This window comes from Eleutherodactylus coqui, chromosome 3 (assembly GCF_035609145.1).
Source record: "Eleutherodactylus coqui strain aEleCoq1 chromosome 3, aEleCoq1.hap1, whole genome shotgun sequence".
Taxonomy (NCBI): Eukaryota; Metazoa; Chordata; class Amphibia; order Anura; family Eleutherodactylidae; genus Eleutherodactylus; species Eleutherodactylus coqui.
Genome location: NC_089839.1, coordinates 157,850,992 through 157,923,080, shown reverse-complemented (window position 1 = coordinate 157,923,080; position 72,089 = coordinate 157,850,992). Strand labels below are relative to the sequence as shown.

The 72,089-nt window shown below is 45.2% G+C and overlaps 1 protein-coding gene across 1 annotated transcript; it reads right to left on the bottom strand.

The window, feature by feature from the left end:
• Positions 1–12,561: 12,561 nt before the first annotated feature.
• Positions 12,562–51,330, bottom strand: FAM83F (family with sequence similarity 83 member F). Its single transcript, XM_066596428.1, has 5 exons — positions 50,832–51,330; positions 26,786–26,953; positions 23,506–23,627; positions 19,633–20,249; positions 12,562–15,875 (listed from the first exon to the last, which is right to left on the bottom strand). The coding sequence occupies exons 1-5, from the start codon at positions 51,294–51,296 to the stop codon at positions 15,811–15,813; spliced, it is 1,437 nt and encodes a 478-aa protein (XP_066452525.1). The 5' UTR covers positions 51,297–51,330; the 3' UTR covers positions 12,562–15,810.
• Between the last annotated feature and the right edge of the window lie 20,759 nt (positions 51,331–72,089).

Genomic DNA, 72,089 nt, shown 5'->3' with positions numbered 1-72,089 from the left:
TTCTCAGGTTCATTGAATATACGCAGTGCTGCCTGTTGGTGGGAAAAAACTGAAAACAAATCTATTTGTCCAGCCTGTGTCCGTCCTTACGCCTGTGGAGACGTGTGAGCTGCGTGAAAAACATTGCTAAATCATACGCACCCAGCTACGCTTTACTGCTGGGTTCGCCATTTGCTTTCCTTAATTGGGAAAAAAAATACCTGCTCTCCAAGAGTTATAATAACTCTGCTACCCTCACGTTCTGTGACACATAAGCAGGGACACAGCACAGTTATTAAACTTCTCAGGTTCATTGAATATACGCAGTGCTGCCTGTTGGTGGGAAAAAACTGAAAACAAATCTATTTGTCCAGCCTCTGTCCGTCCTTACGCCTGTGGAGACGTGTGAGCTGCGTGAAAAACATTGCTAAATCATACGCAGCCAGCTACGCTTTACTGCTGGGTTCGCCATTTGCTTTCCTTAATTGGGAAAAAAAATACCTGCTCTCCAAGAGTTATAATAACTCTGCTACCCTCACGTTCTGTGACACATAAGCAGGGACACAGCACAGTTATTAAACTTCTCAGGTTCATTGAATATACGCAGTGCTGCCTGTTGGTGGGAAAAAACTGAAAACAAATCTATTTGTCCAGCCTCTGTCCGTCCTTACGCCTGTGGAGACGTGTGAGCTGCGTGAAAAACATTGCTAAATCATACGCAGCCAGCTACGCTTTACTGCTGGGTTCGCCATTTGCTTTCCTTAATTGGGAAAAAAAATACCTGCTCTCCAAGAGTTATAATAACTCTGCTACCCTCACGTTCTGTGACACATAAGCAGGGACACAGCACAGTTATTAAACTTCTCAGGTTCATTGAATATACGCAGTGCTGCCTGTTGGTGGGAAAAAACTGAAAACAAATCTATTTGTCCAGCCTCTGTCCGTCCTTACGCCTGTGGAGACGTGTGAGCTGCGTGAAAAACATTGCTAAATCATACGCAGCCAGCTACGCTTTACTGCTGGGTTCGCCATTTGCTTTCCTTAATTGGGAAAAAAAATACCTGCTCTCCAAGAGTTATAATAACTCTGCTACCCTCACGTTCTGTGACACATAAGCAGGGACACAGCACAGTTATTAAACTTCTCAGGTTCATTGAATATACGCAGTGCTGCCTGTTGGTGGGAAAAAACTGAAAACAAATCTATTTGTCCAGCCTCTGTCCGTCCTTACGCCTGTGGAGACGTGTGAGCTGCGTGAAAAACATTGCTAAATCATACGCAGCCAGCTACGCTTTACTGCTGGGTTCGCCATTTGCTTTCCTTAATTGGGAAAAAAAATACCTGCTCTGCCACAGTTAATAACTCTGCTACCCTCACGTTCTGTGACACATAAGCAGGGACACAGCACAGTTATTAAACTTCTCAGGTTCATTGAATATACGCAGTGCTGCCTGTTGGTGGGAAAAAACTGAAAACAAATCTATTTGTCCAGCCTGTGTCCGTCCTTACGCCTGTGGAGACGTGTGAGCTGCGTGAAAAACATTGCTAAATCATACGCACCCAGCTACGCTTTACTGCTGGGTTCGCCATTTGCTTTCCTTAATTGGGAAAAAAAATACCTGCTCTGCCACAGTTAATAACTCTGCTACCCTCACGTTCTGTGACACATAAGCAGGGACACAGCACAGTTATTAAACTTAGATAATTCATTCACTAGAGGCAGTGGGGCCTTTCGTTTTCCAAAAAGGGCAAAAATTATATTTGGCCTGCAGTCTTGCGCCAATTTATTTCCTGCCTGTGAAATCAAATCACTGGTAATACAGCATGCTGAGGGGTAGGGGTAGGCCTAGAGGACGTGGACGCGGCCGAGGACACGGAGGGCCAAGTCAGGGTGTGGGCACAGGCCAAGCTCCTGATCCAGGTGTGTCGCAGCCGACTGCTGCGCGATTAGGAGAGAGGCACGTTTCTGGCGTCCCCACATTCATCGCCCAATTAATGGGTCCACGCGGGAGACGGTTATTAGAAAATGAGCAGTGTGAGCAGGTCCTGTCCTGGATGGCAGAAAGTGCTTCGAGCAACCTATCGTCTACCCGCAGTTCTGCGCCGTCCACTGCTGCCAATCCGAATCCTCTGTCTGCTGCTCCTCCTTCCTCCCAGCCTCCTCACTCCACTACAATGACACCTGCTCAGGAGCGGGAACACTCCCAGGAACTGTTCTCGGGCCCCTGCTTAGATTGGGCAGCAGCGGTTCCTCTCCCACCAGAGGAGTTTATCGTCACTGATGCCCAACCATTCGAAAGTTCCCGGGGTCCGGGGGAAGAGGCTGGGGACTTCCGCCAACTGTCTCAACAACTTTCTGTGGGTGAGGAGGACGATGACGATCAGACACAGTTGTCTTGCAGTGAGGTAGTAGTAAGGGCAGTAAGTCCCAGGGAGCAGCGCACAGAGGATTCGGAGGAAGAGCAGCAGGACGATGAGGTGACTGACCCCACCTGGTGTGCAACGCTTACTCAGGAGGACAGGTCTTCAGAGTGGGAGTCAAGGGCATCAGCAGGGCAGGTTGCAAGAGGCAGTGCAGTGGCCAGGGGTAGAGGCAGGGCCAGACCGAATAATCCACCAAGTGTTTCCCAAAGCGCCCCCTCGCGCCATGCCACCCTGCGGAGGCCGAGGTGCTCTAAGGTCTGGCAGTTTTTCACAGAGACGCCTGACGACCGACGAACAGTGGTGTGCAACCTTTGTCGCGCAAAACTCAGCCGGGGAGCCAACACCAACAGCCTCACCACCACCACCATGCGCAGACATATGATGGCCAAGCACCCCGCAAGGTGGGACAAAGGCCGTTCACCGCCTCCGGTTTGCACCCCTGCCTCTCCCCCTGTGCCCCAACCTGCCACTGAGATGCAACCCCCCTCTCAGGACACAGGCACTACCGCCTCATGGCCTGCACCCACACCCTCATCTCCGCTGTCCTCGGCCCCATCCAGCAGTGTAGTTCAGCGCACCGTTCAGCCGTCGCTTGCGCAAGTGTTCGAGCGCAAGCGCAAGTACGCCGCCACGCACCCGCACGCTCAAACGTTAACCGTCCGCATCGCAAAATTCATCAGCCTTGAGATGCTGCCGTATAGGGTTGTGGAAACGGAGTCCTTCAAAAGTATCATGGAGGCGGCGGCCCCGCGCTACTCAGTTCCCAGTCGCCACTACTTTTCCCGATGTGCCGTCCCAGCCCTGCACGACCACGTCTCCCGCAACATTGTGCGCGCCCTCACCAACGCGGTTACTGCCACGGTCCACTTAACTACGGACACGTGGACAAGCACAGGCGGGCAGGGCCACTACATCTCCCTGACGGCACATTGGGTGAATTTAGTGGAGGCTGGGACAGAGTCAGAGCCTGGGACCGCTCACGTCCTACCCACCCCCAGAATTGCGGGCCCCAGCTCGGTGGTGGTATCTGCGGAGGTGTATGCTTCCTCCACTAAAGCACCCTCCTCCTCCTCCTCCTCCTCCTCCTCTGTCTCACAATCAAGATGTGTTAGCAGCAGCATGTCGCCAGCAGTCGGTGTCGCGCGGTGTGGCAGCACAGCGGTGGGCAAGCGTCAGCAGGCCGTGCTGAAACTACTCAGCTTAGGCGATAAGAGGCACACGGCCCAGGGAACTGCTGCAGGGTCTGACACAGCAGACCGACCGCTGGCTTGCGCCGCTGAGCCTCCAACCGGGCATGGTCGTGTGTGACAACGGCCGTAACCTGGTGGCGGCTCTGCAGCTCGGCAGCCTCACGCACGTGCCATGCCTGGCCCACGTCTTTAATTTGGTGGTTCAGCGGTTTCTGAAAAGCTACCCACGCTTGTCAGACCTGCTCGTAAAGGCGCGCCGGCTCTGCGCACATTTCCGCAAGTCCCACACGGACGCTGCCACCCTGCGCACCCTGCAACATCACTTTAAGCTGCCAGTGCACCGACTGCTGTGCGACGTGCCCACACGGTGGAACTCTACGCTCCACATGTTGGCCAGGCTCTATGAACAGCGTAGAGCTATAGTCGAATACCAACTCCAACATGGGCGGCGCAGTGGGAGTCAGCCTCCTCAATTCCTTTCAGAAGAGTGGGCCTGGTTGGCAGACATCTGCCATGTCCTTGGTAATTTTGAGGAGTCTACCCAGGTGGTGAGCGGCGATGCTACAATCATTAGCGTCACCATTCCTCTGCTATGCATCTTGAGAAATTCCCTGCAAACCATAAAGGCAGCTGCTTTGCGCTCGGAAACGGGGGCGGGGGAAGACAGTATGCCGCTGGATAGTCAGGGCACCCTCCTGTCTATTTCTCAGCGCGTACAGGAGGAGGAGGAGGAGCATGAGGAGGATGAGGAGGAGGGGGAAGAGACAGCTTGGCCCGCTGCTGACGGTACACCGGCTGATTGCCTGTCATCCTTTCAGCGTGTATGGCCTGAGGAGGAGGAGGAGGAGGAGGATCCTGAAAGTGATCTTCCTAGTGAAGACAGCCATGTGTTGCGTACAGGTACCCTGGCACACATGGCTGACTTCATGTTAGGATGCCTTTCTCGTGACCCTCGCGTTGCACGCATTCTGGCCACTACGGATTACTGGGTGTACACACTGCTCGATCCACGGTATAAGGAGAACCTGCCCACTCTGATTCCCGAAGAGGAAAGGGGTTCGAGAGTGTTGCTATACCACAGCACCCTTGCGGACAAGCTGATGGTAAAATTCCCAGCCGACAGCGCTAGTGGCAGAAGGCGCAGTTCCGAGGGCCATGTTGCAGGGGATGTGCGTAGATCGAGCAGCATGTACATCCCAGGCAGTGCAACAGTCTTTAAGGGCCTGGCCAGCTTTATGGCTCCCCACCAAGACTGTGTCACCGCTCCCCAGTCACGGCTGAGTCGGCGGGAGCACTGCAAAAGGATGGTGAGGGAGTACGTAGCGGATCGCACGACCATCCTTGGTGACGCCTCTGCCCCCTACAACTACTGGGTGTCGAAGCTGGACACGTGGCCTGAACTAGCCCTGTATGCCCTTGAGGTGCTTGCTTGTCCTGCGGCTAGCGTGTTGTCGGAGAGGGTGTTTAGTGCGGCTGGGGGAATCATCACAGATAAGCGTAGCCGCTTGTCAACCGACAGTGCCGACAGGCTAACACTCATCAAGATGAACAAAGGCTGGATTTCGCCAGACTTCTGTTCTCCACCAGCGGACAGCAGCGATACGTAAGCAATACGTAGGCTGCACCCGCGGATGGAAGCTACGTTCTCTCTCACCATCCAAAACGGGGACATTTCTGCTTCATCAATCTGTGTCTAATATTCCTCCTCCTCCTCCTCCTGCTCCTCCTCCTGAAACCTCACGTAATCACGCTGAACGGGCAATTTTTCTTAGGGCCACAAGGCTCACTCAAATAATTTTTCTGAACAATTTTTATAAGTTTCAATGCGCTTAAAAGCATTGGAACTTTAACTTGAACCAATTTTTCGTTACACTGGGCTGCCTCCAGGCCTAGTTACCACTTAAGCCACATTAACCAAAGCGATTAATGGGTTTCACCTGCCCTCTTGGCTGGCCATGGCCAATTTTTGGGATGTACATTAGTACTGTTGATACAGCAATTTTTGTGGGCCCTCGCCTACAGTGTAATCAAATTAATTTTTAGCCCACCTGCATTACAGCTGACGTTACCTCAGCTGTGTTGGGCAATGCAATGGGATATTTTTGTGTACCGCCGGTGGGTTCCAGGGAGCCACCCATGCTGTAGGTGCACACTGAGTTTTTAATACTTCTGTACACTTCTAAAGAACCCGTCTGACTGGGGCATGCAGTGTGGGCCGAAGCCCACCTGTATTACGCACGACATTACTACCTCAGCTGTGTTGGGCAATGCAATGGGATATTTCTATGTACCGCCGGTGGCTTCCTGGCACCCACCCAGGCAGTGGGTCCACAGGGAGTTAAACCTACATGTGTCCACTTGTAAAGAACCCCAGTCTGACTGGGGCATGCAGTGTGGGCCGAAGCCCACCTGCATTACGCACGACATTACTACCTCAGCTGTGTTGGGCAATGCAATGGGATATTTTTGTGTACCGCCGGTGGCTTCCTGGCACCCACCCAGGCAGTGGGTCCACAGGGAGTTAAACCTACATGTGTCCACTTGTAAAGAACCCCAGTCTGACTGGGGCATGCAGTGTGGGCCGAAGCCCACCTGCATTAACCCTTTCCAGTCCACTGTGTGACCTGTGAAGACATTAGGGTTTAAGGCTGTACAGCTCCGTTGTTGGTAGACGTCCGTCGGGGTTCTCTTACTGTATATTGCCAGCCTCTCTGCTGTCGGAGCCTATCCTACGTGTCAGCTCATGCAGTACTGGCTTTAGCCAGCATATAGCGCCGTTGTATAACAGCAGAAAAAGAGTAAGCCCCCTAGGAAAACCATATACAAATTGGATTGGAAAGGGTTAAGCACAACATTACTACCTCAGCTGTGTTGGGCAATGCAATGGGATATTTCTATGTACCGCCGGTGGCTTCCTGGCACCCACCCATGCTGTAGGTGCACACGGAGTTTTTACTACATCTGTACACTTATAAAGAACCCCAGTCAGACTGGGGCATGCAGTGTGGGCCGAAGCCCACCTGCATTAAGCACGACATTACTACCTCAGCTGTGTTGGGCAATGCAATGGGATATTTCTGTGTACCGCCAGTGGGTTCCAGGGAGCCACCCATGCTGTGGGTCGACAGGGACTTCACAATAGGGAGTTGTACCTGCCTGTGTCTATGAATTAAAAAGCCCGGTCTGACTGGGGCATGCAGACACCTTGACAGAATGAATAGTGTGTGGCACATAGGTTCCCCATTGCTATGCCCACGTGTGCAGCTCCTGATGGCGGTGGCACAGGATTCTATTTCTCATTGCTTCTGTACAGCATTGTGGGCTATCGCTCCGCCACTTTTAAAGAGTGTCGCTGCCTAGCCGTGCCAACCTCTGCAGTGTGTGCCTGCGGTCCCTCGTCATGGCAGACGCAATTCTAAATAGACATGAGCGTGGTGTGGCATGAGGGCAGCTGAAGGCTGCGCAGGGACACTTTGGTGTGCGCTGTGGGGGGGAGGGGGGGCGGTTGGGCAGCATGTAACCCAGGAGAAGTGTCAGTGGAGTGTCATGCAGGCAGTGATTGTGCTTTGTTGGAGGTAGTGTGGTGCTTAGCAAAGGTATGCCATGCTAATGAGGGCTTTTCAGAAGTAAAAGTTGTTGGGAGGGGGGGGGGCCCACTCTTGCCGGTATTGTGGCTTAATAGTGGGACCTGGGAACTTGAGATGCAGCCCAACATGTAGCCCCTCGCCTGCCCTATCCGTCACTGTGTCATTCCCATCACTTTCCTGAATTGCCCAGATTTTCACACATGAAAACCTTAGCGAGCATCGGCGAAATACAAAAATGTTCTGGTCGCCCATTGACTTCAATGGGGTTCGTTGTTCGAAACGAACCCTCGAGCATCACGGGAAGTTCGTTACGAATAACGAACACCCGAACATTTTGGTGTTCGCTCATCTCTAGATGAAACTGAAAAGGAGACACAGATTAGATATTAGATAGTGAGGGGGATCTATGAATGGAACAGGTTGCCACAGGAGGTGGTGAGTTCTCCTTCAATGAGGGTGTTCGGTGGCTGGACAAGCATCTGTCTGGCATGATTTAGTAAATCCTGTATTGAGCAGGGGGTTAGACCCGATGATCCCGGAGGTCCCTTCCAACTCTACCATTCTAGGATTGTTTAGGTTTCATTCATAGCATTCTTTTTTCCATTGTTCTGCTCTATATTAACATAGAAATCTGAGGGCAGAAAAAGACCACATGGTCTATCTTGTTCACATGGTCCATATTATATCCTATTTGCTTCTCTCTTACGATAGCTATATGCTTACCTTGGGCAGCGTGATTTCATTTTTTGCTAATTTTACAACCACATCTGCTGGAAGTTTGTTCCAATCATCTACTACTCTTTCAATAATTTAGTATTTTCTGAGGTTGCTTCGGGATCTTCCCCCCAACTAATCTCAGATTGTGCCCCCTTGTTACAGTGTTTAGCTTCCTAATAAAACCCCTTCCTTCCTGAACCTTAATTATACCTTCAAAATAGGTAAAGCATTTGATTATAGCTTCTTTTCTTTCCTCCAGGCTATACAATTTTAGTTTTTTTAATCTTTTCTGATGTTTTCTTCTTGAGACCCGCCGCCATTTTTGTAGCTGGTCTTTGGACTTGTTCGATTTTATCAATGTCTTTCTGTAGATGAGGTCATCAGAACTGAACATAGTATTGCAGATGTGGTCTCACTAGAGCTCTATACAGCGGGATCACAATCTCCCTCTTTCTACTGGTTATACCTCTAGCTATTATAGGAACAGGACAACGAGTGTGACAACAGACTCAGATTCTTCATATGCCGTACATGAAAGGTGTCCCATAAAACCCATTGACCATAATATGGAAGTCGGGTTTCTGTCACAGTATTTGGCATTTTATTGGACTAAGGCCCCGTTCACATTGACATTCTTCATTTCCATTGTTCAGTTTCATTGTAGGTAATGCCGAATCCCTCATGTACTGGGCAGCAAAAGTACCCTACGGTCCTATTAACTAGAATGGGGTTTGTCAGGGTTCAATTTTGTTTGTCTTTTTAATTGGATCTGTGACGGAGGCTTGTAGCGAAGCCCCTGATGTGGATGTGAACGAGGAATTATATGCAAGCAGTAAACTTTGGTTCTGCAGCAAAGAAATGGTGCTTCAATTCCCAATAAAGAAATGGTTAACCCTTAGAGTAGCTTCACATGGCTGTATGCCCAACTATGCTTGCCGCTAGGGAGTGTAGTTGTCCATGAATTAGTTTTTTTTTCTCCAGTCATTCAAACTCTGCGCCATAGTGCAGGAGTTTGAAAAAAATGGTGGTCCTGCCCTATCTTTTCTCGCTCGTACAGTGGTTTCGCTTTGTCCCGTTATGCAGCTATGATTATCATGGCAGCATAATGGGACGAAAACACGCCAATGTGTTTAAGCCCTTAAACAGATGAACATGTTTATGCATGTTTTTGCGCATGTAAAACTCACGCTAGTAAAACCTGACAAATCAAATCTATTGATTTCAATGGGTTTGTTCTCATGAATGTGTTTCTTGTACACAATTCCTGAAAAGTTAGGACCTGCCCTATCTTTCTGCATTTTACACTGCAAGCTGCCATAGAAATCTATGACAGGTTTAAAAAAAACAAAAACAAAAACAAGTAGAATGGTGTGACCTTATTAGACTTTAAATAGCCTTTCTATTTCACAGAAAGTGAGTGTCACCTGTGCGTGTGAACTGGCATTGCGAGCGAAAAATTACCTTACTATGTGCTGACATGTGTAACAGCCAGAGTATTGCCATCTCCAGACCTTGTTCATGCAGAAATACACTCCGTTGCGGTGAGCGCATTTGCGCATACGTTTGTCTGTCAAAGCCCTCACAGATCACTGCTTCCATCCTCTGCCCTGAACTAGAATAGTCACATTGAATGCACTATTTTGTAGACCAACCTCAACAGATGAAGCTTACACTTTTATTACACTAATGTAATATTTACAAAAAATTATACATTAGACAGTGGATGCAAATTGCTTTAATCTTTGAGTGATCTAAGCAGAAAGGTCTGAAAACATACGCAGAAAATAATCTGGTGTGAACAAGCCATGTGATTGCAGGTGGAGCAGCGCTAACAAGGATGGATGATAATTAGGAATGCCTTCTTGTCTTATCCATTATGTGCCTGCAGTGTAGGATTTTCATATATACATCATTTAGTACATTCATATTGTAATCACCCATCTACAGAGTCAATGATTAACCTTTCTAGTCAAAAGTAAGTGTTTTGCATAATTGTAAAAATAGAGCTGCCATTCCTTGACTTGGTTGAGGTATAAAGAGTGCCATTATCTGGTTCAGTTGCCACTAATGTCAGATGTGTCTAATTATTCCTTGAGGAGGAAGCGAGGGACATTTATTACATGGAAATGTAGGAGCGTTTTCTATGCTTTTCTTTTCTTCAATGCACTCATGATTTGGGTTACTATATGATAACAAACAATACGAGTAAAACTGGACATAAGTTTATGTACTTCGCCATACTATGGATCCATATTGAACTGATCCATAATACAAGGCATTGACTGCTACGGGTTTACTCTTGACCTCCATATGCCTGCAATTTTCCCCGATGGATTCATATGAAAACTGTAAAGAATAAATTATGGCATGTTCTAAGGAGATTGCTCTGGATGCCATCATGTACTGCACCCCCTTACCAAAAGAGTAAACTGAACTATGTAACCATTTATGTTGTAGACTGCCAAAGTGCTACTGACAAGTCTAGGACTGTCAGGTTTAGCCCTGCCATATTATTGTTGCACTTTTTTTCCATGGTATGTGCTAATCATGTTTATTAGATGGTACTGTGGAGTGTAAACAGTTAATTGCCTGTTATGTAATAACATGTAATTGGCCCTGGGTCCAGGTGCTGAGCATAGTGCCACACACGCTCTGTCAACCATGACATTTGCGCACCTTGCAGTCTGTTGTTGTGATGTAGTGGCAGTGAGTGCAGCACGGTCATTGAACCTAAGACTGACTTGAGTATGAGCGTTATATGCACTTTTCTCTTACATTCCAGTTGGGTGCAGTGAGCTTACAGCCAATCTGCCTGAGATCCTGTGGGTGGCGGTCTGCTTCCCTAGTTTCTTGTGCTGCGTAGCCATGACCTTGTGTTCACAGAATCCCCTTCCATACGAATTCCTGGATTGCAACCATTAAGGGATGTAACCATTAAGTTGTAAGCCCTCATAAAGAAAGACTATTACTGCCAAGTTGTGAGCCCTGCTAGGAGACTGTCATCCCATGTGCTAGCTTTAAACTGTAATGACCAAACTGTGCATCATATTGTAACCACCAAGCCTTACACCATTAGCATTAGCAGTAAGCTCTGTACTCTGTATAGACTTTGTAACCAACAAGCTAGTATCTATTGTGACTATAACCACTATGCTTTGTACATCCTGTGGAGTAAAGCACTCTTAAATGGGGTTATTTTGAACTTAAATATTGATTACCTATCCTAAAGATCATCAATATTATTTTGGTGGGTGTCTGAATCCTGGTATCCCTATTAATCAACCACTTGAAGGTGCTGCAGCTCTCAATCGGGCATTGCGGCCTTTTCTTTGGCCTGTGACATCATGTTCATTGGTCACATAACTTTTGTGTGCCTCTGTGCAGGGTTTTTACTACATACAGTATACAAACCCCTAAGGCCTCATGTCCACGGGGAAAATCAGGCCCGCTATGGATTCTCCATGGAGAATCTGTAGCGGGTCCCTCCTGCCCCGCGGACATGACGGCTGAAAAGAAGAATTAATAAGAATTAACTTACCCGCAGCGGACTGGGCACCTCTTCTCTTCTTCACGGCCGGATCTTCTTTCTTCGGCCGGCAGATGTACTCGGCACGTCGGCAGCGTGCCGCGCATGCGCCGGGGCACATCTGCCGGGCCGAAGCAAGAAGATCCAGCCGTGAGGAAGAGAAGAGGTGCCCGGTCCGCTGCGGGTAAGTTATTCTTATTTTAGGTCTCCCACGGGAGACCCGCACAAAAATGGAGCATGTCGCGTTATTTTACATGCTCCATTTTTTAAAATTCCCTTTTATTGACCATCCGCAGGTATTTATCTACCCGCGGGTGGTCAATGCATCCCTATGGGGTGCGGATCTACGGGCAGAAGAAGAGTTAAAATCTGCTGCAGATTTTAATTCTTCTTTTGCCCCCATATACATAAGTCAGAAGTAATCTAAATCCACTAAATTTGATGGGTCTGATTGTCTCTCACATGTGTATGGGGGCATTCTGACTTTTCTGTGACTGATGATCTAAGGAAAAGAAAGATTCAGCTTGTTGAATTTCAATGCTTAATCTTTTTAATTACCCTGGTTAGCACCAGAGATGTCCAGCTGCAGTCTTCTCCACTCTCCCTATTGAAAACACACAATCACTTGGCTAAACCAGGTGTTCATGTATATGGGGGAGCCATAAGAAATAGCTATCAGCCAAATGTTGAAGGTGTATGGGCACCTATAAACTTCAGAGGCCCATCCTAACTTACAGTAATAGAAGCAAGATGTTGGAGTTTCAATGAAAGCAATGTAATCAAATTCTAGTATTTAAAATCTTCAAATAATTTTCCTCCTCAGGCATAGAGGAGAGCGCGGCCGCAGCGGAAAGAAAAAATAAATAGACATGCTGCATTCGGCAAGGCCGCGGCTGCGGCAGCCGCGGTTTCGGCAGCCGCGGTTTCGGACGGATTAACCGCAGCGGATCGGCCGCCTCGTGTGGACGAGATTTCTGAGAAATCTCGTCCACATGGCTGGCTAATCCCAGGATTAGAGGCCGCAGGCGGATTTGCCGCACGGAAATTTGCGCAAGGAATTTCCATGGCAAATCCGCCCTGTGTGAACCCAGCCTAAGTATAGAAAGATCCTTATATTTCTAGAATTGAGCTGGAAACATTGTTGACATTATGTAAACATTTTTATTAGTTATTGTACATTTAGCCCTGTTACAGTAACAATCACAGGGTTTACAGCAGCAATTTAAAAACATTCAAAGTGCATAATAGAGAACAAATTCGGATTAGAAGAGAGGATGTTCCACAAAACTGTAAAACCCGAGTCCCAGTATTCATACAAGATCATTTCTGAAAGTAAGCATTAATGTTCAGAAGGGAATAATAAAGAAGGTTATTACTCCCTATCCATGATGGATTCCTTTTTTTTTTTTAAAAAAAAGGTGACCACAAATAATTCCACTGACCAGTAATGAAAATGTCCAATTGATTCTGTTCTAGATGCTCAGAAAATAATAATTATATTAAAAATGTATATGAAAAACTACAAATGTGCATATATTCTCTCTCAGATGCATGTGTCATCAATGTTACATAATCCATTTTTTTGTGTTGTACTTTATCCCTTCTGTGGCTCAAAAAGTTTTCTTATGTTTGCTCTTTGGAGAGGTCACTATCAGATAACACAGATGCCAACGGACACTCAATACCAGTAGGAAGCCATTTTTCCTTGCAGCAAGTGTCAACCAGTGCCTAGCTGTAGAATGCAGAGGTAGCCGCTGCATCCAGGCTCTGATGCATGAGACATATGAAGGTAAGAGTATTCTGAAGGGAGCATGTTAGGTGCTGTGTTCCCATTACATATTTTTTACTGGGACCCAAGAGTGACATCAACTACTATACATGTGAGTGCAATTTGTTCTTGTTTGTTATGTCCACTTAACTGATGCTCAGAGCAATAATTAATACTTGTTAAAACTGACCCCCAGGGCCTTTAGTTATGCTGCGTTTAGACAGAAAGATAATCATTCAGTTTAAATGTGCACCAACGACGAACAAGAATCGTGAGGTCGGCATACAAATCATCTCCAGATTATGCACTTCTTGTGCAGTTTAAACATCGTTCAGTGGGCATCCTCTATGTTTAGAGAAAAGAAGGTTTCATCACCAACATAGAAGGGGGTTCTTTACTGTAAGAGCAGTGAGACTGTGGAACTCTCTGCCCTAGGATGTGGTGATGGCAAAATTGATAGAGGCGTTTAGGAGGGGACTAGATGTCTTTTTGAGCGCTACAACATTACAGGAAATAGATATTAAATAGTCAGAAGGGTTGTTGATCCGGGGATCTGCTGACTGCCGGACTTGGAGTCAGGAAGAAATTTTTCCCCTAAAATGGGGCAAATCGGCTTCTGCCTTATTGTTTTTTTTTGCCTTTCTCTGGATCAACAATGGGGTGTAGAAACAGGGTGAACTGGATAGACATTTGTCTTTTTTCAGCCTAGGATACTATGTTACTATATGACATGGGAATGTGAAAAACTGAATGAGAAGTAATGGAGAATCGTGCAGTCTAAAGAGGCTGCATGAGCATGAACGAGCTGGTGATGATCATGAGGTTCTCATTGTGCCTAGAAGTTGCATTAGAGCCATGTGTTCCCCTAAAAACCTGTTTTACAAGTGTTTCTTGTTGATAATACAACACTACAGATAAATCCACACTGCTATGAGTGTATACAGTATACATGCTAGAAAGTCTGCTTATCCTTTTGGAATATGTTTGTTTGGGTCATGTCATGATTCTGCAACCCCAACTACTTGTATTCTGCAACTACAACTAAATTTTTTTTTTCTGTTGAGTACACTTATCAGTACAGTGGTATAACATAAAAAGTATACGGGGCAGTCTATGGCATACGCTTTTCCGTATGTTTGGCTGGACCATTTCAAATGATTCCTCTGAATGTAAACATCAAACAAATGTGCTACCCAATATATTCTTATTAGGTAGGTAAAACAGAAACCATCTGGAGTTCTGACCTGCAGGCTCCATGGCCTCGATTTAAATTTTCTAATGTAAACGAAGATGGGAATGTGGCAGCAATATCTCATCCTCATATGTGTGGTGACTACAATATTTACTAGTGGTAGTCAAATGTTTTTTAATTCTTGCATGATCCTTTAACCCCTTAAGGACCAAAATGTTTTGTACCTAAAGGACCAAACCATTTTTAAGGATTTGACCCATGTGGTGGTTTTACTGCTGTATTTTTTTTCTTCAGCCACAAAAATTATTTTTGAAACATTTTTTTTTCCGTTACATATAGAGCTCTATTTTTAATATCTTTATTCACTGACATTTTTAGGTTTTTCAGTTTTATTTGGGTAAGATGCTAAAAAAATGATTTAAAAAAATTATAGTTATTTTTAAAATTAGTATGCTTTTGCTAAAATAAAGTTTTGTTTCGAACATTTTCATATATAATTTGTATAGTTATGGATTGCAGGGCACATATCGCATCAATTGTGGTTGGCGTCAGCGGGATGGGATGGCATTTTCTTTTTTATGTATATGTTTTTATTTTATTAAATAGTGTTTTAAAATTATTTTGGTGACAATTTCTACCATCTGTGTCCCCTATTATGTTATATAAGACCTCTAGGGTCATTCACATTGTATTTCTTTTTTTAATTACATACTTTTCCACTGTAGCTGGGGCAATCCACAGGAGTAGAATCCATAGGAGCCCCAGTTACAGGGAAAAATATCCCCCTAGTGTGACAGTAGTCACCAACAGAGCTGATCAGCGTCTACTAGGATTCTGCAGCTCTGCTGTAACAGGGGCACTCGTCGATCACCGAGTTGCACAGTGGAAATAATAGTTCCAGTTTCACTCTTTAGTACATAGCATTCATTGTGCGCTATGTAGCCTGCAAAGGAGAAGGCCGAAGCAGTTAAAACTGCTGCTCCTTTCTCCTTTGGGTTCTCAGATGTGTCTGACAGCTGAGGACCTGACCTGCCCCTGCTTGATTGCAAGAGTAGAGGCTTTAATCCCGCTCCGTACTTCTGCTACCAGCTGGGATTGAAACCCAGGACCAAGTGCTGTATATTCACCAATCTTGGTCCTTAAGGGGTTAATATAAATGTATTAAAACATATCTACCAAAGTCTGAATATATAATGTACAGAATTTAGCATCAGCTCATTACTTGGGACTGTTTTCTCCTTCCCTTATGTGCTTATTCACACAGTCATATGCTCTGCAATATGCAGAACTCGAAAAGAAGGATTCTACTTCTTCACGCTCCCTGAGACTGAACTTCCTGGGAGAACTACTTTCCTCAATATTTCTTTCCCATCTGTGATACAATATATATACAAGTTTGATGCATTCATCTATGATATTCTCATGCATCAGCATAGCGTGCATTTGTCTTGCTTTATTTTTTCACTCTTGGTGGAGACTGGACTGATGTTACCTGTTGGGAGGAAGGCAAAAAGAACATTACCTACATGTATATCTATACATATGGGCATAAAATACGTATAATGTTATCTAATGTGATAAAGTAATACTTGTTATTAGGCTTCCCATTAGACCACACAGACTCTGTATGATTACACATGGAGTCTCTGTGGTTCCACATTACAAAGCTACTGGGCTCTGATAGCTTCACTAGAAACCAATTTCCTAGGAACAATACCTAATATGGCATGTGATGGAGCATGCCCCAAGATCTTTGCCCACAGATTTATGCACAATCCTTCAATAGACATCTGTGGGCCTCCATATAAAAATGAAGGTAATCTTCCGTAAAAGTATTAGCCCATGATGTGCTATGGCCTAATACTTTATCACACTGATCTATAATATTTGCATGATATTGAATACCGTATATACTCGAGTATAAGCCAACCCGAGTATAAGCTGAAGCACCATGTTTTACCCCCAAAAACTGGGAAATCTTGTTGACTCGAGTATAAGCCAAGGGTGGGTTTATACTTGAGTGAGGTCCGTGCACTATTGCTTTCAATGGGGCCACCACTGCTGCCGGCGGCCCCATTGAAAGCAATGGGCTGCATGCAGTGATTTTTCGAGGAAGGGCTTTGAATATAAGCCCTTCCCTGAAAACCATCTCTAACATGCGTAGAAAATAAAAAAAAGAAATACTCACTTGCCGCTGCTGTCGGGGCTCAGGCGTGTCCAGCCGCTTGGTCCTTTGGCAGTGCAGTGAAGTTCTTTCAGCAGGCGGAGATTTTAAATCCCCACCTGCTGAAAGGGCTGTATCTGATTGGCTGAGAGCTCAGCCAATCACAGGCAGTGCTCAGCCATTCATTGAATGGCAGCAGAGTACTGCCTGTGATTGGCTGAGCGCTGTGACCAATCACAGGTAGTGCTTAGCTATAATTCAATGAATGGCTGAGCACTGCCTGTGATTACACGTTAGGGATGATTTTTCAGGGAAGGGCTTATATTTAAAGCCCTTCCCCGATAATCACTGCACGCAGCCCATTCCTTTTAATGGGGTCGCCGGCAGCAGCAGCAGCCCCATTGAAAGAAATGGTGCTTGGACCTACACTCAAGTATAAGCCGTGGGGGGCTTTTTCAGCAGAAAAAATGTGCTAGAAAAGTCAGCTTATACTCGAGTATGTATGGTAATTTCATTTTGTTTCATCACAGCTTCCTAGAACCTCAAAGTAGTTGCCATTGGCTGCAAATGTTCCTTGCGGCACCTGCTGCATAGGAAATGCAGTGATATATGGATGGCCAAAATGTGAGCTGCTACTTGTCAATCTTAGGGAGGGTGGTCCTGAGTGGGGGGCGAATATGGATGTCCCACTGTGAAATTCATATGTACCCTGATGGAGCATTTGGGCTAGTTTTATACTGCTGGGGCTTCTTTCATATAATTTTTTTTAACATTTTTTCAAACCTACTTATTTTAATGAAATCTGTTTTTAGCACTCAGTAAGGTTTACATATGAAGAGCTTGCGCCTAAATAGCCTGAAGTTCCAATTATATATTTTATGATACGTTATCAGAGCACTGGATTCAAGCAGAGATATTTTGCTAGAATTGAAACAATTTTGATAGAAAAATATAATTCTCACTACAGCAAAATAAAATACAACTAATCCTCAGTGTGTCGCCTTCCTTGTGATCATTTATAGTCTATAATAGCAGCAATGGCGGTGAACTGATAGATGAAAAACTCCCCAAAATATTATGCTCCTTTAGGGTTTCTACCCACTGGTGTTTTTTTTAACGCTGCGATATTGCTGTGTTTTTTTTAAAGCGATTGTCAATAGGACTTTCTAATGTTAAAAAGGCATTGCAGAAAAATCACAAAGCACAAACTTGCGATGCGTTTTTAATATTATAAGGCCCATTGACAACCGTGTTAAAAAACGTAAGTGGGTAGGAGCCCTTACGCACAATCATCTAAAGCTGGCCATACATATAAAAATAACTGTTGGCTGAACCAGCTTTTCCTATGACCTCTGTTGATGGGGGACCCTTAAACCCATTAGTTTATAAGCCGTTCCTGCTGAAATCAGTGGGTTTTGCCAAGTTTTGTATGCGGAGGAGCATGTTAAGGTTAGACTGTAGCACAAACTCGTGTGCATAACAAGCAAATAAAATAAAGTAAATTGTTTTAATTTGCAAGAAAAAAAAGCAGTCTATACACACTTGGTAAATGTTGGCCAACCTTTGCTAGTCATCTAATGTCTACGAGGAGCCTGGCAGTCTACTGCTGTCAACTAGTGTGAGGAAACAAGGATCAGACCTGCTTTTATTTCAAAATATAGGTCAAAAATTGAAAAGATAAATAGCTCCAAGGGAGTGATCCTCCAGCCAATAATAATGATGTGTAGAAAAGCAACCAAATTCACTTACTTCACCAGGGCAGTATGTAAGACCAAAAGACGTCACCACTACCCCTTCTATCCAAGAGAACTTGTAGAGCCAAAACAGGTGCACAGGCAATTAGTGAAGATGTCTCATCCAAAGATTTATAACACAGGTACAACAGAAACACTCTGAGACACATTTTGGGGAAACCTCATCAAATCCCCCATGTTGTAAGTTTACTTCCAATGTTGATATCATACCAGGAGTAATGACAGATCACTGGTCGGGTTGCAGATTGTGGCGCTCTGTGTGACTCGGTGACAGCTCAGGTCACTCCCGATCTGTCACTACACTTCAGGATGATATCACCACTGGAAACCTTGAAACAGGGGGCCTTTGATACGGTTCCCCCCGAAACGCATTGCAAAGTGGATCTATTGTACCTCTATAATAAATCTTGGATGAGACATCTTCACTGACTGCTTGTGCACCTATTTTGGCTCTACAAGTTCTCTTGCATAGAGGGGGTTGTGCTGACTTCTTTTGGTCTCACATACTGCCCTGGTGAAGTCAGTGAATTTGTTGGCTAGAGGATCACTCTCTGAGGGCTATCTTTTCTGTTTTGGACCTATGCTTTTTCCCCAGACCTTGGTATGGGGCTCGTGATTGGTGCTCTCCAGAACTGGATGTCCCAAGTTGACAGGGAATCCTTTTAACCCTTTTAGGTTTTATAATACAAAACTATCGTGGCTGTGGGGTGTAGGGGCTTCAATTTTGATAGAAGTCATACAAGCAAGACTGAACTTATTAGCTCTACTGTTATGAACAAATAAGGAACATTATAGGAAACTCTAAATTCCTGAATTTTTTTAGATGCTTCATTTGGGTTCATAAAGCTATAATGCCCTGGTGCTAAAACCAAACTGACATGAGGGACATGGTTCAGACGTTTTTTTTTTTTAAATTAGACACAGGCTACAGCCTTAGTGTGCCTAGCAACAATTCACACAGAGGCTACACTTTTCACTGCAAATCGATACATTTTTTAAATGCTAGTTTAATGGCTGCAATTTTTTTTTGTTGGAAAGTTGCTGCTTACTTGAAACAAAAATCCAGCAGAAATTAACAAGCATTTGAAAAACCCATAAATTTGTCATAAAACCACACCAATGAGGTTTTTGGCTGCTTCTTTGAATGGTGGTTACGATGTGTTTGGTTACCTTCAGAATTGTTTGTTTTCTACTGATTTTTCTACTGATATGTGTCTCAAATATATGGCCAGCAATAGAATTGCAAAAGCGGAACTCAGTCTTCAGTACTACATCCACAACAGTCCTTCTCACAATGTAGTGGGTATAAATACAAAGTACCGGTATCTTACCTGAGACTCTGAGATCTTGCTGACTCTTGAAGTTGTTGCTTTGACTCAGGTCAAGTTTTGGTCTATTTACTATTACAAAGCCTCCATCAGCTTCTTTTTCCTGAGTGCTTGGTTGTGATTTTTTGAAAAGTTTAAAGCTTGTTTTTTTGGTAGTTTTATTTGTCCGATTGTCTTCTGCAGTTTTGGCAGTCTGTTTACTTGTCATGACAGCCACCTTTGGAAGACTGTCTAAATTCACAGTTTCTGGTACTTCCTGCTCTATAGATATTAGGTCTTCTAGGAATTTTGCCATTCTTTTATCCCCTTCACTCTCTTCATTGTCTCCAGATTCTGGTGGATTTGGTGTTCCAAATCTTAGCATTTCACCTGGCGCTGGGCTTCTTCCTACTACTAATGTGTATTTAGGATTGATGAGCTTGCGAGCAACAGTGGAAGAACGAGATCTTGCTCCCAACATGGGGCTAGGTCGGGTATCAGGGAAGCCCAGTTCTGTGTAAAGATTTACTTCCTCTGATATTGCATAGAGTTCACGAAACTCAATATCAAAAGGTTCAGCATACTGCCCAGACAGTAGTGTCATAATGCTGCGATCCACTCTTAGAGATGACCATGTTAACCTACAATACATAAAGAAAGATTAGAACATAAGGTAATGGGATAATATCACATGAGTTCTGTTCCACAAATGATGTGGCAATTTGACACTTCATAAAGTTTGATACATTAATTTCAATGGAGACGCCAGACCATGCTTAGAAACTTGGTGGGGCTCCCATCCCACCACAGGCGGTAAGTATTAACCCTTTCCAATCCACTGCCTGACGTCTGAAGACATTCTGATTGAAGGCTGTATAGCTTCAATGTTGGAAGACGTCTGGCAGGGTATTCTTACTGTATATTACTGGCTGCTCTGTTGTCGGGGGCCTCTCCAGCATGTCCCATACTGCAGCCAGCAGATGGCGCCATTGTATAATGGCAGAAAGAGAAAGCCCCTTAGGAAACCCTGAATCCAAAATTGGATTGCAAAGGGTTAAACTTTTTTATTAGGATGGAGACAAATCAATGCGTTTCGGCTTCGCATTGGCTCTATTAGCAGGAAATTCACCCATATCAAATACAGGGCACTTCTAAATAAATAGAGTCTCATAGTCCTGCAAGTCAGCAGATCAAAGTACAAGGAAGCAAAAGCCTTGCCTTCAACTGTCAAAAATACTGATAAAACAACTTTGCTACACTGTACCAACAGTAAGGGCTCCTACCCACTGGCGTTCTTTTAATGCTGCGACATCGCTGCATTTTTTTTTAACACGATTGTCAATGGGAGTTTCTAATGTTAAAAACGCGATGTGTTTTTAACATTAGAAAGTCCCAATGACAATCACGTTAAAAAAAATGCAGCGATATCGCAGCGTTAAAAAAATGCAAGTGGGCAGGAGCTCTAACTGTCTAGTTCATAAAAGTCCAGTAGGGACTCAAGGAAAAATTGTTTTATTAGTATTTTGACAGTTGAAGCTGTGGTTTTGGCATCCCCGGCCTTTAACCCACTAGCATGTGGAACTATGAGAGTGAATTAAATTAAATTGTGCCTTGTATTTAATATTGGTAACTTTCCTGATGAAGGGCACAGTGCAGGCCCGAAACATGTTGATTTGTGTCTCCATCACAATAAAAATGTTTGCTCTTTTTTGGCCTGTGGTATGCACCAATTTATCTCCTGTGTCTTCTATCCATACTGAATTAGCATTAGATAGCATCCTTGCAAATTCCATAACACACACATAATGAATGTACCAGAAATTTTTCTATAAATGTTGCTAATATTCTTTTTTAGGCTTTAATTTGGTAATTAGGTTGGATAAATGTCTACTGGAACCTTCAGTGGGAATGGCTGGCCACCTAATCTGTATGGAAGTATGCCTCCAGATACTCAGGACAAGTCAGGACAAATGGAAAATGGAAAACAGCCCAATTTAGGCAATGAATCAAAATAGACTCACCCGGTATACAGTGGAGCCCGTGCCTGAGCCCCACCTACACCTCCAAGTCCTAGATAGCCATATGTGTAATACCAAACGTCTCCCTGCGTATCCATGAAATCCCGATGGGCTATATCAAGAGAGCAGCCAGGTATCTGTGTCACACTCAAAGTATGACCCACTGAAACACTCTATCGTAAAATAAGAAAAAGTTCCTGCGCTCCTTTTTGGATCCAAAAAGGAGCGCAGGAACTTTTTTCCAGATACTCCATGTTGGGGGCAGAAGGAATGAAGGATTTGGTATGTAGGATTTTAACATGCCCAATTCTTTGTTCACCCAGGAGATAAGGCGCTGCCAGAAGTGTTTGTCAGCAACTTATTCCTGTCTCCCCATTCAGAACACATGCGTGCTGGGTAGAGATGAGCGAGCGTACTCGTCCAAGCTTAATGCTCGTTCGAGTATTAGGGTACTCGAGATGCTCGTTACTCGAGACGAACACCACGCGGTGTTCGAGTCACTTCCATTTTCTTCCCAGAAAAGTTTGCGCCGTTTTCTGGCCAATAGAAACACAGGGAAGGCATTATAACTTCCTCCTGTGAAGTTCCAGCCCTATCCCATCCCCCTGCAGTGAGTGGCTGGGGAGATCAGGTGACACCCGAGTATCTAAACTGGGGCCGGCCGCGGCTCGCCACAGATGCACGCTGAGAGACATTAGGGAAAGTGCCGTCCTGCTGTAGCTGCTATAGGGAGAGCGTTAGGTGTTATCTTTGTCTTCAAGAACCCCAATGGTCCTTCTTAGGGCCACATCTGACCATGTGCAGTACTGTTGAGGCTGGTTTTAGCAGTGTTGCACTTTTTTTTTTTTTTTTGTATATCGGGCGTGCAGACCATAGCGTCCTCAGTCTGCAGTCATTTTGCTGAGTATAGGGGCAGTACTGGTGAGGCAGGGACAGTGGTACAGGGAAAGAGATATACTGGCTATATAGGCCGTGGGCTTTTTCAAAAAAATTGGAAAAAAAAATCTTTGGGCTGCCTGTGACCGTGTTCAGTTTACTGCGTGTCTGCTGGGGGTAGTAGTCGCTCATTAATACCCTAGACTGCTACTACTACTGAAATGGAACTAATACTGTGCTCCCCCTATACTGCTGCTTTGGAATTGTTACTGTGGCCTGTCTTGACTGCTGCTATTACTGAAATGGAACTAATACTGTGCTCCCCCTATACTGCTGCTAGTGATATGTTACTGGGGCCTGTCTAGACTGCTACTACTACTGAAATGGAACTAATACTGTGCTCCCCCTATACTGCTGCTTTGGAATTGTTACTGGGGCCTGTCTTGACTGCTGCTATTACTGAAATGGGCGGTTGGGCAGCATGTTACCCAGGAGAAGTGGCAGCGGAGTGTCATGCAGGCAGTGATTGTGCTTTGTTGGAGGTAGTGTGGTGGTTAGCTAAGGTATGCCTTGCTAATGAGGGTTTTTCAGAAGTAAAAATTGTGGGGAGGGGGGGGGGGCACTCTTGCCGCTATTGTGGCTTAATAGTGGGACCTGGGAACTTGAGATGCAGCCCAACATGTAGCCCCTCGCCTGCCCTATCTGTTGCTGTGTCGTTCCCATCACTTTCTTGAATTGCCCAGATTTTCACAAATGAAAACCTTAGCGAGCATCGGCGATATACAAAAATGCTCGGGTCGCCCATTGACTTCAATGGGATTCGTTACTCGAAACGAACTCTCGAGTATCGCGGGAAGTTCGACTCGAGTAACGAGCACCCGAGCATTTTGGTGCTCGCTCATCTCTAGTGCTGGGCCAAAATCATATATGTGCAAGTATATGTGTGTAGAGGGAGATAACACAGAATTTTACAGTTCACATAATGAATTTTTAAAAAGATTACCTGTAAGAACCAAAGGCTACTTTGTCACCATCCACCATTATGTATTTATGTGAGATGGAGCCTCTGATCTTCCCAGGGGTCAAGTAGAATCCCACCCCTGTAACATACCGGACTCGCAAATTCTACACAGAGAAGAAAAAATAATTAGGATGATTGGTTATTATTTTCTCATTGCATGACACTGTTGGGGCTCATTCAGACGAGCGTGTTTATGTGTGTACAATCATGGATTATGAATGGCTGAGCACTTCCTGTGATTAGCTGAGTGCAGTGACCAATCACAGGCAGCACTCAGCTGTCAATCAATGAATGAATCCCCACCTGCTGAAAGAGCTTCAGAGCCCTGCAGGAGGACCAAGCAGCTAGACGCTCCGAGCCCCGACAGCGGCGGAGAGGTGAGTATATATATTTTTTTACACATGCTAGGGATGATTTTCAAGGAAGGACTTATATTTAAATCCCTTTCCCTGAAAATCACTACAGGGCTTGCCGGCAACCCATTGCTTTTAATGCATGCTCGTGTGAACAAGGCCTATTTATGTGATCAGTATGGCACTATTATGTACACACTATATAACTACTGAATTATTTTTTGAGGTAAGAACTATAGTTTCTATTGGTACCATTTTGAGGTACTTGTGACTTCTTGATCACTATCTATTAGATTTTTTCATGGAGAAGGCGTGATAAAAAAGCGCAAATCTGACATTGTTTATCTTCTTCTTCTGATGTTCATCATGCGAAATGAAAAATGCGTTACTTTAATAGATTGATCTACGGATGCAGTGATTTTTCCTTTTTTTAATTCTCACTAAGGCCTTAGTCAGACGGGCGATTTTTCGCGCGATTTGCGCATGCGCATGCGTCCGGCGATTTTATAAAACCATTGCTTTGCAATGGTATCGGACACATGAGCGCTTTTTATGCGCTCGTCCGATAAATTATAGAACAAAAAAATCGCAGATCGCACCTATTTGCGATCTGCGATTCCTGTTCTCTTCTCTATATGCGCTCAATGGGGCCGGTGGCAGCAGCGCCAGCCCGATTGAGAACATATAGAAGACAAATCATTCTTCTCTGCCACAGCTGTAACAGCTGTGGCAGAGAAGAACGATGTTTGCCCATTGAATTCAATGGAGCGGCAATACAGCAGCTCCATTGAAAGCAATGGGTTGCCGGCGTGCGCGGGGTGAATTGTCGGGAAGGGGTTAAATATATAAACCCTTCCCTGCAATTCATTCTAAAATGTGTTAAAATAAAAAAAAAATTGTATACTCACTCACCTTTCCGCTGCAGCCGGAGTCCAGCCGCGGCCGCTGTCAGTTCTCCTGAACTGCTTCTTGGCACTATTCAGCCGGCGGGGCTTTAAAATCCCCGGCTGCTGAATGATCTGCCTCTGATTGGTCACAGCCCTGACCAATCAGAGGCTGAAAACACTCACACACCCATTCATGAATGCATGAATGGGTGAGTGACTGCTGCCTCTCAGCGCTGAGCCAATCAGGGGCATGTCTGACTCACATCCATTCATGAATTCATGAATGGGTGTGAGTGAGGCATGCCTCTGATTGGCTCAGCGCTGAGCCAATCAGGGGGCAGGTCTGACTCACACCCCCTTCACACCCACTGCAGGACGGCCACGCGGAGCTCCGGCTGCCGGGAGAAGGTGAGTATACAATTTTTTTTTATTTTAACACATTTTAGGATGGATTGCAGGGAAGGGCTTATATATTTAAGCCCTTACCGACAATTCATCCCGGGCTCGCCCGCAGCGCATTGCTTTCAATGGAGACGGCTGTATTGCCGTCTCCATTGAATGCAATGCGCTGGACAGCTCCGGCCCGTTTCTAATGAAACGCGGCTAGGAGCAGATTTTCGGGTGATTTGCGGGCGACTTCCGCGCAGCGGTCACGCGATTTGCGGATGCGCATCCGTCATGCGATCCGCAAATCGCGTGAAAAATCGCCCGTCTGACTAAGGCCTAAGTGTCTTGAACTTGCGAGCATTCGAACACTTGTATAGTATACTGCAACATTTAATGTACATTCTCCAAAATTGTTTGCAACTTGCTCAGGGTGATAGAAATACATAAAAAGTCATAATAAGGCCGCTTTCCCACGGCCGAGAAAATCGCATGAGTTTGTCCCATTGTTACCTGCATGGCACCACGGTGCGGGTAAAAATCACGGCATGTCCTATCTTTGGGCATTGCAAGGTTGTGCAAGATTCATATGAGCGCGATGCAAAGTCTCCTATTGAAAACATTGGGAAACACCGGCTGATCCAATTGCTACCTCCCTGAAGTGATGCAAGGCATTTTTGACACAAAAACACCTTGCATCCGTGGGAAAATCACATGTTGGCGAGCGCGATATTGGACTGAGTTTCACAGCCCGATATCACACTCGCCCGCGTGAAATTAGCCTTATGGTATCCTAATAAACCCTGCAACTTAGGAAAAAAATCATTGCCAAATATGGGAGTCTTCACAAAGTCCCAGGCTGCGAAGGCAACCGAACGACATCCCATGATGTCATCACAGGGGTCTAGTCAGGATACAGAGGGAGCCCCCTTGTACTGCGGTCAGTGCTGCCCATGAAATCCAAAGGGTAAACAGCCAAGATCAGAGCTGGCTTGGCTCTCAAACCTTTCACATACAAACCCCATGACATCTACAACAGATGTCACTTAGGGGTTAAAGAGGTTATCCAGTCCCTAAAATTGTTTTGAAACTTGCTCAGGGTGGTAAAAATACATTACAAAGTCATATTTACTTCATCTACCCGCTGTGTCAATGATGTCACTGACACCAGGGACATATGACTGCTGCGGCCAATCACCATCCCACTTCTGTTGGTCATTTGTGGTCATCACTACTGCATCAGTACTTGGAGCAGCTGGGGACCAGTCATCAGCAGAATGGGTGCAGCTGAGGATCAAGTGAGGTGAATATGACCCCAGCGAATGAGCAAACAATGTATAAGGGAATGAGAACGACTGAATGATGGGTATTTAAACTGACCAATTAGTGAAGGAGCCAACGAGGATTTTTATATCTGTATAAAATAAACGAAAAGTGAACAGTTTATCATTTGTCACCCGATCCTTGGCTGCGTTTAAGCTGAACGATTATCCTTTATTTTTACTCATTTAAGCAAATTTTTTTTTTAACGATAATCGTTCTGATTAAAAGGACCTTTACACCAAGTAGGAAAGGCCCATTGACTGTGATTTTGTTCCACCTTTACCCATGCTTTAGGATTTTCTTTCCCAGTTTTACCCGGAGCATATATCCAGACAACTGCATGAATTCACACATCTCCAAGAAATGCTTGACTCCACTCTCTCCTAGAATCATGTAGACCGGGACCCTCCGCTTGTCTGCCGCGTCCAGCACATCCTTAAACACTTCCCGGTCGGTAAAATAGTCCATTACGATGGCAATTACCTGTGGCAGCGAGAAGACAGACATTGCTGTGATTAGGAACAAAATACTTCGCCATTTAGAGCCAATAAACCTCCACAGCCTCTTCTTCATTAGCAGTCGTGGACTTAATCATGATGGATATACTATTAGATTGGAATGCTTATTGCACTTTCAGGTGAAGTTTAATTGTCGCTATGACATTTAAAGGATTTTCGAGTTACATAAAAAGCATGAAATAGGATTTTTATCTGAAAAATAACATGTTGATATATTGGTGAATCGAAAGTTAAAAAAAAATGTCATATTACGTTCCGTTTAATTCCAGACTTCAATCAGTCAAAGCAGAAGGAGATATCAAGAGACGAATCCCGCTGGAAAATGCTGCTGCTGCTGCTAATGCTTTTAGGGTACGTTCATAAGTGGCGGAAATGCTGTGGATTTTCTGCGGCCGGAAATTCCATGGTAAAATCCGCAGCATTTCCATATCCAAAACTGCACCATCAGTGCAGACATTGACTAGCAATCAGCTGCGTATATGCAGCTGATTTCAGCATCTACAGCGCTCCCCCTCGCTTTGCGCTGTCAGTGCACCCCTTCATTTGGCAGCTTCTACTGAGCACCGCTGGTCAGCAGATATCACTTCCGCATCACCCATCATCATGGCGCTCACTAGAGGTGGCCTAGTGATGAGATGCACGCTGCAGCTGCTGAAATTAGCATTTCCACCATGTGTGCACATATCCTAAAGGAAGTCTGTCCCTTGATTTTAGCAATGTAAGCTAATTGTATTACAAGACCGGTTAACCACGCTAACTAGAGATGAGCGAACGTACTCGTAATGAGTACTTACGCACCCGAGTACCGCCATTTTCGAGTACTTCAGTACTCGCGCGTAAAGATTCGGGGGGGCGCCGGGGGGCGGGGAGAGGCGCGGCGGTGCGGGGGGTAGCAGCGGGGAACAGGGGGGAGCCCTCTCTCTCTCCCTCTCCCCCCCACTCCCCGCTGCAACCCCCCGCGCTGCCACGGCGCCCCCCGAATTTTTTCGCCCGAGTACGGAAGTACTCGAAAATCGCGGTATTCGGGCGAAAAAGGGGCGGGGCCGAGCACGTTCGCTCATCTCTAACGCTAACGCAATCCTATGCAGGCTTCAAGTGGCGGAAATCACGCGGGAAATCCCGCCGCGGAATTTCCGCCCATCTGCAGGCGGCCTAACAGAGGGAAACCAGGCACACAGGAAAATGCCTCCACATTGGAATCGTACGGAAACTGTCCCAACTACGGCGATGAAGAGTCCAGTGCACCAAATGATGGAGCAAAGTCCCTAACTTTAGCAGAACCATTAAAATGGAAATGACAGTTGTAGCATGAAGATAACAGTATGTTTATCAGATGCTCCAATGCTAAAATATCGGGGCTGCCGTGCTTCCTGTGCAGTATGCAAATGCAGCTAAATCAGTGTGTTGCAAAGAGTACAGCAGATGCAGCCGTGAGCAAGCCACTGCACATGCATCGCATCCCAGAGTGCAGTGAGGGCACAGATTTTTTTATATATGATTGGAAAACACTAATAAATACGTGTAGGGGTGTGTTTGGAGTTAAAAAGGGGGAGAGAGCCTGGACCACTGCATGAGATAAACCCGCCATCACACATAATATTCATCACTACACTTTGATCTGCTCCATTTTCTCTCCTTTTTTTCTCTACCTTTTCGTTGGGTCTTGCATGTGATTTTTTTATATCCAGGGGTATTGACATTTTTCTGTTTTGTGTCGATGGCTATTCTGGCAGAAGTGCAGTCAAATTGGTTGTCAACTTTGAATTAACTTTTCAGAAACCGATGGTCATTTTGTTAGTTTGTAGAAGTACAAATTACCAGAAGTGACAGATACAGAAATAATAGCTACAAAAGTACTGCAGTCTGTTATATCACGGATCAAACACCCTAGTGGTCAACTCATCTTGCAACAAACAAGCCACATAGGGTTTTGTTAATTGCAACATAAGCAAGTTATGGCTATCATAATATGGCAACACAAAAACAACCGTTATGTTAGATCACAGGTCGCAACAAGACCCCATTGACAATCAGAAGATGCAATGTCTTGGTGTGATACTGGAATCGTGATGCTGCGGGACCAAAGTCGTAACGTAACTCCAGGTTTAATCTTGCTTGCAGTGTTATTCTTATGTCAAAATGACAAAAACCACAAAGGATCTCAGTGAATCCTACTGTAAATCCATGGATGTCATGCATTATGGTTTATAGATGGACGCACAACGCAAGTGTGATAAAAGCCTTAGATAACAGTCAGATTACATTAGGCCAGCTTCACAAGGGAGAAAAAAAAATTGCACAGGAATGTGCGTTGAAAGAAGAATAAATATGAACCCCATTGTTTTTAATGGAGTCATACACATGAGCGATGTTTCCCTCCATGGCACTGCGATGCGGGAAACAAGTCGCGGCATGTTCTATCTTTCTGCGTCCTCTCGCATCTCAGAGCCCATTGTTTTCAATGGGGCTGGTGGCAGTAACTCACTCCCCCTCCCTTTTTTCCATTGCTATAGAAGTCTATGGCAGCTTTCTGCTTAACACGGCGTAAGAAACGGCAAGACTTACCCTTTCACACCCCGTGTAAAAGATATAACCGAAAAAGATAGGGCAGGTCCTATATTTTCTTGCGCAAATATTATGCGCGGAAAAACACGTTCGTCTGAACAAAGTCATTGAAATCCAACGCATCGCTTGATTATGTTATATGTGCGACTTTTTAACGTGCAGAAATACCTGCGTAAAACTTTTGTCTGAATAAGCCATTAGTGTGCAGGTACAATTCATTAATTGTTGACCTGGTAACCCATTTCATGTCTTTTACAGCTCATCATACACACCCCATTTGATATATTAGATTAGCATTCCGGTTCTCATGATTATATATGCAGTCATACTAATAATTCATCACATGGGTGAAATTCCCCTATCAGTTGGAAACTTTTGAAGTCCTTATGACTGAAATGAATATATTACGCCGGTCACATTTTTATTGTCTGTCAAAATAGTTCTGAAGTCCAGAATGTCACTGTGAGATTTGTGAAAGGGCCCCTGAATACCAAGTGCAGATTCTTCCCGTGTGGCCGAGGGGCCATCATCTGTTGACTTCTACAACTGCGGGTTTGGTTGTGCCCTGCGGTATAATTCCATTCTGTGTGAAAGGTCCCTAGGGGTAGTCTTACACAGGACATAATATTCTGCATGTCGTTGCAAAATATTCTGTTAGGTCTCCTGCAGAAGGGCGATTTTGTGCACGTTTTCATGGGCGCAAAATAACTTGCGCAAACCGCAGAGAGCAGAACCCATTGATTTCAATGGGTTCCCTAACATCCAGCATTTTTGCGCTATATTTTCATGCATGCAAAAATATACATGACATACTCTATTTTTGTGCGCATTTGTGCACCCAAGGCACCATGGGAGTCTTTGCATGGAATTATGCACTGAACTGCGCAAATTTACGGTTTAATCGTTTACAGCTGGGACTAATTAGGCTTTCCAGCTGGTTCAATAATGGAGCAGGTGTGTCCCGTGTTGATGTGAACAGGCCCATTAACATAGAGAAGTACAGTAGAATGTGTGGATATGCGTGCAAAAGCACGTTAGCGCTCCCTTCACAGCACAATCACGTTATGCTCTCGCAAGCGCATATATGCCTATGCTCGTCTGCAGGAGCCCTTATGCAAAAAAATCTTATCCAGAATCCAAATGGCTAATGTAAGAATTTTGATGCGGCACTGGAATGGCAAAATTCTGTTGGCAATGCCGCATGAAAAGCAGCATTTAGGCTTGCGGCATATTGTGTCCCTTGTGAAGACAACCTATAACGTCATGGAATTAAATATGTAATGCTTGTCTTCCCACTGTATTATCAGTTGGAACATCTTTAGTCATACCAAACTGGTTTAACAATGGTACTTACCAGTGTCAGGCCAAGGCTAAGGTTCGAAGTTTCATTTTTCATATGCAAAACAGTGGATTCCAAGGGAATTTCCTTTAAAGGAACATTATTTAATTGATGTCCTCTAATATGTGACACTAGGGAACAGGTGGGGCAGATCATCATCTTCTTCCTACTTTAGTTTAAGTATGTGCTCCCAATTAGCTTTTTTTATTCTTCATATGCAGTTTTTTGAGCCAAAGCCAGAAGTGGATTCAAAGGATAGGGAAAATGTCAAGGAAGGACCAAGGCCAACTTCACACGAGCACCCGCCAACATGCAATTTCCCTGCAGGTGCGAGTTGTTTTCATGTTAAAACCACCTCGCATCACTTTGGAGAAGTAGAAAAGTTGTAACTCAAACCTATACAAATCTGGTATTGCTGTAATCTTATTGACCCACAGAATAAAAGTAACTTGAGTAGACCAATCAGCAATGGCTGGAAGGAGTGCATCAACCTAAAGGGAGGAAGGAGGAAGAGTCTTTTCAGAAGATACAGAACAACCTGTGAGTGCTCTGGCCTTGTGGAGCTGTTGCTTCACCTCCCTGTCCCCAGCGCCATGTGATGTGTGGAGTGTTTTGACAAGGGACACTGACTCTGTGCAGTGTTTATAATGTTGGGCTAAGACACAGTTGTGTATGAGCCCTATTACTCTTGACAACATCACACAAAAGGAGAAATTGTGACAGACTTTTACACCAGCCTATAGATTGCATGGCTGGACATGGAGTTTAAATCTGACTCAGCAGTGGATGAGAGAACCCTCTGTTGTTCATTTCTAGAAGGGCTACAAGAACCCATCCGTAAGGCAGTGATTTGAGACAGACCGGAGGCTAAGACTATGAAAGCTAGTTATTTGCTGATGATCTGCCAGTCTGTAGAGCTTACATGGAGAAAGAAAAAGATATCTGGAAGCTTTGTAGTACAAGGTCGCCAATCACGCTGTGGACAGTTTACTAAATGCAATGGTCCTCCTCAGCATAGGAGAGATCCGACATAGTCCAAATGTTACACTTGCCAGCAGATGGGCCAGTATGCTTGCAATTGTCCACAAGACCACTCAGAGGAGCCACAGGGCAGTGCCCCAAGCCAACAGTAATCAGATGTTCCACACCCCCTTATTGCACCAGCCCTCCTGCAAGAGGAGAGTCAATCTGCTACAACCAGCCTCACTCTTTCCGCGATGTAAACCCATCAGTTGCTTAGTGGACACTGAAGCAGCCAGATCAGTTTTAAGGGCATCTGATGCACTAACAGAATTGGTGGCATATGGGATGGAACTAGGAGGAAAAGAGATGGAGATACAAAACAATTGACTACTACATGAAGTACTTTATTATGATGCTCAAGAAGTTGTAGGTAGGTTTTTGGTGTCAGACACCTTTCCAGTTACTCTATTAGGAGCAGACATACTCACAGCAAGTGACAATCGAGTATACCCAAAATGGTATCAAGGTGGCTAGCCCTCTAACTAACCAACAGTTAACTACCATTTGTTCTGTACTTACGGTTACAGACTGTAAGGAAAATCTATCTCCCTCTATGCAACAAGTTCTTGCATCGGTGCCAGAGTTACTGTGGGCTAAAGACGAATTGGATGTTGGACAGCAGCCCGTCACACCGGTAGACGTACAAATCAAACCTTGAGTGCAACCACCCAACATCAGACAATACCCCCTGAGTGCTGCTCAGGAACCTAGTATTCATGAGCAGGTCCTGGCCAACCTTGAAAAGAGGATCATAAAGGAATGTTATTCCCCTTACAACACTCCATTGTATCCTGTCAAGAAAAAGGTTGCCAAAGGACAACCTCAAACCTTTCACCTGGTCCACAACCTACGAACAGTGAATGCTGTCACAACTGTAAAGACTCCATTAGTATTAAACCCCCACACCTTGCTGTCTTAGGTTGCCATCTAGCTACAATTTTTACAGTAGTGGATCTCACAAATGTCTTAGTGCGCCCTTACAAGGGTGCCTAGCTCTTATTCACTTTCATGCATCGTGGCAAACAATATTGCTGGTGTGTGTTACCGCACGGAGCATCCAACTCCACAGGGTAGTACTCTGAGGCCTTTTGCAAAACTGGGTCTCAAAATATCTCAACATCTCACTGCTTCAATATGTTGATGATTTGCTTTTGTTTTGCAACACTGTCGACCTGTGTTTACAGGAGACTATCAGTCTGTTGCAATTTCTTTTTGAAAATGGTTGCATTGCATCTAAGTCCAAACTTTAGCTTTGCTAACCCACATTAGTGTTTTTGGGTCATTGCATTTCACAAGGCTCTAGACACATCACTACTAATGGAGTATATGCAGTTCAGGCTGTCCCTTTTCCCAGAAATTCCAGGAAGCTACGTACCTTTTTGGGACTAGTGGGGCATGGCAAGGAATGGATACCTCAAGTCTGCAGTCTTTTACAACCTTTTTATGATTGCCTGTCTCTTCCAAAATTAGACCTGTCTGTTAAGGCTCAGCAGTGCTTTAGGGACTTGAAGAGATCCACTGCCTCACCACTAGCCCTTCACCTTATTCTCTCATGAACTGTAGGGACATGCACAAGGTGTACTTACCCTAAAATATGATGATAAAAGTAGACTAGTAGCCTATTACTCAGCTAAATTGGTTTCTGTGATACAAGGTTCACCTTCATATGCGAATGTGTAGTGACCTGGACTAGCACTACAGAATAAAAGTACTTTACCTACAAGTTAAGAGCAACTGTTCTAACTACCAGTTCATTTAACAAAGTGCAGTTAGGCTGGATTTCATTTACTAAGAAGAGGGAGTAAGAAAACTACAGAATTAAGGTCTTAGGCACCATCGTAAATCAGTTAGAGACAGACTCCCTGAAAGGGAAAAAGGAGGGGGCTTCTTCTGTTCATTTTCTATTGCGCAGTTTATGATAAAACAGTAGGACAGTGTAGAAGTCACTCAGAGAGAGAGAGAGGAGCCAAGATGGGCACGGAGGAAGCTGACAGCCATGTCAAAACTCAGCTTCTTCCCTCTCCTCTGTTCTGCAGTAATTAGAGACTCGTTATGTAAACTTTCAAGAAATCATGTGTGCAGCAGCCCATATGTCCCCTGGACAGATGCTGAGAGAGAGTGTTTATTTTTCCAAACCTGATGTCTGTTCAAGCCAGCGCTGCTTTCTACTGGACAACTTCAGACAAGAAGTATAGAATCTTCATAGTTGTTTGTGAGTACTAAAGAAAAATTAAGCACAGTGTTTCAGGAATGGCAAAACTGTTAGTGGGGTTTATAAAGGGTATTTTCTTGTCAGTTCTTTCTTTAAAGCTTTTCCTTGGCTCAGATGTGGTCTCCTCAAAGTTTGTTTCTCCGTGTATAAAGTGTTAAACAGTGTATATGCAAGTTGTATATGCAATTCCAGGAGCATTAGAATAATGCAGACAACCACAAGCCTGAAAGTAAATGGTGTGCCTGTCATTTACCTACATACGTGTGTTAGTGTTATTTCGCTACCAAATGCTCTTAATCCAGGCACTGGCATCACGATCACCTAATTCCATTAGTCCAGACCCTGTTGTATACCTTCAATGGTGCACAAGATTACAAAGAACGTCCTGCACTCATTGCCACCATGACACGGCTCCTCAGCCACATCTTAGAAACTGCTCAGAGAGTGAAGGCCTCTTCCGGCTCGTCGCCCATTGCACATGCTGTGGCTGCTGCTGCTTTGGTAGACAAATCTACCCATATTGTACTTGATAACCCCTCACAGTCATTCTTGAGAAATGAAAGGTTTATCAGCAGCAAAAATTTAAATGAAATAATCCAACAGGGTGAGGAAGACCAGATGCTACGCCACAAAAAGGATCTGAACCGTGATCCAAAAGATATGCATGAATAGCATAGAGTTCATAGCAGCATACGACGTGAATAAATCATCATCTTTATTCCTCCATATTTCAGTAAAAAGGAACATTTTGACCTGGTAGCGGTCTTTATCAAGCTTGATAAAGACCGTTACCAGGTCGAATAATCCTCTCACAGTCATTGTTCCATATGCAGTATTGGAAATGCTAGGCTTACTAAATATGAAACTGCAAATCAGTTCCAATCAGTATCCAAAGATACAGTTTGAATCCAGTTATTTTACTTTCATTGAATTCAGAAGAGGTGCAAATAGGAATAGAAGGTGAACATCAAATGCATGACTGTTTGGAGTTAATGGAAAGTGAGACTAGGGGTCTTGTAAATGTCATTGAAGCCCCCTTGCTAACACAGATTTTTTTGTACATGCCTCCGGATACCATAAAATGGATAAGCAAAAACAGGCTATGCAGTTGTAACCAACAGCAAGGTAATTTTACAGAAACCACTTCCTCTTGAGAAGTCTTCTCAGAAGCCTGAGCTGATACAACGCACTGAAGCTTGTAAACTGGCTGAAGGCAAGACTGTTCAGGTCTACACTGATGTCACACCTTTTTGGTGCAGTAGAAATTTTGTTGGATCATCAGGTATACCAATGCAGAATACAGAAGCAGTGTCTTTGTTGTACAAGGCTTTAGCTCTTGCCAAAAAGGTAGCGATCATCAAAAAAACAGTCTCATACCAAGGAGACAACTTCTGAGGCCCTAGGGAACCATAAAGCATCCACAGCAGCCAGGGTAGCCACCTGACTCCCCTTGAATCAGGCAATAGCCATTAACCTGGTTGCAACTGAATCAGGAGTAGATATCTCTCTGCTGCCTGTCTTGCAGAAACTGGTTTTAAAGGGAAAAAAGGAGGAGTGGCACAAAGAAGGATGCCGAGGGCCATCTTAAGGAAAGGTAAGCACCAGTGCCGCCCCCTAACACTCTACTCTATGAGGTCACATTTGAGCCACGGACAAACTCATCAGTCAAAGGAAGTAATGTGTAGTGTAGTGTCTTCTGCTTGGATTGCCACAGGGTTCAACAATGGTGCGACCAGGTTTGTGCAGGGATGCATGAGTTGCACCCAACACAACCCAGGCAAAGTTGTCAAAGTGGCTCCTTGCTATACTGCAAGGCCAGACTAGCCGTTCCAGGGACTGCACATTGACTGCATACAACTGCCTAAGATAGGTGTGTGGGTGTTTGTGTTGGTTGACATACACCTCTTTTCAGGTTGGCCGGAGGTGTAGCCTGTGAAAAATGCCCACGCCAAGATATCAGCTAAGAAATTGCCTAACAAAGTAATTTGTAGATATGATGTACCACAGCTCATAGAATGTTAAAGAAGTACACATTTTACTGGCCAGATACTTCAGGAGATCCTACAGGGGTTAGGAATTACTCAAGCATTTCACACTCCTTATCACCCACAGAGTAGTGGTAAGGTAGAAAGAATAAATGGCACCATGAAGTTGAAAATACAAAAAGCCATGGAGAAGACAGAGAAATTATGGCTGGAGTGTCTTCCATTAGTCCTCTACTTAGTAAGAACCATACCTTATAGAAAGCCCATCACTTTTTGCAGCATCGCTAGCTGGCCTTTTAAGTGATTCATCGATGCAGTACAAGCCTTGAGACATATGTTTTGTTTCCCCCACAAAAAGCAAAAAATATATGCTGTATATACAAACTGTGAACAAGGTAACTTTTATACCATGTTAGGCTCAGATATAGCAGCTTGACTTTAGTATACTTCTAATAGATAACTTAGCATATAATGGTCAGATACTAGTTCTACATAGTAATAGCGATTACAGTGGTGCAGTTAGCTTCAGTCATGACAGATGACATCATATCTGATTAGTATCATTCACTTACAGTTTTCACCTGTCCAGACTACCACCACTCGTGTTTGCAGAATCTGTAACTCATATCTTTGACTCAATGCTTTCCCCCCACACTCCACATCCCCATACTATTAGTGAACCTCCATCCTGCTGTCCCCTTTAATAACACCTACCAGCTTTAACTTCTAATAAGTAATGTCCCACAGACTGCTCACCTCTCACAGACTGCTCCCCATGCCGTCCTCTCTCATAGACTGCTCCCCATCATGGCCCGATATTGCCCTCACAATACATGTGGAACCCCTGGATTTGAGGCGTTTTCATGTGAAAGCAGCCTCGCATCACTGCGTTGCTATTATGCAGATCCTGAAGGTCATATGCAAGTTAAAGCTAGTCTGCAAATAGAGATGAGAGATAAATGGCTAAAATATGAGCAAAAGTAGGATACATGGTGGAGTGACACATTTGCGGTATTCAACCCTAGTAATTTGTTCAAATCCATCAGATTTGAATATAATAATAAAAATCTTTATTTGTATAGTGCCAACTTATTCTTACAAAACAGGGGGAAATACTGAGGATATGACAGTTACATGTCATATATGGGTATAGTTCAAGTTGCACTCTAAATATTATTGCTGTGCTTAGCTGTTTATCTTACATTTAAAACCTTAAGGCTGGGTTAACACGGGACAGAAATCCCGCAGAAATCCCGTGGAATGACTGCACGGAAATACTGCAAGATTTCCACAGGCGAAATGCAGCTTCAAACCCATGGATTTTGGAGCGGCTTCATCGCCTGCATTCCACTGCGGCCATCTCTCATATAGAGAGGAGAGCGGCCACCGTGGAAATGGGGAAAGAATTAACATGTTGCAACTTTGAATTTCGCCCAGCATGTCAATTTCAGCGCGGCTTGGCCGCAGCGTGTGGGCAAGATTTTTGCAAATGTCGTCCACTTTGCTGGCTATACTGGGACAAAAAGCCGCAGGCAGAATGTCTGTGCAGAAACTGTACACGGACAATTATCAATCAAACGAACAAAACTGAGCAATAATCATTCAGTCTGAAAGCAAAAAAGTCGTTTACTATTCGTTCACTAGTTGTTATCGCTGGCATAAAAACCATCGCTGGATCGTCTTTCCATGTAAATGCTCACCACTCACCGTTTCACATAGGGGGTGGAGTGCTGAGCGAGAAGCCCGCGAGAATCCCATAATCCAGCGGTGAAGTCTGTCAGTCTAATTGCTCTGTACGGGCGCCCTCGTGCAGTCATTTAGTCAACTGTCATCCCGTATAAGAGAGACATAACTCAGAGAAATTCTCAAATTCGTGAACGGAGTGAAGACAAGATCTCCTTGGGAGCTAGCTCTAGGAAGGTGAAGCACTGAAGTTTTCCCTGTGGGACTAGCCCATAGGAAATACCTGGTTTGAGAGTAAATGTGTAATCAAAAGGGGGGGAAGATGTGAAAGTATTAACCCCTTAGTGATGGGGCTATCATAAAACTACGTCCTGCTGTTGCAGGACGAGTATGGAGGGAGGTAGCGCCGCTATCTCCCTGCATACAGCATGGGCGTCAGCTGTTTATTACAGCTGACACCTGCGGGCAATAGCCGCGCTCAACCGTTCGCGGCTATTAACCCTTTAAATGCTGCTGTCAATTCTGACAGCGGCATTTAAATCCCCCGAACGCTGTTCATGGGTACCGCACAGCCCCCCCGCGGTGAGATCGGGGGATCCGTGCAGGTGTCATGGCAGTCGGGGGCCTTTAGAAAGGCCCCAGGGCTGCCTTAGCGGACTGCCTATCAAGCCATCCCCGTGGGCTGGCTTGATAGACTGCCTGTGAAAAAGCAGTATGACATAATGCTATAGCATTACGTCATACTGCAGGAGTGATCAAAGCATTGCATGTTAAGTCCCCCAGGGAGACTTCAAAGTAAAGTTAAAAAAAAAATCAATAAAGTTTTTTTAATTGTAAAAAAAAAAAAAGTTATAAAAGTTTAAATCACCCCCCTTTTGCCATATCTATTATTAAAAAATCTAAATCATAAAATAAAAATAAGTATTTTGTATCGCCGTGTCCGTAAAAGTCTGATCTATCAAAGTAATGCATTATTTTTCCTGCACGGTGAACGTTGTCCGAAAAAAAAAATAAAGAACGCCAGAAATACACTTATTTAGTTACCCTGTGTCCCAGAAAAAACGCAATAAAAAAGCGATCAAAAAGTCGTATGTATTCCAAATTGATACTTTTGGAAACTACAGGACATCCCGCAAAAAATGAGTCCTTGCTCAAATACGTCGACAAAAAAATAAAAAAGTTATTGCGCGCACAAAATGAACACAGAAAATAATTGAAAAAACTTAAATATCTTTAAAAAAAATACAAGTACTACAGCGAACAAAAATACTATATAAGTTTGGTATCGTAGTAATCGTGCTGACCCATAGAATAAAAATATCAGGTTGTTTTTGTTGCAGTTTGTGCGCCGTAGAAACAGGATGCACCGAAAGATGGTGGAATGTCGTTTTTTTTCCCATTTCTCTCCGCTTAGAATTTTTAAAAAGTTTTTCAGTAAATTATATGGTACAATAAATAGTGCCATTGAAAAATACAACTCATCCCGCAAAAAACAAGCCCACATACAGCGACGTCGATGGATAAAAAAAGGAACTACGATTTTTTAAAAGGGAGTAGGAAAAAACAAAAATGGAAAAAAGCAAAAAAGCTCCGTCACTAAGGGGTTAAGATGACCTGTATTACACTTCTTACCTAAGGGGTTAATACATCTTCATCCGAAGCTCGTGGACATATCGTGTCCTTTTGATCCGGGATGGGTATGAGCGTTTCCTGAAGTACATATTTAGTCATTATATTCTCATTTTTGTACTTCTTATCAAATAATAATGTATGCAAACAACAAATCATTATAAAACGTTTGATACTATGTAATAGAACACTGCAAAAGGTGTAATGTAGGGAGTGGTCCACTTCTGAGAGGTCTATGTAGACTTCTTACCTATAATTTTAGCAATAAAACTGAGTGGACTCTTTGTTGAGGAGAGCTTTGGAACAAGACCTACTTGCTCCATGTTGTGTTCTTCTCCGATGCACCGTACAGACAATTGGGCATACCTGGTCGATGAGGCTTCAATACCCCTTGAGTATCACCTAAATTAAGGGATTACTCCAACACTTGGATTTGCCAAATTTAAGGGGACAAAATCCATGTGTCAAAATCTGGTAGAACTCTGAAGCTCAACCTCGGTGTTCTGCGGTGGATGAAACTGTCAGATGCATTTTGGAAAAATCCGATGTGGATCTGACAGATATAAAGCCCATATAAACAATGCCTGAAGGTGGCTTCACACGTGACAAAATATTCTGCCACGGCGCCATTGGAAAGATCCACACTAACAACTACATGCAGATTTGAAGCAGAATTTCTATGGATTTGCAAACGGGCAAAATTGACGTAATTCCTCATGAAGATCCGCTCGTTACACACGAGGATTTTGGTGCAGAATTTTACTCCACACGTGAAAGTACCCTATTTTTTTTCTTTAGACTATAGGTGAGGTGGGATTGACATCCAAAAAAAAGATGTAGACAAGGATGCATAGCAGGGCATGTCAGAACACTGGCAGCAGCCAACAGCTCCTAACCAGTTACCTGGCCCCCAGGCTCAATCATCTCCTTCCCACTGCTGCACCCTCCTCTGCAAGCTTCTTTATGCTTCTGACATCACTTCCATGGAAGACAATATAAAAGATGAGCGTGTAACTTCATGTTTTTTACACATGTATCATTAGATGAGTACAAATAACAAAAAAGGCGTTTTCTCTGATTCTTGAAACAAATTAAAAGAACCATAAGGTACCCGCAGTTTTATTTCTAGCCTTTTTGGGCTTAAAAAAGTCAGAGAAATTGCAAGTATTTTTTGGATGATGCCTGTGCTTTTTTTTTATAAGTGTTTTTAGGTGGCGGTTTTTATTCACATATGCGTTTTTTATTTAGGATTTTTTTCCCTATAGAGGCACTAATGGGAAAATGGATGGACCCAGAGCATGCTGCCATTTGCCAAAAATGTCAAGGACCCCAAAACACAGCAAAAGTAATAAAAAGTGTCATTATAAAAAGGGCTTTTCATAGTTTAATATTGACCTGCAGAAAACATCTGGATGCAGCATTTTGTGCAGAAAAAAAAAAATTTCACTGCGTCAAAACGACATTTTTGCAAAAAAGATCATGTGTGAAACCAACCTTTAGCACACTAGTGTATTTTGATCCACAGGTGTCCGTGTGGTGTCCAATGCAACTTGTGCCCTAGCCTCTCTGGCACAGCTTGGACACACGGCAAGAATGTTGGAGGCCTAAGTGACATATAGGAGCGTTTCTCAAGTTGTGTTCTCAAGCTGTCAATCACTGATAGCTCCGCCCATTGGACTGTTCAGCTCAGAATTAGCAGAGATATATAAGGCTAAGAGCTTATACACAGGGGGGTATATTGGTCGGGTTTCCATGCTCTGGCCAATATACGCTGCCCCTCTGATGCATTGGTTTACAATACATCAGTGCACAGGGACGTAACTCCGCAGCGTAAAAGCGCCCGGCTGGGCGCACATACGTCTGCGGCGGCAGCTGCATTGACCCCAATGGCAACCAATGACAGCCGCAGGAGAAGGGAAGTGGGAGGGAGTTGAGCAGCGTGACTGCTAAACTCTGTCCCCCTTCTCTTCTCCTCTCCGCCCATTGCTGCTGCTTGCAATGGAAGGGGCGGGGGTGGAGCTAAGCCCTGCTCCCGCCCATTGCAAACAGAATCAAGGGGGGGGAGAGGAGGTTGGAGCTTAGCACACTAGTTCCCACCCCGTCCCGCCTCCTCCCCTTGCAGAGAGTCGTCGAGGGAGATAGAAGGGGAAGACAGCCTGACAGCGTATACGCCTCCCTGTGCATCACACGGTGGCGTATATCGGCTGGACATTGTCACGGCTGGCCTATATACGCTCGTGTGAATAAGCCCTAAAATAATGGGAGATTGGGAATAATGGGTGATTTCCTAGGAGGAATTGCCCAAAAACAGGATAGGCAGCAAATTTGCAATCTTGCAGCTACCCTGCAAGCAAAGAATTGCTGCTGCGAATAGGCATATTGAGATCAATGTGTTATTAATATGCGTGAGTTGCATCTAAATCACTATTGGATGAAATTCCGTGTGAATATCGCTTGCAGGAATACGCCCCGAGGCTTTATTCAGGTGAGCCTTTTTAATGCAGCTATTTTGCAGTGTTTTTACGGCGGCTGAAAATCACGACCATCTGAAGCATTGGCTTCCAATATATTCGTTCAGATGACCAATTTTTAGCCGCATAAACATGATACGCAGAAAAAAATAGCACGTATGCGACTGAAATCAGCGACAGGATTTATACACTGCCAGAACAGATGGGTCTTGCTCTATCTTTCCACCGATATATACTGGCAGCTCCCATAGACTCTGGAAAATAGGGAGGGCGGGAAGGGGGGGGGGGGGGGAGTTTAGCAGCGTCCAACACAGGGAAAAGCTTACAGGAGCCTCTGTTTAGGCATTAGAAGTCATTGCGAGGATTTATGCCGAGCGAGGGATTTCCGGGCTGCCGCGTATTTTTTCGCTAATACGTCACACTCGGCCATGTGAATGGCTGAGAAAACGCTAATTAGGCTTGGGACTTGATTGCGTCTTTCTGTCATCCATGTGATTTTACAGCGTGTGCGGGTGACCATGAAAGCACATATGCTCGTGTGAAGGAACCCTTATGCTAGATTCACATGGACATATTTGTAGAGAACAGAGCCCACTGATTTCAAAGGGGTTGTTTACATGCGCATATTTAGCCTGCATATTTCAGTCACGCAAAAAAGAAACACCTGCAGCAATACTCACCAAGGGTCACTAAAAAAGTCAATGGGGGTGTGAAAACGGTGCACTATACGCAAGGTGATGCGTGAAATACTGCTTGATTCCACTGGAAAAAGAACATCTGGAACTCATTAGACAAATTTTAATCAGTGTGTCTTTGTTGCCACCAAATGAACGTGCCCTGCGGGCAGAAAAATATGCCGATGTTTGCACAAAATGGCATTGTTGTTCCGCAGAAACCATACGCTCATGCATGCATACACAGGAGCTTGTGTGAGCCCGGCCTTATGCTGAATATTTCCCCATAACACTATATATCAGTCTGCTCGGCTCCTCCAGCTCTACAACATCATGCCGGCAGATTGGACGGGATGTTCACGCTGACCGACTGCCACTAGCATAAAGTATATACATGTTACTATAACTCATTACCACAATATCTAGAAGAATGCGGCGGTTCTGCAGTCTCTCTAACTGACTGGCTGCACTTTGTTTCCTGGAAGTTTTCTTCTGCCCTCCCCCAAAATAAACATGTTTTTAATTGATAGAAAACGAATTCCACATGTAATACTCCTTCATTGTTCTCAGGACACACGTGTACATGGCGGTCAGCCAAGCTGTCCTGTCACCTGTGCGTCATTCTCTATGTGGCCAGCAATGACTGACAGAGCAAACAGCAGTCACAATGAAACCAACTGCTGAAGTGACCAAAGTGAACAAGTGAGACAACAGTTGTGCTGTGGAGTATATGGGATTGTAAGGAAAGTCAATCCCACTAATCTAAAGCTCTCTTGGCACGATTGTTTTAGTAAATCCTTGCATCTGCCATGAAATAGCACTGCTGGAGAATCTTTTCTTTGAAATCTACATGTGCCGTTCCTCTGTTATTCCTCCAGGAAATGAATAACTAAATATACAGCCACACATTGTCCAATGTCAGATTGTGTAGGACGTATCCTATTGACCAGGAAAACAGTCAAACCTTCAGTTGTTAATTTATAGACACATTTCCAGGAGGAATAACAGAGGGACAACATAATACAGGGAAAAGATGCTTCACAATAGTTATCTTATGGGTCATATTTACTAAACATAGAGGAGATGATAGGGTTTTTAAAATCCTTTAAATCCCAAATCTATTTTGGCATTAGGGCCCATTGACAAAGCCATATATTTCAGTTGTATGCTAAGAGCTAAAACAGATGACCATGATTGCGCGACATGTTGTGGGCGTGAAAATCACACTCGCAAAACATGATGAAGCGAAGCCATAGATTTTAGTGGTTGCTTTTTCACTACCATGATTCTTGTGTGATATTACTACGCGCAAGAAAAAGTTTGCCCTATTTCTTCGTACGTAGTTTTTATACATGCGAGAAAAGATAGGACAGGATCTAGCTTTCTGCCTTTTTTCAGCGTGAACTAGCGCAAAGTATGATCATTTAAAAAAATAAAAAAAAGACTTTTCGCTAGTACATACACTCTGTAGTGGCGAGCATACTTGTGCATGCCTCATCTATGGGCGTAAGTGAAGGAACATACGATCGCAAAAGCGTGATGTATACGCACTGTGCAGGGAGCGCAATTGTGTGTTATCGCCCCCGTACCAGCCCTTTTTGGCACTGCCAGGACCCCTCACATCACCGTGGTCTCAGCAGCGCATTATTTCAGTAGGTGGATCAGCCTACTTACTACCAGGAGTTATCAATTTTATGCACAAAAATCGTGCAGTTCAGTGCAGACGGGCAGATCACCGCAGACTATTGGCCTGTTTACATGTAACGATTATTGCTCAAAATCAATCAGTGTAAACGCTTAGGCCCCCTGCACTCGGGCAGAAATTCCGCTGCTGGATTTCCCGCAGAATTTACGCCCGTGCCCGCATGCATAGGATTGCATTGAAAAACGCAATCCTAGGCAGACGGCCATGACTTGTCCGCGTGAAAACACACGCGGAAAACAAATCGCGGCATGCTCTATTTCTGTGCGGGTCAGAGGCCCACACAGAAATGTCAGTACTGCCAGGTTTGCTCCGCTCTGCGCATGCGCCGGCTGGCCGGCAGCCAGCGCATGGCAGGGGACGGAAGACACCGTGAGCGGGTGAGCCGCAGGTCTCTGCAGGGGCACGGGACCGCATCCGGCTGCGAGAATTCTCACAACAGGATCTGACCCAGCCGTCTGCAGGCAGTCCAAAAAAAAAAAAAATTGCTCACCATTCGTTCGCGATTATTTATCACTGACTTTCAGTCAGCATAAAAACTCTTGTTGGATCGCGTGCTTCTCAGTACAATGCTCCACATAGAAGGAGAAACGCTGAGCGAGAAGCCCGCGAGAACCCAGCAATCCTTTCAGTCTGAATGCTCTGCACAAGCGCTGATGACCTTAGCGGTGACCTCAGCATGCTTACCACATGCTAGCTTTGCGCTCAGCACTTCACATTCTATGTATACATGGAGTGGGGAGCATTTACACGCAGCGAGAAAGTCAGCGATTCAGTGATGATTTTTATGCTGGTTGAAAGTGAGCGACAAACGAAAAGTAAACAAATAGTTAACGATGGCTTTGCATTTAGACGTTATGATTATCACGCATTTTCATTCATTTGAGGGACTTTTGCGCTATATATATTGGCCCTTAACACAGGCATTGATGGCTTCGCTGCTTTACATTGTGAGCTCAATGGGAAGGGCCTTTTATCCTTGGTTTAAGTAGATTATCCTTATGCTTACACATACAATAGCTATTGACCAAACATGTATGTTTATTCTAATGGGGCAAAAGCAATAAACTGCTGTCAGACACCGCTTATCTCCGGAGGGAACAAAGGAACAGGTATTTTGAAAGCCCCCAAACACAATGGCTCTTTGTGCTGAAGACATGGAAAATGTAAGCAGCCCCATAAACTACTAGTAACAGTCAGGAAGTTACAGGAGGTAACAAACAACACAACTTCACAGCATTCTGTGTGTCTAAGGATGGCTGTAAATGCAGCTGTATAGTCAAAGTATGTTTAGCAAAACCCATGCTGCCCAGTAAGGCCGAGTGTCCACTGGCGATTTGTCATAGCGAGATCTGCGGCGATAAATTGCACGCGGAGCACGCTTGACACGCTTTCTATAGGATAACTATGGAAAGTGCAGCCCAATGTACACGAGCAGAAAATCACTTGCGATTTTCCGCTCGCATCAAAAAATCGTGGCATGCTGTGATTTTCCGCGATTCACCTATCATTAACATAGGAAAAACGCGGTGACATTAATGCTCCGCCGCGGCGGAATATCTCTCGCGATATTCCATCCCGCCCGTGGACACTCAGTCTAAAGCTGGTCCCTGAGAACTTCAGGAATACTTCCAGAAGTCAAATATTGATGACTGATCCTTAGGATAAGTTATCTATATGAGATTGGTGAGGGTGCGACTCCTGATATCCCCAATGATCAGCTGTTTCAAGGGGCTGCGGCAATCAGACAAGCGATGCGACTTCTTCATTGTACACCAGACAAAGTAGTGCCTAGCACTGCAACTCAGGCTGGACTGACATGCGTGTCAGCTGGCATGCCACATGTGAGTATCTTGCACGCGGGCAGCAAGTACTCAATGACATGTGTACGTGTTGTGTGCCTCCAATCCCCATGCACTGTGTTCGCATGTATGCATACGTATTAGGCGCCAAGATAGTGCATGAGGATATTTTTTAGTGCGAAGAATACGCACCCAAAAAAACGCTGGTTTGAGTGGCCCAATACAAATCAATGGGCTATTGACATTGCATGTCGGATGTGAAAAAATTGCGTGCCATGCACAAATGACAATAGCCCCGTGTGAGAGCAGCCTCAGTCTCACTCATTTGAATAGGGCTGAGTTGAATGAAAGCCATATACATAACGAACTTGATGTCACAGGCTGAGGAAGAGGCTGCAGTGCTCACTCAAACATTGTGGCCTCTAAACAGCTGATCTGTGGAGGTGCCTGAAGTCAGTCCCCCTGTATTTTGATATTGATCACCTATTCTGAGTATAGGCCATCAATATCTAATGCCGCCTTTATAAGTTATTCACACTCGGGCAGCGTCATTAGACTGCTTGATTCTTGTTGAGCAACCACCACTCTTCTCCAGGAGCCATATACGCTGCTTCTCTGGAAGGTATACCCTTAACAAAACATGTATTCCATAAAACCTGTGGGGCAGTATGCCACCAAAACAACTTTACAATCAAGCCCAAGTACTACCAGTGCTTCCCAACAGAGTGTACTTGCAGGAAGTCATGTGCTTATATGTGTTCTTGCCATTGTTTTATAGCATCATTATTGCAGTCCTTTCAGTATCAGTATCTCCCTAATCTCAGCATTACTTCCAGTGAACATAATAGTTTCACACGAAGGCACAATAACACAACCCACGGTGTAATACTGTACGTCATTGTAGTGACTCCATGTGCTACCATTTTCCTGTTTATGAAACTTCCCTATAAGCACAAGAGCTTCAGTATTCTGGCTTTACAGTTCTACACTCTATAAAAGAAGTCTGAGGTCATCATGTAACAATTAATCACTCGTGATCTAAACATGACACAGCAACTGGAAAGTCCTTTGTTCAGAATTACTCCTGAAGAGTTGGAGTGTGCAAAGTTTTCACAGTACTTCAAGAGAGCCTTATTGGCACCCAATAGCAACTATGACCAGGGGCACATGCTCCACCAACTTCCCCAACTATGTCCCTGGCATAGAACACTAACAGCTTCATATAGACTATGGAAATTATAGGAATTCGGCCAACCTTACATTACTGTGCCAACCTGATGCTTGTAAAGCAAACTACCCTGAAGGATATTTGTATGTAGTTTACATATTGTTGGAAAGAAATAATGGAAAATAGGATGCTACTAGAGGAAGCTGAAGATATAATAAAGGGAGCATAATATACTAGATAGACACTATGATAAAGGTGTTTTCTGTACAACATTATAGATAATGCAGTTCTGAGAAAATGTTTCAGGAAGTAACCGAGTTATATGGGGGTTGAAGTCCGGCTAACGCTGACTGCCCCAGCACTTCCACTGACCTGATGTTATGAATAGCTTAAACAAGTACAACTGATGTGTAACATACAGACTGATTATTGGGGCGCCCCTTTAAATAAATGTCAACATCTGAAACACTTCTGAATAATGACACAGTTTCTAAACCAAACTCCTGGCTCCGTATTTCTGAGATAAAGAATATGGTGCAGATACCGTATATTCTACGATTAAAGACGCAACAGACGTCTGAAACACACACGTTCCTGATTTTTTCTTCTTAAGCTAATAGAGATTATAAGTAAACGCATCCACAGACGAGCGTTACAAAATACGCCCGTTCCTGCGCAGTTTTTTTGTGCAGTGAAAAGTGTATCTCGCGCTCTTGTCTGCGCAAATGCTGAGCGTATTTGCGCAGGCACCACTCGTTCACACCAGCAGGGAATCACCCCATACTGATTTAAAAGGCTTATCCTGGGGATGGGGGACTCCCCGGGGAGATGAAAGGAAGCCTCAAGGAGTCCCCTCATCCCCGCAATGAAGGGAACCCCTGGGAGATGAAGGGAGTCCCCTGCAGGGGTTTCCTTCATCACTGTCGGGGACTCCCCTCATTCCCGCCGGGGACTAACAGGCTTACAGCGGGACATTTAAAGAGTGAAAACTTGCCATTCAGAATGACTTCGGAGCTGCTGAGGTGATCACTGTCTCTCATCCCCAAACACCCGAACAGCAGGACATGCTTCAGCTCAGAAAGGTTGTCCATTCCAGCAATTTTTGAGCAATTTTCTGCGCGTCTATTTTCTGCGTGATTTTGATGCCCATGTGAATGAGCCCTAAGGCATATGAGTGTGATGCTTTATTTCCAAAGCAAATAATGGGCCAGTCTTGAACAATGATCACTCAGAAATAGAACGTGCTGCAACTCAAGTGAAAAATCACTCATGTAAAAGAACCTAATCAAATGAATGGGTTCTTTTTCCGCATGAGTTCTGTCCGTCTCTGCCGTGGAAATCTCACCCATGTGGTTATCACCTAAAGATGGATATTTTACTTAGGACGAAAACACTCTGCCGTTGGCGCAACTACACTCGCTGTTATGGGGCGTAGTAGTGCCTGAGCAAAGGAAATTTCTTCCTTAACACGGGTGTTCGAACTCCGCACCAGAGCGCTAAAGTTAAAAAAAAAACAGCGGGTAGATAAGTCCTATCTTTTCTCGTCTGTAGTATTCACGGTTGAAAAATCCCAATAGTGAAAACGAAACCACTGAAATCTATTGAAATCAATGGTTTTGTTTTGTCCCCTTATATGGCCGTGATTATCACGGCTGTATAAAGCGGAAAAACCCCACGTTCATGTGTTTTTGCCCTTAAACAGATGGGCATATTTTTGGCCTGCTTTGCGGCCATGAAAATCACGGCTGCCAAACGGGATGTAACTAAACCATTGATTTCAATGGTTTCGTTTTCACTAGCGGGATGCTCGCGCATTAATACTACGTGCGGGAAAGATAAGGCAGGACCTATCTTAGCACTGTTTTTTTTTCAAACTCATGCTTTAGTGCAGAGTTTGAATAGTCAAAAAAACCCCAAAAAACAGGTTAATGCGCTAATATGCGCCGTTCACGCACCCATCTATTTAAGCACTTTTACTGGAGGCTATATATGTGGTTGGAGGGGGATCCGTGCACAGAGACATGGAATACCAAGGGTCAGGTGAGCTGGTTGACTTTCACTTTAATAGTCAGTGAATGACCTGAAGTGATTGAACTAAACAGCACCCGTTGTAATCAATAGGAATCCATTCTGATCAGTGGATCCATTATGTACTTCATTGCTTCTGTACATTTCTGTATGCAGGTGAAATGATTATTTTGATACTTTTTGAGGATCGCTCACATGCCTAGACAAGTCAGAACACTTCTGCTATACGTCCCTCTGCCTGGCTTCATCTCTGAGAGCCAACAATAGTGCGGGTGCAAGACTTCACATGAAGGTACTGAGTATGTACTCGGTGTGACACAATGACTTTGCAAGCTGCGGTCAAAAACTGGGACTATTAGGGCTCCTTCAGATGAGCATATCACAAAATGCGCTCTCTCCTGCGTATTGTGAACGGGTGTATTTTGCACGCATGCCTGCGCCCAATACCGTGCATATTTGCGTAGGCACTGCTAGTTCACATTGGCCGGGAAATCAGTACACCCTGATTTAATTGGCTATTAAGTCAAACGATGTGCCGGTATTCGTGGCTATGTGCGGTGTTTTATGCATACTCGCGCATTCATATGTGCCATATGACCTATATGGGGCTCTTTGGTGCTCAAATGCATACAAAACAGAGCAGAAGTGTGAGCACAAGAAAGTAAAATGAGAATGAACCCATTGAAATCAATGGGTTCTATTCTCGGCGTTGTGTGCGCAAGATTTTTCCACGTGCTAAAATACACTTGTCTGAAAAAGCCTTTCAAAGTTTTCATAATTATATAGAGACCAAATAATCCAGACAGGTTCGCCTGTGTCACATGAGCGTATGGTCACTGTGTATTACGTGTGCAGTTTTTGCGCACATTATACACAGTACCAATCTCCCATACACTCCTATGTTGCCTCTCACACACAGTACGAGAAGTGCGTGTAAAAAAAAATTGCGGCATGCACTATCTTGGCGCATATTATGTATACATACATGCCAAGATACTGTACGGGGATTATTGGCATGCAACATATTATTGTGTACTTCTGCTTGCTCGCGCGTGGGTGATATGTTGGCAGCTTCCAGCAATTTACGCCCGTCTGAGAGCGGCCTAAGACAAGACTTTGGTAAAAGAAACAGAAAGTAAAATTTGATACATTAACTATATTTGATCTATATGTCACGTCAGTATTGGTGCTATTACATGATAAGTTATTACGCCTATGGTCAATGTAAGGGCTAAAACAGATAAACGTGATTTTGTAATGTTGTGCGGGCATAATAATCACTACCGCAAAACAGAATGAGACTAAACCATTGATTTCAGTGGTTGGCTTTGACTAGCGGAATTCTTACGCGTTAATACTACGTCTGAGAATCCCGCTAGGGCCGGAACTTACCTCCCCGCTTTTTTTTAACCTAAATTTCAAATGGTAAAGAAAAAAAAAAAAGATTTTACCTTGTTCATGCACAAATACGCCTCGTAGCCGCAAGCATACGTGTGCCTATGTGCATCTGTTTTATCCCTAAAGCCAAACCAGCCAAAATTTTTGTTAAGGCTCATACTTACCCTCTTTGCTTTCTGGATGAGATCTCTTACAACCGCCTTTATCGTGGGAGCATTTTCCTTTGGAGGGTGGGTATATACAAGCATCTGGTTCATGCCCCTGTAAAACCCTTTCTCGGGCCAACCAAGGTCCAGTGGTGGGATTTCTGTATCCGAGAGAGCTGGAAAGTATTGCATGGTGGACTCTTTATCCTTCTCCTGCTTATTTGGGGGTGTTTTCGTTTGTTTCTTTGGACTATCTATTTCATATTTCTTAAAATCACTTTTCAAGTCTGTTAGCTCCTTGGTAGAGAGAAAATCCTTGAGCTGCTTCTCCTTAATGTGCTGCCTGTATGCCTGGATCCCATTGTTGAGTAGTATTTCTAGGCATCTCCTCTGGTCTTCGCTGTAGTAGAAGTAGACCATGTTCTCGGTTATTCTTTCATTGACGTGGTCATCTCTCAAGCACACAAGCTGTGACTCAGCCATGGTGTTCTTCCCCGGACTGCCTGCTCACAGTAATGCATAGCACTACATACGGGAGGGAGTGGTAAGCTGGAGCTCACCTGAGGCCAATCCTTTCCTTCATCCAACCTCCAATTATTCTTTCAGCTGCCAAACGGAACAAGCAGTTGAACCTGAAACCACAAGCAATATAAGAACTGGACTGAGGAAGAGTGTGTTGTCATAGGTAAAGACAGTACTCGGTGGTAGAATTAGTAAAGATTCATGAAAATATAATAGTAGAATCTTCTTAATGTAATAATTAAGGTAAAGCTGCGTCTATTCCTTTGTTTATGTATTTAAAGAGGTTCTCTTGTAACAAATATTGATGACGTATCACTAAGGCTAATGGTAACAAGAAAAAAGTTTGATATGGTGTAAGCTAGTAGAAAAAGTTATTGCTATCAGTAAGAGAAACAAAGTAATCTTGTAGATATGATACTTTTTAATGTCTAACAGAAAGAAATGATGTTACAGCAGCTTTCGAGACTACCTTGGTCTCTTCATCAGGCTGGTATAACAAACTGATTAAAAGCAAATAAGTTGCAAAGTATGTTGCTAGGACCAATGTGACCCCTAGCCAATGTCAGAACAGTAAAGGGCCACACCACTTAGGCCTCCTGTCCATGGCCGTTGTGGAATATCGACAGCAGGGGAGCAGGGGGGGGGGGGCCGCTGTCAGCTCTGCGGTGAGCCTATCTGACAGATAGGCTCACAGCGGAGAATCGCAGCAAATTGCAGCATGCCACAATTTAGATCCCACGAGCGGAGAATCACTATGATTCTCCGATCGTGGACGCCGCGGCTGCGCTTTCCGTAGCAACACTATGGAAAGCATTTACTGCATTACCTGCGGACGGTTTATCGCCGCGGGGAACGCAATGAACAATCGCCCGTGGACAGGCAGCCTTAATTTTCTCACAGCTCTGATCTATTTTTTACCAGTGGCCTCGTAAGTAATCTGAACTATGAGATATGAGATATGAGATAAGGCAGTGCAGCATTTTCCTAGTGCCATTGCTAGTTTGTTCTACTAATCAGCAGGGGGCACATTTTTACTATTACCCACAAGTGGTTTTATTTCTTTGCTCTAATATATTTTTATACATGCATTGTTTCCTCCTCTCTCAAAGGTGGGAGTCCTTGAAGTGGAACTTACTTAGATTTATGGCATATACTTAGTGCAGTGACCCAGACCTAGATGGTGTTAAGCAGCGAGGGAAAATTAGATGGTAGTCACGGTGGCTCTGCTGCTCCTCCTGGCAGAGTAGAAAAATGCTGGTCTTAAGGTCTAACTACTACAGTGGTAAAAATATAAGCAGATATTAACACCTGCTACCCGTAGAGATGACCCAGTAGGGCACTACCCATGGAGTCTGGTAGGGGAAGGTGTTAGTTTGTTGTGATGCCAGTCCATATATAGGTAGGGACCTATTCCAAACAAAAATAATAAAATATAAAAAGTAGAAAACTAAGCAACAATGGCGGTAGTAGTCCTTGCTCTCCTGTAGTGTCGTGTGGTACCTCAGTGCAGATGTTGTAGTTGGTGGGAAGCACTCCATGATGAAGACATAGATGGTGTAAATAATTTCTCTCTCTCTCTTAAACATTTCTTGTAGTTTGAGTACTCACACTTAAATGTTTCTCCTTCTCTTGCTTTCCTTCAGACTGTTCTGAGCTGGGTAGACTTTTAGATGGAACTCCCTAACCCCACACAGTCTCTACCTTTTATACCCTCCTATTCAACCAATCCTAGGCTAAGGGAAAGCTAACTATCCAACTCATGTGGGGTTTGCTTGTAGAAGCACATCTAATTAACATATTTAAAGTGACACATACACATTTTACATATTTAAAGTTATATACATACAATTTAAGAAAGTGGAAATAGCAGTGCTGTGAGACCCCACTCTGGGGTACTACATTCGGGTATACCATAAATGTCTCAGATAGGAATACCCCTGCAGCCCTTGGAAGTGGTTTAGCATGGCAATGTGGCCGTCAGACCAGGAAAAGTTGTGCACCCCTGTATTAGAGGATATTGTATGAGTGTTTCAATGTCATGTAATTTAAGAGAATTAATACGCAGTAACTGGATTGAGTTACATAAAGAGCGTGAGATAAATTAGTGTAAACAGAATGATATACAGCGGTTAACATGAAAACCACCTACTTAATATTGTCTAGCTTTTTCACATGCTACCAAAACAGCTTTGACTTGTTGAAGCATGAACTCCGCAAGACCTCTAAAGGCAATAGCAGAGGATCATTTAAGTCCGGTAATTTGTTAATTGAGACCTCCGTGGATTGGACTTGTTTTTCAATCATTTCCCACAACATGGTCAATCAGCTTGAGATCTGGTAAATTTTGAAGCCAAATCAACATTATGAACTGTTTGTCACTTTCCTCAAACTATTCCTGAAAAAGTTTTGCAGTGTAGTAGGGCACCTTATCCTACTTCTGCCATGAAGGGGTGAATTTTGTCTGTACAATGATTAGGTAGGTTCAGGGACAGTTGTAGTCAAAGTGTAGCCCTGGGCAAAATTTAAAGTGGGGACCCAAGTTCCAAAATATTGTACCCACACGGTCATGTTAGGTCAACTCAGTACGTTTAATACAAAGATGATCATGTTTTACCCCTTCTCAGACCACAGGCCCCTGAATGGAGAGGTTGTGCACATTTGTGACCATTGCTGCATTAATTCAGGGACATTTTGGAACCCCATTCTCTTTAGTTGACCCCCACCAATCAGCAAGATATGCCCTATTCTGTGAATATATGATAACTTGCTTTTGCGGCAAAAACTGTTTAACCAGGTGCCATAGCAACCCATGAAGACCCTGTAATCACATCTCAGGAGTCTGATAGATGACTGATGCAGCTTTTTCTCTCTGTCAGCCTTTTACATGCTGTGGTTGCATTGATTGCAGCAAGTGAAGGATAAACAGTGGGGATCAGCGGTTCCTCTGCTAATAGATCAGGTGCCAGTATTCTTCAGTACCACAAAAACATATATATGCATACATACTCACATATTTACACATACACATACTTTTGCACTTATACCCCTTCATACACACCTTACCTACATCTGTCATGCTGACCTGCTGATATTACACCCCCCCCCCCCCCCAATCCCAGGACAGCCTTGGAGGGAAGAGGCTGAAGGTTAGGTTAAGCAGTAGGTAACCAGCATAGGAGGGGGACTAGGAACAGACTTCTTGTCCTGCCTTGCAGTCCCCCCACCCCTGCACTGACCTGACAGCTGCTGGAGGGTCTGACTCTGCAGAAGGAGAGGATAGCGGAGGATGGCGGCATACAAAGTAAGACCGGGCTCACACGACCAAGTCGGATTGCGCATGCGGGAGGCGCACAGTGGATTCTGGCTGTGAGCCCAGCCGGTGACCCTGCATACGGCACTTTACTGTATTGTGTATAACCACGGAGGCTTGCAGGCCGTCATGTGCTGTCATTTTTTTAATTGTATTTCCCACATCTTTGCTTATCGATGACGTGGGTACCCGCAGCCCGTACACAATATTAGTTGCTTATGGGCTGTGGGTCGGATGCTTCCGTTAATATCAATGGAGGACATCCACGCAGATTCCACAGTACAGTACAGCATGCTCAATTTTTCTTCCGCTTGCAGGATGCGTAATTCGTGTCCATGAGTATGAAGATAAATTCTAAAATGCATGCCTTTCTGCTATTATTGGTGCTGGCGTTGAGAGGAGGAGGCTTGGAGTGGCGCAATGTAAGGGCTGTTTCAGATGTCTGAATGCGCATCTACGTTTGCCGGCATGGAGAGTAGTTGCGCATCAACAAGGTTTTTCTTCGTCCATTCAAACTCTGTGCCACAGCGCAGGAGTTTGAAAGAAAAAAAAAAGTGGGAAGACAGGTCATGCCCTACTGCAATGCCCCAGAAGGGAATGGGGAAAATGACCAAGGAGCGGGCCACGGCCTAGGAGACTTCCGGGGAGTCACCATGGCACTATTGTCTCCCACCCAGGGGGCAACTGTGCCGCATACAAGGGCTGCGGGGAGGTATATAAAAAGGAAGGACCCAGTCTTTAGTTAATCTGGCTCCATTTGTCATTCGTGACGCCATCGTTTCATGTGCGGTGGGGATCCCTGGTTGGCGGAGTAAATCCTCTCAAGCACAGCTTCCGTGGGGGAATTCCAAGGTGGCGGAGTAAATTCACACTCACACGGGTACCTTTTTAAGACACAGCCTCCTGAAACAGGCGGGCGACTGGTCGCTTTACTGAACTTTAACAACTCGCAAACGTAAGAGTAAACTAGTCCAGTAGTAGGACAGGGAGAATTCACAGAGAAACAGGAGAAACTACAGTCTAAGTTATCTGCAGGTCCTGGTCCGGTTCCACTCTTACTTCAATCACTTTGCTTCTCTAATGGTGCACACTCACTGGCCACGTTACAGTACGCGGCTTCTCAGGCTTTAGATCATCACACTAGCAGACTTTTATTCTCTCTGCTTCCTCCATTCTGTGTCTGTGGGTTAATGGTGCCCATAGACAGCTGCTTTGAACACCCGTCCTCACTCTCTCCAAACTCAGAACTACCCAGAACCCTCTAGCATTTTCCTGCATTCCAATAAATAGTCTTGGTCACCTGACATACACAAGATACATCACTCAAATATTTAATACATTCAGTGCCGACGGTTATGCAACACCCTTCAATCACACAACACAGAAAACACTGACAAGACAATATACAACATCCACACTTCTTAGGAGGGGACCCATTGCCTACCTGTTTTGCACTTAGTTAATACTACGTGCAGGAAAGACAGAGCAAGTCCTATCTTTTCTCGGATGTAGTATTCACACCCTAGAAAAGAGCTAGTAAAATCATTGAAATCATTAGTTTCGCTTGGGCCCGTTATTCGGCCGTAATTATCAAGGCCGCATAGCAGGACAAAAACAGGTTCGTCTGTTTAAGCCCTCAGAACTGTTTCAGACAGCCGTATGTGTAACTACGCACGCCGCCACGAAACATAATTGTACATGAACAGCTTTTTTTTCTCTGGCCTTTCAAACTCTGTTCCATAGCGCAGGAATTTGAAAAATGGTCGAGAATTCCGCTAGTGAAAACGAAATCATTGAAATAAAAGGTTTTGTTTTGTTTCACTATGCGACTGTGATTATCACAGCCGCATAATGGGACAAAAACACGTTCATGTTTATAAGCCCTTAGGATGAGCGGCTCTGCTATTGAACAAAGTGCTGCAGTTAGGGGGGCAACTTTGGGGATGCGGCCCCTGTGTAATTTCCAAATTTGCACCGCCCTAACACTGGCCTTGGGTAGGTTGTATGTGTCAAAGTAACATGGACATGAATGCTGGGATGTAAGGTTTCCCAGCAGAACATTGCCAAAAGCATCACACTGCTTCCACTGGCTTGCCTTCTTGCTGTAGTGTATCTTGGTTTCATCTTTTCTCTAGGTAAGTAACATACCGTATTTTTCGCTCTATAAGACGCACTTTTTCCGCCTCCAAAGCGGGGGGGGGGGGGGAGTTCCTGCGTCTTATAAAGCGAATGTGCCGAATATTCGTTCCGATCGCCATTTTTAGCGCGATCGCGAATTTAATGCGTGGACGCAATTTATTTACCGTGATTGCACGTTAAATTTGCGATCAGTTAGATTCTCCTGTCAAAAAAAAAATCATTACTCACCTCCCCCGACATTCTGCGGCGCTGCTGCAGGCTGTCGCTCCCTCCTGGTCCGTGGCAGAGCATTGCTTTCTGGACGCGGGGCTTGAAATCCCCGCCTCCAGAAAGCTAATACTGTGTTAGCTAACACGCCGTCAGCCAATCACAGCCATTCAATGACATCATTGAATGGCTGTGATTGGCTAACACACGTGCGCCTTCAGCCAATCACAGCCATTCAATGATGTCATTGAATGGCTGTGATTGGCTGACGGCGTGTGTTAGCTAACACAGTATTAGCTTTCTGGAGGCGGGGATTTTTAAGCCCTGCGTCCAGAAAGCAATGCTCTGCTGAGGACCAGGAGGGAGCGACAGCCTGCACCAGCGCCGCCGCCACCACCACCGAACGCCGCTGCCGAACACCGGGGGGGGGGGGGGGGGGGGGTGAGTAATTATTTTTTCCCCTATTTTCCCGCTCTAATTGGGGGTGCGTCTTATAGACCGGTGCGTCTTATAAGGCGAAAAATACGGTATATGAACCTACCATTCACAAGTTACAGAAAACTCCTCTGCAGTGCCACCTTTTGGAAGGTACCTTTCCTATAAGTCAATATTCCAACTTCTAACAGGCTTTAAAACATGAATTGGCACCCCATACATATAATTGAGCTTTACATGACCATGGCCCTCTCACTGTGGACCACTTTTGGTAAGCAATAACTGCTGCATATTGGGAACAGCCCACAGGACCTATCATTTTAGAGATGTTCTGACCCAGTTGTTAGCCTGTTATCCCCCAATGTTAATCCAGAGGAAGGCAAAAACTATTGAGGTAGAAGCCAATTTTCCCTATTTAAGGGAAAAAAATTCCTTCCCGACTCCAATCTGGTATTCGGAATATTCCCCGGATCACTGACCTTTCTGAAGTCATAAATGATATGGCATGTAATATTGTAACACTCAAGAAAGGCATCCAGGCCCCTCTTGTAGTCTTTTATCAAGTTCGCCATCGCCACATCCTCAGGCAGAGAGTTCCATAGTCTCACTGCTCTTACAGTAAATAACCACCTTCTATATTGGTGTAGAAACCTTCTTTTCTCAAGACGTAGAGGGCGCCTTCTTGTGACAGTCACAGTCCTGGATATGAATAGATGATGGGAGAGATCTCTGTACTGACCCCATATATATCTATACATAGTTATTAGAGCACCTCCTTGTTACAGTCCTTGGTATAAATAGAGGATGGGAGAGATCTCTGTACTGACTCCTGATATATTATATGTAGTTATTAGAGCGCCCCTTTCTTACAGTCCTGGGTAGAATAGATGATGGGAGAGATCTCTGTACTGACCCCATATATATCTTTACATACTTATTAGAGCACCTCCCTGTTACAGTCCTTGGTATAAATAGAGGATGGGAGAGATCTCTGTACTGACTCCTGATATATTATACATAGTTATTAGAGCACCCCCTTTCTTACAGTCCTGGGTATTATAGATGATGGGAGAGATCTCTGTACTGACCCCTGATATATTATACATAGCTATTAGAGCGCCCCTGTGTTGCAGTCCTGGGTATAAATAGATGATGGGAGAGATCTCTGTACTGACCCCTGATATATTATACATAGTTATTAGAGCGTCCCCTTCTTACAGTCCTGGGTATTATAGATGATGGGAGAGATCTCTGTACTGACCCCATATATATCTATACATACTTATTAGAGCACCTCCCTGTTACAGTCCTTGGTATAAATAGAGGATGGGAGAGATCTCTGTACTGACCCTCTGATATAGCTATACATAGTTATTAGAGTGCCCCCTTGTCACAGTCCTGGATATGAATAGATGATGGGAGAGATCTCTGTACTGATCCCTGATATATCTATACATAGTTATTAGAGCGCCCCCTTGTTACAGTCCTGGGTATCAATAGATGATGGGAGAGATCTCTGTACTGACTCCTGATATATTATACATAGTTATTAGAGCGCCCCCGTGTTGCAGTCCTGGGTATCAATAGATGATGGGAGAGATCTCTGTAACTCTATTTTATTAGAAAAATGAAAAACATAACAAAACAAGCCTTTTGGACTAAGCCAAGAAAACAACAGAAATGTCCAAGACAACAGAAACAGGTTTGCTTCAAACTGTATCCATCGGACTTCCAGTGTGCGCCCACTTCAGACTTCCTTGTAAGCCAGATCTTTTCTGGTTAGAGACGTTTTGTTCGGACTCCAGGTGTTCCTCAGGTATTTACCATTAGTCCGGAAACAGAATAGAAAAGGATGCAATTACTAACGAGGTCATACTTCACCAAGACCAATGCTGCACAAACATGTTTTACAGAAATTGTAGCAGAAGCCACGGCAGAAGCTGCTCTGGCCCATCTCTCTTACACCGTGAATATATACATCATTTGTGATCATTATACTCTCCATAATACACTTTACCATACACTATATATATAGATCTTTTATTTATTTTTCCCCTCTCTTCCCCCACTTTCTCCCCCATGTGGCCTAAATATAAAACCTGAAAACAAAACCATATCTCAAGAAGAAAACATAACCCAAATACCCGCATACAAACATAATGCACAGAAATATAAGCCTTTTTTTCCCTTCTTTCTTTATTTTATTTTTATTTTATTTATTTATTTTTTTAATTTATATATACACATTTTTTAATTTTTTTCCCCCTTCTTCTTAGTTTGTACTAAAACCACACCTTATACCCTACATACCATACACCTTATACCATTAAGAAGCTCAAGTTCAGTGCTTACAAGCCCTCTTTTCTTCCTCTATTTACTAAAACAAAAAGCTATCAAGTGAATAGAATAAAATTAGCCCATCACCGGGAAAGGAGACCCCAGGCTAGGGCACTCCAAAAGAAAGACCCCTCCATAGGCGAGAGGTCCTGAGTGGACCCAACCTGTTGAACTCCAAAGAACGCACCTTCACCAGGTCACCGAGGATGTCCCTACACACCACATCCACAGGGAGGATTTTTTGACGCGTTGAAACTAAACACAGCGCGTGCCACGTGTAGTACCTAACCACTAGACTAACTAGATATAATGTGCACCTGTCCCGTCCACCCAGATCTCTGAATGCCCCATAGGCCCACTCAGGATAGGAGAGGACAGCCAGCCTAGGCCAACCGATGGAAGCCCCTACCCTTCTGTAGACCTCTGTATTAAAGGGACACTGAAGTAAGAAAAGAAATGCTCCATAGTCTCCACTACAGAGCCACACTCCTCCCGGGGACAGTCCCTCTCTTCCACCTTTCTGTACTTCAAGTTATCCCTCACATACAACTTACCATTGAAGGAGCGCCAGGCCAAATCCCAAAACTTCAATAGGACCCTTACTGAATTTAACAAAACTAACCCTACCTCTAGGTCCTGACCTGGGCAGTCCCTGAGGGCCAGTGGAGATTGGAACCGGGTGACCAGAACCCTATTGTCAAGGAACCTCCTTGACAGAGTCCTAATCTCCTCAGCCCCCAAGCCCCAGCGACGAATGACCTTCAGAACCGGCGCAACATAAGCCGGGAGATGTCCATGGGTTGAACGAAAATCTTTCACACGCCCTCCTGTCTCCCATTCCTGGAAGAAAGGCTGAAACCATGCCTTAGAGGAGACTACCCACAAAGGAGCCCTTCCTGTATTCCAGAAGTTTGCTATATTGGTTTTAAGAAAGGTATTCACTAGGAATACCACGGGGTTGACCATACACAACCCCCCTAGTCTCTTTGTGCGGTATGTGACCTCCCTCTTCACTAGGTTCAGTCGGTTCCCCCACAACAGCTGGAAGAACAGACTATAGACCCGTGTCCAGAGAGGCTCCGGCAAGATACATACACTGCCCAAATAGATTAATAACGGGAGCAGGAAAGTTTTGATAAGGCTAACCCTTTCTCTCAGGGACAAAGACCATCCCTTCCACTGGTCAACCTTCTGACTGGCATCTTTCAGTTTACCGTCCCAATTTCTCCCTGGGTAACCACCCTGGCCAAATTGGATGCCTAAAACTTTTGCAAATTCTTGAGGCTCCGGGAGAGTGTCCGGGAGACTGAAATCAGGATCTCCTCCCCCCAGCCAGAGACTTTCACACTTGTCCCAATTGACTCGGGATCCGGAAGCCTCCGAATACCTAACCACCTCCGACATCACCCATCCAGCCTCCTCCTTGGACGAGACAAAGATAGTGACATCGTCAGTGTAGGCCACCGCCCTAAGTGCAGACTCCGGCCCCTCCAGGCCCCTCCCGACCCCCGCCAATGGTCCGCCACTCAACCGCCTTAAAAAGGGGGCCAATTGCGAACACATATAGCAATGGGCTCAAAGGACAACCCTGGCGTACACCGGACCCCACCCCAAAGGGGCGCCCGACCCAACCGTTCACCAGCGGGAAACTCTCAGCCCCTGCATACAAAACTTTAAGCCAATCAATAAACCCTATTGGTAAACCGTATCTTAGAAGGACTGACCAGAGGTACTCATGGTCAACCCTATCAAAGGCCTTGGCCTAATCCAAGGACAGCAAGAACCCTTTCCAATTACCGGCCCTACCCTGTTCCACAGCCTCCTGGACACCCAGTACAGCACTGAAAGTACTTCGGCCAGGAACAGAGCAGTGCTGGTCCCCCGAAAGTAGTTTGGGTGCAAAATGCACCAGCCTGTTAAAAATGATCTTTGCAAGAACCTTCTGGTCCATATTGAGAAGCGCTATGGGACGCCAATTCTCAATCTGGGTTGGATCTTTACCCTTTGACAAAATCATCAGGCCGACCTCCTCATTGACTCTGGCAGAATGCCCGAGGATAGACATTCATTAAATATCTCGGTCAATAGGGGAGCCAACAGCTCCTTAAAGGTCTTATAAAACTTGGATGTTAAGCCATCCGGACCTGGCGTTTTCTTGAGCGCAAGCCCATCAAAGGCCAGTCTCACTTCCCCTTCCCTGATCGGTTCCGTCAAAACGTCAAGTGACGACGCCACCCCCTGCTCAGGGATGGTATCAGCCAGGAAAGCCGACATCTTGACTCGATCTAGATCCTTCCTTGCCAAAAGGTGTGAGTAGAAAGATCTGACGACCTCCAGGATCCCTGAACTGGACCTTTTCAGAGATCCTGTACTATCAACCAGACCCGTTACCAACCTACTATTCACTGACAACTTACAGTTTCTGTAGGGGTCGGGCGAGCGGAATTTCCCGAAATCCCTCTCAAAAACTAAAGATGTGTGCCTATCATACTGACATCCCTTCAGCAAGGCTTTCACCCTGGAGGCCTCCTCACGGCTGCCCCCAGTCGAGACAATTTGCTCGAGTTTCCTCCTCAAAGCTTGATATAAACGGTACTGGGTCAAACTTCTGAGGTTTGAGAGCTCACGGAAATATTTTGCAAACCGTTTCTTGAAGATCTCCCACCACTCTGACTTACTGTTACAAAGGCCCATCAGTGGAAGCTGGCTCTGCAGAAAATCCTCAAAGGACTGTCTTATTTCCACCTCCTCCAGGAGTGCCGAATTTAACTTCCATAAACCTCTTCCCATCCGAGGGGTTTCTGAAACATTCAGAGAAAACATAATTAAACAGTGATCGGAGAATTCCACCTCCACCACCAGAATTGGTGAGGAGACAGCCTCCTCCTTTAAATAAAACCTATCTATTCTAGATCTACAACTACCTCGATAAAAAGTGAACCCCGTGTCGCCTGTGGTGTGCCGAACGTGGACATTCACCAGGCGAGCCTCACTCACTATATTATTCAAAGCGACGCTGTCGTAAGCCAACATGTCTCTGGCACCTCCCCTATCACAGAGCCTCGAGACATTATTGAAGTCTCTGCCAAAGATCACCTGTCGACTCGTAAAAAGAAAGGGCTTGATCCTTATGAAGAGATCCTTCCTCTCGTTCTTGCTCTGAGGACCATAAATATTTATGAGCCGAAGCTCTTGACCTCTCATAAGGACGTCCAAGACCAAGCACCTCCCCATTTCCACCTCGATTACCCGTCTGCATTCAACCGCTGCGGTTTTAAAAAGAACCGCCACCCCGCTATATGGTTCGGCCGCAAGAGACCAATAGGAGGGCCCATGAGTCCACTCCCTCTTTGCTTTATGGATACTGGCCAGGTCTGTTAGTCTGGTCTCTTGCAAAAACAAAATATCAGCTTCATTCCGGCTGAAAAAATCAAAGGCCATAAAGCGAGCCATATCAGACTTTATGCTAGCGACATTAATGGTCGCCAACGTCAATGGGGTGAGTGCCGCCATCAAGGGTGATCGAGTTGGACAGCTCTCTTCTTTACATTACCAGATTCCCCACCAGAATCCCTACCACCCCTTTTTAAACACTCTGACATATCCATTTCTACAATATTTATATTTTTTACATGATTGTTTATTTATTTTTGCGAACCCCCCCTCCAGATTCGGAGAGGAGCCCTCACCTTTGTCCCGTGGCACTGAGTCTCCCCTAACCCCCGGAGGAACTTGTGGCCCCCCCGGGGGAGGGGTGCGACGTCCCCCACCAGCACTACTCTATTCCTTGGCTCCCCCTCCTCCTCCTCTAATGAGGAGGATTCAGGGTCGCCTCCTTCCAGTGTCTGAAAGCGGTTTGTTAAGATGACCAGAGGGGAGCCGGTTTGGCCCTCCTTTAGCATCTGACCTGGAGGGGGAGAGGATTTCTTTTTCCCCTTCTTTTTATTCTGTTTACCCTTCTTACGTTTTTCCTTTTTCCATTCCCTACTCCCTTCTGTCTTCTGGATGGGAACTTGATAGGGAACTGGACCTTTCCTCCTCTTCTCTCGCCAGTCTCCTGACCTCTTCCTCCAAATCGCTGCCCCTTATGTCCTCAGAGGTGGTCACTGGCCTTTGGGAAACAGGGACCAGGGTCATCCTACTGGATTCCCCCCCTTCCCCTGCCTCCTTTCGGGACATCTGCTATCTGGTCTTACTCACTCTTCCACCTTTTTCCATCACCGGACCTCCAGATCCCCTACTTTTGCCCTCCCCCTCTCCAGCTGAGGCCCCGCTGTCCCGGGGTACCCCAGTCGGATCAGGAGCAACATCAGCACGGGCACGCTGAGGACAGCGACTGAAGGGGTGTCCTAGGACACCACACAGGTTGCAGCGAATGTTTGTACACGAGGCGGCATGGTGACCCTCTCCCCCACACAATGTGCACATCACTTTGGTACATGCCGCACTGAAATGTGTGGGGTCACCACACTTGTGACAGACCTTCGGCTGCCCCTGGTAAAAGGCCAGGATCCTATCTCTTCCCAAGAAAGCTGAGGAGGGAATGTGGGTAACAGAGTTTCCGGACCGCCTCAATTTCACCAGGAAAGTCCAGGCTCCAGACCAGATGCTGTACTCATCACGGTTCTTTGTGGGGTTGCCTTGCACTTCCCTGTAACGAGATATCCAGGTCATGATGTCAATGAACGACAGTGACTCATTACGGATTAAAATGGTCACTGACTTCACCGTGTCCTGGCGGGAAACGGGAATCACCTCGAAATCCCGCCAGTCGGGCCTAGTCTGAACCAGCTCATAATTCGACCAGAAAAGTTCAAGACCTTCTGACCGAACAAAGCTGATATCAAACTCCGAGGTGCCAAATGGATGGATCAGGGCAAAGATGTCATATGCCCTGAAGCCCATATTCAGCAGGAGCTCAACCACCTTCCCCGGCATGTATCTCTGCTACCTATATGCCGAAGACGGACTACATTCCTTCTGGCCCCCGATGGCCCGCTTGTTGGAAGCGACCAATTCCCTCTATTCTCTCGGAAGGCCCCAAGTCCATGCCGCTGGATCCAGAACTCGAGGTTAACCTGCTCACCCTCTATATTGGCCGTCTTTTCTCCCCGCCTCAGGGCCTCCAAGAGACGCCGCTGTAAATTTCCCTGTCCAGCCCCACGGGAAAAAGGCCTCTCTGCCCCCCCGGTAACCGCTCCAGCATAACTTTTGGGGCCAGGCACCACCGGGAGGGGAGATGGGTCAGACACAGCCCCCACCGCACCCCCAACTACGGCAACATCAGCCCTGGCCTGTTCCTGGGCACCAGTCCTATCATCTGTAAATAATGCTGCATCTCCACCAAAACCATCTGAAGACGCAGCACCACTAACCATAGCACCAGATGGGTGGGCAATCATCCCCACAGCATCCCTTTCTGGACAAACCGCCCTCCCATCCCTAGACTCCTGCTGTTGTACGTCGGCAGAGGAGGTGACCAGGTTTTGAGCCTCTCCCCACAATCTAGGACCAACTACACCCTTCATGGACCCCCCGGTCACCCTTATAATGGCCGGGCTAGTCTGCCAAGCCGGACACCCTCCTGACTTTCCTAATTCAGAAGAAACACTCTTTATATCACTCACACTCTTTACATCACTCATGGTTTCGCTTCCCACCGCATCTGCCACTACCATCCCAGACATCCTCTCCTCCCCTCCTGTGGCTCCGGATCCACTACCATCCCCAGCATTCCTACTACCACCCTCCTCCTCTGCAACCACAGTAGATATGCTACACCCACCCTTATGTAGCCCCTTCCCCTGGACCACCTTCGCACTTTCACGTCCCACCACCTGCATCCCTGTTGACACTAGTACCCCTGAAACAGGAGAAGCCTTCTTCACTCCAACTGCTATTTGACCTCCATGACCTGATGTCACCGATTTTGCCACTATAACGTCACTAGGCTCCGCCCCCTTCCTAGATGCCGACACCGCCGCCGATGCCCTGGTGTCCCGTGCTGCCGGAGCAGCTGCGATCCCGCGCCCAGACTCTGACACCGCCGCTGATATCTGCCTGCTCCGGGCATCAGGATTCACCTCTGACAAGGTGATAGCCTGCACCCCCTCCCCGGATGCCTGCGTGCTCCAGGGGGCGGGGTCTATCTCGGAAGATGGCACGCCACCCGCGAGCATGCAGTCCATGGGAGTTTCAACACCCACCGCAGGTGCCTGACTAAAAACGGATGCTATACCTTTCCCTCCCTGCTCAGCATCCAACACCATTACTGGTACTGGGGTCGACTGAGCAGGGGGGTCTTTCCCATCCTCCCCCTGGGTGCCGCTGGGAAAGATTCTCTCCCTCTGATCCATTCCCGGGACCACCACAGATGCCGAGTCTGTTTGACCAGAGGGGCTAGGAAATGGTACAAAACGGGTGCATACTACCTGTAATTGCTTCTTCTTCTTGTTCTTCTTCTGCTTGCCTTTTTCCTGATCTTTCATTGCCCTCCTCAGGTAGGTCGTCCCCAAAAGAAAGATTAGACATATTAGTAGGCGATTCCATTCTTTTAATTTCTGCCATTAAATAACCACCTTCTCCCTCCCTTTCCTCCTCATCTGAGGAGTAAGAAGCACTCAGCCTTGGGCTGGGCTGCCTTGGGGGGATGGGCTGGGAAATCTCCACAGGTGATAGATCTGGAGACGCCCTGCAGGACATCACACCTGGAGACGCCATTACACCTGCCTCATCCTCCTCACTGTCAGATACAGAGGTTACTGCTAACTCCTTCCCAGAGAGGTTCCTCATGCTGTCGAATCTCTCTTGGTTGCTCAGTCTTTCTTTAAATCCACCAGCATTCTGTAAAATGTACTCTTTTCTAGTGGAATAAAGCTTAATGGCCTCTCTCACCTTCCCCATCTCTCCTGATATTGTAACACGGTCCTTTCTCCTTGTAGCAGTCTCTGCCCGAGCCTTTAAAGATTTCAGCTCCATCCGCATGCCTCAAATTCATTTGTACATAGATGAATTCTGGTACTATACTTGTTGGTGGTCTCCCCAAGACGGCGCTCACCCCACCCCTTGTACTGGATAAGGGAATTGCCACCATCCCGTCATTGGGAAGACTCACCTTTCTTTCCAGGTTGGCCTGAACTCTTCATGGAGTCTTGCTGCATCAGCCTCTGGGATCTTCTAAGTCTCTCTCCTCCTGAGACCAGTAACACACCGTCATTTCCCGCTGGTCTCACCCGGGGAACGGTAGAGGATGTGCTAGGTTGCACACTCATGGAGACCCTCTCACCTCTCCAGGGAGAGGGAAAGGGCTCCAGACACGTCTGCTCAGTAGCTCAGCTCTGCTCAGACTGCAAGGCTCCACCTACTCCCAACCTACTCCAGCCCCCTTGTTGCAGTCCTGGGTAGAATAGATGATGGGAGAGATCTCTGTACTGACCCCTGATATATTATATATAGTTATTAGAGCGCCCCCTTCATACAGTCCTGGGTATTATAGATGATGGGAGAGATCTCTGTACTGACCCCATATATATCTTTACATACTTAGAGCACCTCCCTGTTACAGTCCTTGGTATAAATAGAGGATGGGAGGGATCTCTGTACTGACTCCTGATATATTATACATAGTTATTAGAGCACCCCCTTTCTTACAGTCCTGGGTATTATAGATGATGGGAGAGATCTCTGTACTGAACCCTGATATATTATACATAGCTATTAGAGCGCCCCTGTGTTGCAGTCCTGGGTATAAATAGATGATGGGAGAAATCTCTGTACTGACCCCTGATATATTATACATAGTTATTAGAGTGTCCCCTTCTTACAGTCCTGGGTATTATAGATGATGGGAGAGATCTCTGTACTGACCCCATATATATCTATACATACTTATTAGAGCACCTCCTTGTTACAGTCCTGGGTATAAATAGATGATGGGAGAGATCTCTGTACTGACCCTCTGATATAGCTATACATAGTTATTAGAGTGCCCCCTTGTTACAGTCCTGGGTATAATAGATGATGGGAGAGACCTCTGTATTGTCTCTTGATATAGTTATACATAGTTATTAGGCATCTTTTTTCTACACTAAATAATACTAATTTTGTTAATGTCTCTGGGCTTTGTAGTCCACCCATTCCATTTATTACTTTAGTTGCCCGCCTTTGTACCCACTCCAGCTCTGATATATTCTTCTTGAGTACCGGTGCTTAAAACTGTATGCAATATTCCATGTGTGGTCCAGTGACTTGTAAAGAGGAAGAACGATGTTCTCATCATGTGCTCCTAGACCTCTTTTGATGCATTCCATGATCCTATTTGCCTTGGCAGCAGCTCCCTGACACTGGTTGCTCCAGTTAAGCTTACAATTAACTAAAATCCCCAAGTCCTTTTCCATGTCAGTGTTTCCCAGTGGTTTCCCATTTAGTGTGTAATGATACACTAAATGGGAAACTTCAAGAACTAACTGTACACTTGCAGCCTAATACAGCCCAACTCTTGGCAGGTGCCATTTTCATGAAATTATATTAGTGTTATTCACTTCACCTACCAGTGGTTTGAATATTATGGCAGACTGAAGTATATTTACAATGCTATAATGGTACTAGCAATACATCAAAGCAGATGGTTATCTCCTTATAACCTAGCACCAGTCTAATAAGAAGCTACCGGTCCTAAATGCGAAAACTATAACAGTGTGCTGTTATCTTTTTAGACGCCCAATTGTCCTTTGAGCCATCCTCAGACACCATGGCCTGGATACTACTTCTGAGAGGCCATGGAAGCCCTAGTAAAAGGGCTTTGGACATTATAATGATGTTACAAAAAATGAACTGCTGTCCCCTGTATGTGACGTTCTGGGGCTCAGGCAGTAAGTCTTAATTGGCTGATAAATAGAGATGAGCGAACGTACTCGTCCGAGCTTGATATTCGTGCGAATATTAGGGTGTTCGGGATGCTCGTTACTCTTAACGAGCACCACGCGGTGTTCCGGTTACTTTCAGTTTCCTCTCTGAGACGTTAGCGCGCTTTTCTGGCCAATTGAAAGACAGGGAAGGCATTACAACTTCCCCCTGTGACGTTCAAGCCCTATACCACCCCCCTGCTGTGAGTGGCTGGGGAGATCAGATGTCACCCGAGTATAAAAGTCGGCCCCTCCCGCGGCTCGCCTCAGATGCCTTGTGACTGAGTTAGCTGAGGGAAAGTGCTGCTGCTGGTGCTGCTGTAGGGAGAGTGTTAGGAGTGAGTGTAGGCTTCAAGAACCCCAACGGTCCTTCTTAGGGCCACATCTATCCGTGTGCAGTACTGTGCAGGCTGCTGTTAGCAGTGTTGCATATTTTTTTCTTTTCAAAATCGGCTGTCTGCAGAGCATTGCGCCATGCAGTAATACTACAGGGAGAGAATTGTGTAGGCAGGGCCAGAAGACATATATTATTGATTGAATATAGTCAGTGGGCCCTCCGTTTCCCAAAAAGGGAAACATTCTATTTGTCCTGCAGGCTTGCGCCAATTTATTTGCTGCCTGTGAAAAGTATCCGCTCTGCTGCACTTCATATAACTGCATTTCTGTGCAACACATATCTTATCTGATTGAATATAGTCAGTGGGCCCTCCGTTTCCCAAAAAGGAAAAACATTCTATTTGTCCTGCAGGCTTGCGCCAATTTATTTGCTGCCTGTGAAAAGTCTCCGCTCTGCTGCACTTCATATAACTGCATTTCTGTGCAACACATATCTTATCTGATTGAATATAGTCAGTGGGCCCTCCGTTTCCCAAAAAGGGAAACATTCTATTTGTCCTGCAGGCTTGCGCCAATTTATTTGCTGCCTGTGAAAAGTCTCCGCTCTGCTGCACTTCATATAACTGCATTTCTGTGCAACACATATCTTATCTGATTGAATATAGTCAGTGGGCCCTCCGTTTTTCCAAAAAGGAAAAACATTCTATTTGTCCTGCAGGCTTGCGCCAATTTATTTGCTGCCTGTGAAAAGTCTCCGCTCTGCTGCACTTCATATAACTGCATTTCTGTGCAACACATATCTTATCTGATTGAATATAGTCAGTGGGCCCTCCGTTTCCCAAAAAGGGAAACATTCTATTTGTCCTGCAGGCTTGCGCCAATTTATTTGCTGCCTGGGAAATCACTGGTAATACAGCATGCTGAGGGGTAGGGGTAGGCCTATAGGACGTGGACGCGGGCGAGGACCCGGAGGCCCAAGTCAGGGTGTGGGCACAGGCCGAGCCAGTGCGGTGGCCAGGGGTAGAGGCAGGGCCAGACCGAATAATCCACCAACTGTTTCCCAAAGCGCCCGTCACGTGCCGATTCCAGCCAATCAGGAGGCTGGAACCGACACACATCATGGGGCGGAGCTACGCGATGATGCGTACAAGGGGGCGGAGCCAAATCGCAGATGCTGCCGAGCGGAGCCGAAGGGAGAAGACGGATCTGCGCAAGCGCGTCTAAAGAAGCAAGAAGACCCCGAAATTAGTCGGAACCATGGCGACGAGGACGCTAGCAACGGAGCAGGTAAGTGAATAACTTCTGTATGGCTCATATTTAATGCACGATGTATATTACAAAGTGCATTAATATGGCCATACAGAAGTGCTTAACCCCACTTGCTTTCGCGAGACAACCCCTTTAAGGCAACTGCTCCACATTCTGCTGCCATTTCTTAGACGTGGTCCTGCCCGTGTGTTACATCTGCAGCATGCAGAACAGGTTTTAGAGTGAGTGACACAGCAAATACCACCACCTCCTCTTCCTCCCAGTCACATGCATACAGAGGTCAGTCTGTACCAGTCGACCATGAGTATCCCATCTCTTCTTTACCCTGTGCCAAATCCCCTGAACCTTCCAAAGCAGTCCAGATGGATCAATTTGAGGAGCTGTTTAATCACTCAGTGTAATGGACGTGAACGGGGTAGTCCAAACAACCAGAGGGAGAAGAGCAAGACACTGATGCCCAACCAATTTTATCCTCCGAAGAGGAAGATGAGGGTGGGTCAGTGCATATGGTCGATTCTCCACAAGCAATGTGTACTCAGGGAAATGTGGAAGCGAAAGTGCCAGGTCCTGGTGCTCACTGTGACATGGAGTGCACTCAGGAGGAAGACAATGAAGAAGAAGAAAAGGTGGAAGAGGATGAAGTACTCGATCTAACATGGAGAGGCATTGAGAGTCAGCCTAGCAGCTCACAGGGAAGTAGGAAGTGGCGGATGTTGTGGGGCTGCAGCCTACCAAGACAGTGAGCAGAATGTCAGAGAAAAACAAAAGGGTGGTGCCACTACCCTCAGGTAGTACTAATCATAGAAGCAGCAACATCAAGCCTACAAATTAGTCTGCTCACAGGACTTCTGCAATCTGCGCATTCTTTGAAATCGCAGGTGATGATAGAAGAGTGGTCACCTGTAGGAATGTAAACAACCTCAACACGATGTGTATGAACAGCCACATAAACTACCACCACCTGCTGCCTTGGAGAGAGGGCAAATAGTCAGCCTCATCCTGCTCCCTTTTCTGCTGCGGTAGCTTTCTCTTCCTCCATCTTCCTCTCTGTTCATGTAGTAGCCCCTAGCCCAGAGAGGCAGATGTGTAGGCGCAGTAACACACCTACTTCAAGTCTCTCCTCTGCAATTGATGATTGGGCTTCAGGTTTTAGAGCCAGGAGTGGGAAACGAAGAGCAGAAGTTAAGCCGCCACCATCACCCCCTCCTCCTCCTCTTCCTCCAACTCTTTGTATCAGCTTTTAACACCTTTTACATCGGCACAGATATGCATATACCCAGCCTCCATACAGTGCTGTACATGGTAAAAGCCAATATGCTGTCCTAAAACTCAATGGCTCTGCAATCCCAGGCTGACTTGTGGCTAACTCCGCACATTCTGAAACCAGGCATGGTCAAATGTGACAATAGGGCCAACCCGCTGGCAGCCCTTCACTTTTGCAATGAACCTGGTAGTGCAGTGCTTCCTAACATTTACCCAGGTTTACATCCTTTGCTAGAAAAGGCCAGGAACCTGTGCTCACACTTTCAGGATTCACGCCCAACTGCCTGTCATCTTGCGGAGGTGCAGCAACAGTTCGGTCTACCACCCAATGACCTCATCTGTGATGTGCCTATATGGTAAAATTCCACATTGCATAAGTTGCAGAGGCTAAGTCAGCAGCAGAGAATGATCACTGAGTACTAGATAGTGTATGCTATTAGCAGAAGCTATATGGAGATTGTTCACTTGATGCCTGTAAAGTGACTGCAGATCAGTATGACCAGCCCTGTTGTCTGCCTGCTGGAACAGGTGCTATAGAGCCTCAAGAACAATGAA

Bases quoted from the DNA above. Each gene is read 5' to 3' on its own strand.
- FAM83F (XM_066596428.1), bottom strand. From the start codon at position 51,296: ATGGCTGAGTCACAGCTTGTGTGCTTGAGAGATGACCACGTCAATGAA. The intron at 26,954-50,831 runs GTAAGTATGAGC...TCGCTGCCACAG, and splicing joins TCATCCAGAAAGCAAAGAGG to GTAATTGCCATCGTAATGGA. The intron at 15,876-19,632 runs GTAAGATACCGG...TCCTCCCAACAG, and splicing joins GCAAGATCTCAGAGTCTCAG to GTAACATCAGTCCAGTCTCC.